At 37.4% G+C, this 72,089-nt stretch overlaps 1 protein-coding gene across 1 annotated transcript; it reads right to left on the bottom strand.

The window, feature by feature from the left end:
* Positions 1-14,522: 14,522 nt before the first annotated feature.
* Positions 14,523-63,466, bottom strand: LOC140139718 (far upstream element-binding protein 1-like). Its single transcript, XM_072161421.1, is given in 23 exon segments — positions 14,523-17,532; positions 23,129-23,188; positions 27,673-27,896; positions 28,980-29,069; positions 30,237-30,459; positions 33,286-33,433; positions 34,537-34,622; positions 35,159-35,310; positions 37,734-37,814; positions 37,885-38,002; positions 39,164-39,264; positions 41,324-41,426; positions 42,268-42,357; positions 42,992-43,135; positions 43,946-44,090; positions 45,624-45,681; positions 46,498-46,569; positions 47,725-47,779; positions 49,312-49,378; positions 53,799-53,838; positions 55,042-55,189; positions 59,888-60,022; positions 63,377-63,466. Coding segments are annotated over 21 exon segments (2,250 nt in total). The 5' UTR covers positions 59,978-60,022; positions 63,377-63,466; the 3' UTR covers positions 14,523-17,532; positions 23,129-23,173.
* Positions 63,467-72,089: the final 8,623 nt, after the last annotated feature.

Here is a 72,089-nt window from a genome sequence, read left to right as displayed (position 1 = left end):
ATCTATAACCAGTATAGGAATCAATTAAAGAAAACAAAATTCAGTCAGTTTCTGCTTTGCTATTCACCTAAAAAAAACTTGATTAAACTTTAAATAACATGCATTGTATTGACACATTAGGAAACTACACAATTATTTTGATTTCTTTAATAATATTTTTGATATTTTTAATAATGTTTTCTTTTATGTTTACCTCATATAGGTCTGTAATAACTGTATCAAAATGATTGGTATACCTAACCATTTCTACTGTGATTTTATACGAGACTGACACATCAAAAGGCAGTATCCGAATATCCCAATTTATAGAATAAAAAGTAACAAGGCGGTTCTCGAACCACGAGTCTCGCCTGCTTTTGTGACCGCCTGCTTTTGCGATAACTGTTGGTAGAGAGGTAAATGAATTTGGCGGTTATCGGCTGGGCACGATTATCTGGCCGATGGTAACTGTACCCACCAAGTTTCATGCCCATGCAACAGTTTTTACTAATATGACCTCAGATGACCCATGGTGGCCCTGAAATGACCTTCTAAACTTTTGGCTCTAAATGTTGACTGTACCCCTCGTGCTAAGTTTCATGCCCATACGACAGTTTTTACTAATTTGACCTCAGATGACCCCTGGTGGCCTCGAAATGACCTTCCAAAAATTTGGCTTTAAATGTTGACTGTACCCATCAAGTTTCATGCCCATACGAGTTTTTACTAATTTGTCCTCAGATGACCCCTGGTGACTCCGAAATTACCTTCCAAATATTTGGCTCTAAATGTTGACTGTACCCACCAAGTTCCATGTCCATCCAACAGTTTTTACTAATTTGACCTCAGATGACCCCGAAATGACCTTCCAAAAATTTGGCTTGAAATGTTGACTGTACCCACCAAGTTTCATGTCCATACGACAGTTTTTACTAATTTGACCTCAGATGACCCCTGGTGACCCCAAAATGACCTTCCAAAATTTGGCTTTAAATGTTGACTGTACCCACCAAGTTTCATGTCCATACGACAGTTTTTACTAATTTGACCTCAGATGACCCCTGGTGACCCCAAAATGACCTTCCAAAAATTTGGCTTTAAATGATGACTGTACCCACCAAGTTTCATGCCCATACGAGTTTTTAATAACTTGACCTCAGATGACCCCTGAGTGACCTCGGATGACCCTGTAATGACCTTCCAAAAATTTGGCAAAACCAAAGAACTATTTCATCAAAGTAATAAATCAAAACAGAAAGATGCTTCCTTTACGAGTTATCACTCATTGAAAGTGCTACTTTGCTATACTTTACATGGAAAGCGACTATCTTAAAGTCGTCATATTTCCTTAATTACATGACCGATCAACCTGTTATTGGGATATGTGATGCACAGTTGAATATTAATTGTTAAAAGATTTGGTGACCTCGGTTGACCTTTGACCTTGTATGTGACCTTTGACCTCACGAAATTGGAAAAAGTATGTTGCGCTGAAAAATCAAATTTGGCAATACCAAAGAACTATTTCATCAAATAAATCAAAACAGAAAGATGCTTCCTTTACGAGTTATCACTCATTGAAAGTGCTACTTTGCTATACTTTACAAAGAAAGCGACTATCTTAAAGTCGTCATATTTCCTTAATTACATGACCGATCAAGCTGTTATTGGGATATGTGATGCACAGTTGAAAATTAATTATTAAAAGATTTGGTGACCTTAGTTGACCTTTGACCTTGTATGTGACCTTTGACCTCATGAAAATCTAATCAGGTCGAGTACCTCTGGCCACGCAACTCCCCACCAAGTTACGTCACTGTACCCCATACGGATCTCCAGATAATCTGTTCACAAGGTATTTTGCTTATTACGCATATATTATGCAAATTAGGTACTTAATTACCATATTTTACGCTCAAAATCTAATCAGGTCGAGAACCTCTGGCCCCGCTACTCCTCACCAAGTTACGTCACTGTACCCCATACGGATCTCCAGATAAGCTGTTCACAAGGGTTTTTTGCTTGATACGCATCAAATACGCATACATTATGCAAATTAGGTACTTAATTAGCATATTTTGCGCTGAAAATCTAATCAGGTCGAGAACATCTGGCCACGCTACTCCCCACCAAGTTACGTCACTGTACCCCATACGGATCTCCAGATAAGCTGTTCACAAGGTTTTTTTTGCTTGATACGCATCAAATACGCATAAATTATGTAAATTAGGTACTTAATTAGCATATTTTGCGCTGAAAATCTAATCAGGTCGAGAACATCTGGCCACGCTACTCCCCACCAAGTTACGTCACTGTACCCCATACGGATCTCCAGATAATCTGTTCACAAGGTATTTTGCTTATTACGCATAAATTATGCAAATTAGGTACTTAATTACCATATTTTGCGCTCAAAATCTAATCAGGTCGACACCCTCTGGTCATGCTACCCCTATAAAGTTTCATCATCATAGCACTTACGGTTCTCAAGATAACGCGTTCACAAGCTTTTTCCGAACACACACACGCACCCCCACCCCCCCACACACACGGACACACACACACCATAGTGATTACTAAGTCTCTCCCTGAACATTCAGGCGAGACAAAAAACAAAACATCTGGTCATTTCGAGAGGATTCAATCATGCGTTTGGAAGATACAGGCTTTTCAATGAATATCAAAACTGATGTGTACCAATTATTTTGATACAGCCTATCTAGATCATTTTGTTCAATTTGTAGGAAAACAGGATCTATCTTATCATTATATGGCACCTTTCTGATTTACACCATGTTGTCATGTTAGTAGAATGAAAAGACATTTCACATACATTTTTGTCTATACAAAAAAGGATTTATTCTTATTATTGGTAGTTTTCTGATTTAACTAAAGAATTCTTCAGATCGTTACAATCTATAATCAGAATTAATCTTTTTATGCATCTAAAAGTCACTGGTCTTTGGTAAAAAGTGTTTTGTCAACTTTCAAGTTACATTATAAATGTACAATGTTTTCTGCCAGAAATGTTATAAAATCATTTTATGACCTAGAGACTACATTAATTTTGTGTTTTGAAGAAAATCAAAAGCTTTTCTGTGTTTGTTCATTTGGTGTGATCTTTAATGTATAAATTGGAAATGATATTTAATGTATCAAGGCGGGCAAATAAAGATGGAATAAAAGTCTCCTATATTGGCAGTCAATTATTCTACAGGCTGGGATACAGAAATGAAACCTATATAAAATCAATAATTCCAATTGCATACCTTGTGATTTGCTGTGATGTGCATGATCTTTATGCCTGCCATCCACGAGTCTTCATTTTCTTCATTGCCTTAAAGGTAAAATGATAAAGATAATTGATATTATACAGAAATTAAAAGTTTCAAAGTTTAGGGGCCTGAGCTTTCGATCCTAGCAGGATCTTTATCAAAGGCAAAGTGACAAGACAACACACAAACATGCATATATATAGTGACATGGACATAAAGGAAAAGGAAATTAGCAAGACAATAGAAGACATAAGTGGTTCCTGGGAACTATCAATTGGGGCAGGAAGTGGGATGTCATGAATGGAGATGAGAGGGATAAGGAAATGAATGAAGACAATGGGCTGAATAGAAAAATGAAAATGTGTGGTAAAAATAAAAATAAAAACTACAAAAACATAATACATGATGATGGAAGTAAAAGGGAAATAAAAACTAAAATAATAAAGTGGATGGAAAATATAAATAACAAAATAGGAAGACAAAAATGGGGGGGGTGGTTGGAATATTATGATAATGAAAACCAAGTTAATCGTTTCCCTCTTGGATGTTGAGACCATGTGGCTGGATGGTACGTAGGCGCTTCATCCAGAATTTCTCCCTGCTGGCACGGACGGTGTCAGGACGGTTACCTAAAGACTCAATCCCCTGAAATTAAAAGTATTAATTGCACCCCTAACTCAGACATGGGATTCCCACCAATTTAAGCCTGTTCACTCTAAGAAATATTAAAAAGTTCTAAAAGGTTCTAAAGTTGTCCTCTCAGAAGAACCCTTAGAGGTTCTCTAAAGAACCAAAAATGGTTCCAAAACCATCTAAAATTGCCCCAAAATGTGATACAGAACCATTTTTGGTTCCTTGAAAACCTTTAAGGGTTCTCCAAAATTAAAGATTTATGTATTTGCTTGCCATGGAAGAAAAATCGAAATAATAGCAGTGGGAATTCTCAAGAAGATAATTGTGTTCATTTGAAATGATTTAAATAAACAATCTTGGTTTAACTTTTCCTATTTACTATTGTCCTAAGATTTCAATGAAATTCTCCCCCCCCCCCATTCCCATGGTTTTTTTTCAATGAAATTCTGACCTGGGAATTCACAAGTAAGCACACACTAAGGCGGTTTAGTTAATTTTTGGAATAAGATTCCTTAATTTGTCATAATACTTTCAAAAACATGCTCTGTCACCCAAAGACATGCTTTGTTCCAATTTGCTCTGTAATACAATTCAATTTTAACAGTAACTTTCATTTATGACTTTTTGTTTTTAAATATTAAAGTAATTTAAAACTAGACTGTTCTCACACATGACCTTTTGATTTAACTCAAATTCCCCTCTCACTCAAAAAGTTGCTGTTGATAAATTGCAATGTTAATTCTTATACATACATGTATAATCATATAATAATAAAAGGGATTCATGCATGCTGCAGTTCATAACTTTATTGTTATTAAAATATTTATTATTATTATTATTATTATTATTATTATTTCTATTTCTATTTCTATTATATTGAATCGACAGCAAACCATGTTTCAAAGTAGAAAATACCATTTAAATTTCATTTCAAAATTTTTAATTAATACAGAATATCACAAACGGTACATGTATAATAACCAGTACTGTAAGAACTTCATGAATAGTTTTGTTTTTTTGTTAAAAAGCTTTAGAAAAACATAGGCCTACACATCAAACCTCACTGTAATTTACAGTTTACAGGAACAAATTAAATTATAACAACAAAAGAAGACCTTACCTCTATAGAGTGGTTAGCCAATGCCTCATCTGAATGTTGACCACCTTTCACAATTCTCTGCACTACTCCGGCCATCCCATCTTTCCCTCTTCCACATCATCTTCACCTCACAACGTCGTTACCCCAGTCAATAAAATTCCTTTCTCATTTGGTGCTAGTCTGCTACAATATTTCCCCTCCTCTATTCCACTTATTGTATATCCATTTTTCATGTTACTTCATTTCCTAACACTTGCAAATATATTGATAAATATTTCCTCCTCCTCTAGTTAGTATCTCCATTTTTCATGTTACGTCTTGTCCTAACACTTCCAAGTATGTAAACAAGTTGAAAGTCACAGATCTTTAAATTATATACTTAGTACATGCACACCCCACCAGTTTATACACACACATACTATTTCCCCACATAAGCTATAAAGGTCGGTCAAGATCAACTAAGGCCAAATCTGGGGCATGCTATGGTAATTAGGGTGGATCAGAATCTTCTCTGGGTAGATACATCAAAGTGACAGGTGCACACCATCATCATCCCTATATCTTCGTCTTAAAAATTGCCGTGGTAGTACGATAAATCCTCACGTTTTTCAACAACTACGCATGGTGATTTTGAGCTATTTTGTTCGAGATAGGCCGTGCGACTCAGGCTATGCATACAATTTGAGATTTTGAGAGCCGGCCACACTGTTTCTATTCTATGTTTTACGATTTTCGCATGATCAGTATATGGCTGGCCGTAACCGCCACAACGTGGAGCTGCTACGCGTAGCTTACTTTTCGCTTCGCGGAGCTAAATTGACCAATCATGTTAGATCTTTTCATTACGCGGAGCCAGTTGATGCATCATCGTTCCAGAGAGAGAAAACTCTTGCCAAAATTAATGTTTACTATGTGGATTTTAAATGAATCGAATGTAAATAAACCACAAACAGTTGTACAGGATCAATACCATTGTTTGATTAGTGTATAGTCAATGTTATCTTGCATGCATGTGCCATGTGTGTGGCGTGTTTGTTTGTTTGTCTACTGTGTCAGGCCAGGATCACTGACACCCACGGTAGGCCTACTGATACTGTCATACTATCACGGTGATCATATTGTTGAATGTTGTTGCCTTTAAAATAATCATGATGCAGTCATGTCTACAGTAGAATTCACCACGACCTTTGAAGGACTTAAACCACATTAAAAGCTATTAAACCAAGATAACACTCAATGAAAACAGCTCAACTATGTTACATCAGATCTTCTCTGGTTAAATACACACTGCACTTGTGTCTGTTTTACCTGTGCAATGAACAATGAGCTGGTATTATAGTTTCAGTTGGGTGAATGATTATAAAGCGAACGCAAGGTAACAATACTGTCTGGGCTTTTGTTTACGAAATGAGACAATAGTCTGCTTATTGTTAACCAGCGTTCTTGAAAATGAGAAGCATAATGGTTTGCAGACTTAACACAGTTTAGAAATAATTTGTTCATATTTTTTGGTGTTATCTGTCGTTTACATATCCTTCCTAAAACACAAAAGTACCAATATTTCCAAACACCTAAATTAGCTAAAAATTTAGGAAATGTTACAAAACTATATTTTCTAGAATTTCAGAGAATACTTTAAATATTGACTGGTTATTTTTTACACAGTGACGTCATATAGGCAATGGCATAAAACCTTCTAACATACACTAGGTCACGCGTCAATGGTGAGCGCACTGAGTATTGTGTATAGGAAAACGGGCAGTACCGTAACTACAGTATGTATGGCCTACTACTAGTATATAAAGTAAATCCGAACTGGTTTGCTGAAGGTCGAATTCCGTAGGCAACGCCGCGCAAGATGTACAAATCAGCTCCCGGCGATACACTGCAGATCGCAGAATTGTGTGCATGGTTTACCACCACTCTGCCTAGCTATATAGTTGTGTACAATACTGTATGAGTTTCTTGTGAGTGCATGTCCATCTTAATAATAAGTCGGTTCGTACTTTTCATAAATTACTTTTTGAATCATAACTATCGTGACCGAGGATATCTTGCAACTACGTGAAGCTCGTCTGGCAAATTCTTAATGACTAAATTCGCTTCACGTAATGAGTAAGTCGTACTTGATTGGTCAGTTTTACCTCCGAGTAATGAAAAACTCTAACATGATTGGTCAATTTGGCTCCACGGAACAAAAAAGTCAGCTACGCGTAGCAGCTCCACGTTGTGGCGGTTGCGGCCTACCATATCAGTATCCCATATGATATTTCTATTGTAAGAAAATTTTATTTGTTGTCACGTAAATCACAGGTTTCGTTTAAATGTACTAACTGGATATTAAATGTACTAATTGGTGAGGACCGGTATTTTGCTGTGGATATGTTTAACTGCAATTTTGATGTAAAACATTTGAAATCCGCTGTAAAAATTTTGATAATATTCAACTCTTTGAGAAAATTATTTTATAAAGGAATGCTGGTAAAACCAGGTGCAATACAATGTACATTATTGACACACTATCACGCTCTTTATCTTCGTCAATAATAGAATAATCGATTTCAATCGAATTGAATGCATGAGTTTGTAGTTGACTACTGAGCGACCTAAGCGATCGATTGCTAGCCAATCAGATAGAACTCCTTTTCTTGCGTTCAGTGAAATACCACTCGCCTGTCGCTCACTACCACTCGCCCGTCGCTCACCAACGGAGTATTAAATTTATATTTATCGTATAGAGTGTATGCAATAAACCCAAGCGGAACGAGAGTTGCTAAGTAACCGCTAACCGAACCATAAACACATGCATGATCAGAGAGCGAGTCTTCAATTTCCCCATAGCTTCCCACGTTGTACACACGTCAGTCGAATTTGGCGGTATTCGTTTGTTTGTCCTCCAAGTTATAGCATTGTTCACTTTGTGTTGAACATTGTAAGTGGGCCTCACTAATGACATAAAGGTTACTGTTATATCATGTCAAGAGGCCACTTTCATGAATAAGCTAAACAGCCTATGTGGAGGAATTGTATGCATGAGCAATCACACCAATGACGTAGTAATGAATACCCTCTATAGGACGTCGACCGTGTGAGGTGGGATTTGGAGAGCTGTCAAATCTATACTAATGACTGTAAGTCTAGCTACAGTAATCTTATCAAAAATCCTTACAAATATTTCCTCATGTATATTTCTGGAAACATTGGATTTTGTTACTACTAATGTTGTTAGAAGCATGCTTTGTTAAAACTTTCCAGAAAATAATTGATCATCATCATCATCATTATAGTATCAGTCGGTAGGCCGGCCTAACATCGGATTAATGCCAATGTCAATTAGAAGACTGTACTGGGTATAGCAGTTGTCTATGCATGGTTAAAGAAAAATATTACAAATATTACAAATATTAATGTGCCACTGAGTGTAGACCCTCCCTCGGGTCCGTGGAGAACGACTGGTAATGTAGATTACATAGCATTAAAAATCAACCCAATGGACTTTCGCGTTCACTTATAATACGAGTATATTTCTATATTGCTGCATGGTTGACTGTGGTGGGTGTAATTAGTGGCGTCGATTTGTGGATGAAGAGGAATGGGTTTTTGGCATTGAAGAAAATAAGGGGGGAGTTGGCATTTTTTTTTTCATAGGGCATTACGTAATTATTTATTGTTACATTATCCAGAGATGGAACCGAACCGAGACTGGGGCCAGTCTACACTGAGTGCACCATTGAGAAAACAAAGTCGGAAAGCATCTTGCAGGCTTATTCTGACCCAAAATAGTTAACTAAATACCTCCAGAAGATATAGCATGTGTAGCAGTTAGATGAAGATGCTTAATAAAAAATATTAATGTGCATGAAAAATCCGCAAGTCAGGAGAAATTATTTCAAAAATTCTTGTAGGCCTATAAATATTTTTTTAATGTGCATGCATCGTGCGAAAGTCGAAAGTAAAAGGAGGTCGGAAACCTTCTTGTAGGCTTATTCTTTTGCACCAATAGAGCTAAATAGTTAACTAAATACCTTCAGAAGACATAGCATTTAAGGTGGTTACTAAAAATATTAATGTGCATGAACAATCTGCAAGCCAGAAGAAAATTATTTCGGAAACCATCTTGTAGGCCTATTAACTATTTCTTTAATGTGCATGCATGGTGCGAAAGTCGGAAGTAAAAGGAGGTCGGAAACCTTCTTATATGCTTATTCTTTTGCACCAAAAGAGCTAAATAGTTAACTTAATACCTTCAGAAGACATAGCATTAGGTGGTTAATAAAAAATATTAATGTGCATGAAAAATCTGCAAGTCAGAAGAAAATTATTTTGGAAAGCATCTTGTAGGCCTATTAAATATTTCTTTAATGTGCATGCATGGTGGTGCGAAATTCGGAAGTAAAAGGAGGTCGGAAACCTTCTTATATGCTTATTCTTTTGCACCAAAGGAGCTAAATAGTTAACTAAATACCTTCAGAAGACATAGCATTAGGTGGTTAATAAAAAATAATAATGTGCATGAAAAATCTGCAAGTCAGAAGAAAATTATTTCGGAAAGCATCTTGTAGGTCTATTTAAAAATAATAATTTTTAATGCGCATGCATCATCGAAAGTCGAGAGAATAACGATGTAGGCAACCACTTTAACAGACCAAGAAAGTGGTCAAATGATACCAGTAATTCAGTCGGTAGTCTAATCTTGCAGCTGTTTATCTTTTTAAGACACAACATTTTATTATTTTGGTCAAAATTCTGGAATTCCGTATTTTTTTGGGGTTGACCGTACTACCGTATTTTTCACGTTTTACCGTACAAAATACGGTGAAACCGTACTAGTTGGCATGTCTGGAACTGATTACTAGCCTTGTCCAAGGCCCTTGTAAGATTTCCTCCCTCATGATCAGCACTTATTGAACCCTATCCCTACGTTCGGGCTTGCCAAGGCAGCGAGCATAATCTTGGTCAAAAATCCAGTTACTCCCACACGGAATAAAGCAATTGCTATCGGGGTAACTGGATACGGTAGCTCATACCGTAGCTGGCTGTCCAAGATTCGGCTTTCTGCCATGCCAAGTCTGTGCATGAGGACCACAGCAGACTGCGGCTACCAATGACTGCGCGTATTACATGTATGTTGAACGAACAAACTCGAGTTCGGTCATTCAACAATAGGCCTACTACGTAGACCTACTGTCATTGGTAGCCGCTGTCTGTGGCCTTCGCGGACTTGGCGAGTCGAAAGTACTGATAGGGTTCAACTTGAGTGCCGAAAACTTACAAGGTTAAGTGTAAGTTAACTGAACTATGGGTTCACTTACAATATCACATGGTTGCATACAGAACGCTCTCTGTTGGTTCATACAAGGTATAACAAGGCAAAATAACACCAGTAGGCCTATCTATCTATTGGACCACATTAAAACTTTTCAAAACCAAACTTGCAAAATAATTATTTATTTCATTTTGTAACACAAGATGACTATATAATCTTGGTTAAATTTTATGATTGCCAAATCCATAACATACTCACTAATTTTCGACTTTCGCCATCTCGGCTGATGGCTTCTTCAGAAATGACCATTGGGATCCACTTTTCCCGCGGTTTTGGCCGCTGCTTCCGGCGATTCCAGAGATGAGAAAATCGCCGGAAGCAGCGGCCAAAACCGCGGGAAAAGTGGATCCCAATGGTCATTTCTGAAGAAGCCATCAGCCGAGATGGCGAAAGTCTAAAATTAGTGAGTATGTTATGGATTTGGCAATCATAAAATTTAACCAAGTTTAATTTCTACAATCCTACAAATGCATCTATTTCATGACTATATAATCATTTATAACCACAATATCCGGCAATCACAACATTATGCCTTATATGTTAGAATAATAATTACCATGTGGTTTCATTTAAAACAAACTCATGTTGACCATAAAAACAGCCGGCTCTCCACACACGATATTCCCAAAATTCCCGCGCCGAAATTGCCTGTGACGTCATGGTTATTTGTGCTCAATTGTCAGACAATTTCGGAGCCCGGGCCGGGAAATTTGAATATCGCGTGGTGAGAGACGGCTGTTTCGAGAACAAAGAATTCACTCCTATTGTGTAAATGGTTCCAGGGGTTCTACAGGCAGGACGGATCAAGAGAGAAGATCCCAAAATGGTTCTTTTTGGCATGGCCTGTACACATGGTACAGAACCCTTTTCATGTCCAAAATGATTCTTTCTGGTCTTTGCATAACCCATTTAGTGTTCTCCGTAAAACTAATTATGGTTCTACATAGGACATTCTATTTTCGCAAATATCAGTTTCAATTTTAAGTATAATTGGAATTATTATTTGTAATGTCTATGTTTTCTCTTAAAGGAGTATTTCGTGATCCTAGCATCCTCTTTTTATGACATTTTTCAGTACATATCCACGAAAAAAAGCTTAATCCCAAAATTTCAGTTGATTCCGATTTTGCATTTGCGAGTTATGCATGATTTATGTGTATTACACATACCAGAACGAAATTCAAATTTCACGATATCTTTGCTAAACGAAATAACCTGCAAGAATTTTTTTGTATATAAACATTATGTAGCCAGAGGTTTCCAGTGATATAAAAATCTCAACTTTTTTTGAGAAAAGTGGGGGGATGATGCTGTGGATCACTAAATGCCCTTTTAGACGTGTAATGAACAAAATAATTATTATTGTTCCATATGCAACTATATCATATTCGTGTTGTAATAATGTACCCATTTATGCAAATATTGTTATCGGTGCTTTGTATGTGTTGGTACAGTAAATAATCAATTATCTGTACAGAATACTGAACAAATACAAAATGATCTCAGGCTAGGTCAAATGCATAATCAACAATGGTTTTGATACTTTTTATTTACGAAGTATGTGTGTTAGGATGCTGTTACAAGCCCTTACAAGGTGTCCCCGAAAGAACTATATCATCAGATATCACCGATGTGGTTGAGGAATATATTAATCAGCTATCACATACTTTTTGAATTTTGCGAAACTACCTCATTATTAGCCCATTCCACGGAGTCAAGTATCTGTCAATGACTTAGACGCCTCATGCGCTGTACTGATGATGCGCAGCGATTGGCACTCCGAATAGGCCCCTACAGATCATCTATTGATATTTTAATCCGTGGAAAGGTTTGAAAATGAGGACGTTTTGTAAAATTCTTATATTTCACGAATGGTGTGGTCAATTGTTAAAAAGTATGTGATAGCTGATTTATTCCTCAACCACACCAATTATTTAGTTGTGGCGTTTAAATACACAGACGAATGAGACGATTAAGTTTCCGACGATACAGTTATTTCAGAGATACCCGGTAGAAAAGGGGGAGAAGTGGGATATTCCGTCCGTATGTGTCCAGTGGCAAGGAATTAAACTCCAGGGGAAACCCGTGGCAAGGAAAGCCTACGTTGATAACCAAGTTGCATACATGTTGAAATCAGCACAATTCAGAGATACACCTTTTATGAAATAAATTTTCTCGATTAAATATAAAGCAATACTTTGTTTTCCTTCAGTAATACCAGTTAACTAGAGCGGTTACCGCACCAAAGCTGAACCATGGGGCTTCGGCAGTATTGGTATAGATGAGTTGACCTCAATGTTTATCAACAAAGGCAAGGCTGTTCAATAGTCTTGTGATGTGGCGGGAGTTTAAAAAAAAAAGAGCCCTGAACAAAATATGAAGCGCGTGCATACTGCCAGGCAAAAAACAATGGAAATTGTGATGATGCGTGCGCATACTGACAGGCATTGACGTCAGAAGTCAACTCATCTATACATCGTCACCTAAGTCTTATAAGGAATGTCACCCCTGGTGGGGACATTATTTTCATTATATATTCTGACACCACCGAAGGAGTCATATTTTTTGGCATTTCAAGATATGAAAAGGACCCACAATTATGAATATTGACCCAGTTCTTTTGAGGAGTGTCACCCCCGATTGGGAAATAATTATTATAATTGAAGACCTAATTAAAAAGACTAGTTTGCGTCTGACGTCAGAGCAAAGGTGCAACGCGATTGATTGCCGACCTGCGCAGTACAGCATTTTTTGTCTACTTGACAGGACGTCATACGCGAACTAGTCTTTAATTCGGTCTTCAATTATATTATTCTTTACTTTTTTGTCTTTCATTTGACACCACTCAGGGGGGGTCATACCTTCTTGGCATTTCGAGATATGAAAAGGACCCAAAATAGGAATAATGACCTGGGTCTTATCAGGAGTGTGACCCCTGGTGGGGAAATTATTGTTCTACTTCAGACCAAAAGGGGAGGGCAACTAATTTGATATCTATATGGTACTAGTGCATTAATAATCAAAACACTACAAAGTAACATGACAAATTGTGTAGCATTACAGTTTGGTGAACAGAATTTTATTTTAAATTTTTATTTCAACACACGCAAGTATCTAACATAAGGAATAAGCATCGCATCTCATACATATGGAGTGAAAATGTTCTTAAATCTACCGCCTTACCCACCATTGAGCAGATTTCTCCAGATGCCATGTTAGGTGATCCCGTGTTATCCATGGCTGGATCATCCTGGCCCAGGTCTGGTCTGTTTAAATATATGGGGCAGCCATCATTTTGTGAATAATGGAATTCAATGGTAGGATAATACATAATTTGCAGAATAAACATTGTTGCTATTTTAAAGTACCTTGTTCCGGAAAACATGTTGACTGCTCAGTGCCAGAAGTGGGTAAGTGCAATAGCTGCCCTGTGAACATCTACACATGGCAGCTATTGCACTTACCCATTTCTGGCACTGACCAGTCGACATGCTTGAAATTTTTTCAATGGGCTATTCCAGTTGAAATCCATACACCACCTAGTAGAAGACATGACCTTTATCTCCTATGCAAGGAGTGTGAATTTCAAATGGGGTTAACCTGAACAGGCGACTCCATTTGAAGTCTACACCCCCTGTGTGGGCGTTAAGATCATGTCTTCCATAGGGGGTGTATGGATTTCAACTGGAACAGCCTAATAATGCAGTCTGCAAGTACTGTTTCCTATTCATGAAATGTGATATCAGTACCTTTTGGTTCTCCCCATTTTGGTCATGAAGGTAAATTAAACAACTGACATCAACGCCTCCCCACTCCACCAAAGAGAAAAACAAAACTTTACAACTGTCGAGACAGGTTACTTACTCATTGCATCGGTAACATTGGGTGTGTTAATTACTTGGGACATCATGTTACTAATCAACTGGACTTGTGTTTATTTGAGCATCTACAGTATTAGGCCATGCTAATTTTGTCTTTTTTTTAAAATGTCACCCACTAATGATCCTAGCATTTAGCTCTAGGTCCAGGGCTCTGAAAACCGACAGTGCAAGGGTGAAACGTAGACACCCCTAGTTGCCAAAAGGGTGTTGATTCGACCTGAAGATGCCCTTAAGGAGTCCAGTTGATTAGTTGCATAATTTCCAATTCATTTTTTATTTATACCTAAATGAATGACAGCCTTCACAAAATTCATGCATTCAGAAAAAAATTGGCATTTCAGATTTTAGTCTTTTTCGTAACTTCTTACGCATAATACAAATTCAAGCAAGCAGTAGCACTGCTATGTCTTGATGAAAGTTGGCCACTCTTTTAAATTTAATCACATATTTCCCATTAATAGATTAAAATACATAATATTCTATAGAACTTTCACCAGCTGGTAGATACAATCATACAAAGATGAAACAAGTCAAACAACACAATTTTAGCCTTCAAATATCAAAATACCAGATTCTTTTACAAATCTATTTCGTTCCTTACATCCTTCATAATAACTTGCATAAAGGAGGTTTACATGGTGTTACAAATTGAATGGAGGATGCTTACCCCGTATAAAAGTCTTAATAACAAAATAAGGACAGCGGTCCCAAATAGGCAGTCCGAAGATACGAGTAGAAAACAGACACATAGTGCAGCTATGACCCAAGTTTGGCTGCAGTTTAACTGTTCATACTGAGACAAAAATTAACAAAAAATCTGACATAAGGTTGACCTCAACTTCCTCAAGTGACCTTTGACCTCAAAATTTAACCTTGGAACACCACCATTACATGGGTTCCTTAAGAGTTTTCTTATAATTGGCCCCTCCCAGCCGTTGATGGCGGTTTGGCTCGGCTAATTTCAATCAGGCCAGAATTAGCAAAGCCAGGCTACATGATCGTCCTCGCTTTCAGTTTTTCGCTTCGCTAATCACGGCCTAATTGGAGTTAGCTGAGCCAAAATGCCATCAACGACTGGAAGGGACCAATTATAATAAAACCAGGTTAAGACCTGTTTGGTCGCACTTGGATTTGAACTGTTCATCCGAGACCAACTTTAAACCAAAAGACATATATGGTTCATGGACACACACACACTGAATGACTGACACACGTACATCTCAAGCTGCCCTAAGGCCATTTTTGTACGACCTAAAAATGTGTTTACTTTACAGTATAATAGAGTGAATTATCATTTTCTGTAACTACTTCATGAATGTATGAATGCACACCAAAATAACAGATAACTACAGTAAAAGGGGAAATTTTCACCTGATTTATTTTTAATTTTTTGCATTTCGACAATTATGACTCGTTGCCCTTGTTCTTAAATTCATAATTAAAAGTGTTCTTTCATAAAACAAAAGGAATATATTTGTGCATTGTTATTTTCACAGTAGCAGTTTATAATTGAAATAAATATAGCGTGAAAATTTCAACTTTCAAAGTATCATAATTAGTGTTATACTCTTGTGGGGTTTGGCAACTAGTAACTGTACAATATTATAATAACAATATCACGTTTTTTTAAAACCGCTTTCTTATCAGAAACTCTTTCATTATAAATACATTTATATGCATTATTAATGGCCATTTTATACCTACAGCAAAAATACTGATTAAATTATACAAAAACATGGAATGAACAATACATGAGTTTTTATTTTACTTTCATGGTTTATGTCTACTTACAAAAAATGCGAGGCAGCTGCTTGGGTTGCTTATGCCCTCTATTGCCCATGTAGCGCCCTCTATAGTTTAACGCTCTCCTCATCACACCCTTCTTTTGAAAAACAAGGAAGGAAGGAATCTACATATGCAACAACTAATTTGGTTACAAGAGGCTGAATAATATATTAGCCAATCAGAGACATGGTAACAACTTTTGGTAAGCCAATCAGAGACATGGTAACAACTTTTGGTATTCATAAATTTCTTCAAATCATCGATCATTTTAAAATGAAATGTCATAGCACGATAAAAACAAAGCAAAGCATGGCATCAAAAATGTTATCGATTATAAATCGATATGGTAAACATTTGATCATTTCACGATTATCATCAATTATCAATCAATCATTGCAAAAATATCAACAGGTTCATTCAATGACAATAACATTATTAATTGGCAAAATTGTATGCATGCAAAACAAGACAAAAAGTATTTATATAGAAAACAAAAAAATGGTCCATTTCTCAATTATTTTTTGAACATGTAAACAATGCATATGAAGTTATCAACAGTTTGGAAAAAAAATACTGATCATAATAGTAATGCACATCAATAATATGGACATATTCATGATAGTAATAATTTCATCATCAAAGGGGTTCATTCATTCATGACATATCAATTGTGAAGACTTTTTGCGTATCACAACTACTATGTAGAAATTGTTTAATAGACAAGTTGTTATGAGGAAGAGCATATACAAAAAAAATAACCTTAAACTACAACATAATAATATCACCAAACCTCTGTTTATATAGTTACTGTAGTACAAAACAAAATGTTTACCCTTTTTTTAATACTTTAATAAAACTAACATAAGTAAATAGCAGTCTTCATACACGACAAGTGCATACACAGAATTATATCAAAGCTATCAATATGTACATGTACTTACCCACTTTCTTGGACAAAAAATGAAATTGCTAAACCTAAATCTTATGCTACTTACACAGTAAAACCACCTAATATGCACTAAAAAAGTTGAAATTCTTAAACATTACATCTCACCATCCATTCTTGTATCGTTAACCGATGAGCAAAGTCTGCACGACGTGTGCACAACATTCTATATACAGCAAAGTTGAATGGATCCAACAAGTACGCTATTAGGCCACATAAAATCAATTTGTTGGTTCTCATCTGAAGGATTTTCATGAATTGATGAGGGTATGACTTTTTCCCCCCGATGCATTGTTTGAAAATGATCGAGGTACTGATTATTTGAAAAACTCTAAATGATTGCTGTTGCTTAATTAAGTTTTTTATTATCATCATAATTTGCAGGAGCTTAAAACATCAAAATTTGTACTTGAAAAATGAAAACGGAAAAAACAAACGACAAAACTCCCAAGAAAAAGATGCGGGTGGGACGAGAACCAAACAACTGATTTTATACAGCCTTATTATACTATTGGATGAAAGGTATCAGCAACAATGTACAATGACGAAAATTGGAACAGCATATAAGTCGATTATCCATAAAAGTCATCAATTCTGTCTCACTGGCTCTGAAAACATGGATAAGGAGAACAAAGAGAAAAAATGGCAAATTCCATTACTTAAACAAGATTACCTTACCGACCAGTCTCCGCAGCGACCACCCTTCAACGCTTATCTACGTTCTGGTCTTTCTGACTTGTGTAAGAGACAGGGCAGAATAAAAACACACTGTAAGACACGATCTAATCTACACCATTTAAATACAAACACAACTACACGAAATACCAAATGCATGAAAGAAAAAAATTAGCATGGAAAACAATGATATGAATTATTAATAATCAACATAGCAAAAACAAGCAATCATCATCATCTGTACCACAACATTTCATTGAAAATGCTTTCCACAAGAAATACAAGGATATTGCCTATTTATATTAACAAAGCACATGTGACAAAGTAATAAGCTGGAATGAGTAATGAACTATTTTATAGTTAGCAACAACATCAACCACATTTTGGTGCATTGGAAGTAGTCAAAAGATTTCAGAATATAAAATATTAATTACGAAGGATATATAGGTTAGTAGACCTCAAGTGCATCATTTTTATAAACAATGAAACAATCCGTATTAAATAAAAAAATGTATCTACAGTGACTGCTAAAATGATACTACAAAATGTCATAAATGAGCATGCAATCAGCAAATAAATATGAATATTCATAAGGGAAAAACATCTCATAGGTAGCAGGGCTGGCAAATCAACAGTTTTCTTGAGGGAAAAACATAGGATATTCAACTCATACCTGCCTAACATGATTTGAGAATTTCTGTGTAATCACATTTAATGGTTAGTAGAATTTTATTTGTCAAACGCAAGCAAAACCTTGTTTTGACAGTGGACAATGAATTTTCTGCTATTATTGAGGCCCAACCTGCAATCGCATGTAAAATATGGAATGCAGAAATAGTCAAATTGTCTGTAGGGCAGCTATTGCACTAACCCCCTCCATATTGGGACAATCTCACAGCTAACAAACTGGCACTGAGTAATTTACTGGAAGTGCTGTTAGACTTTAGTTGCAGTCCACAGTGGACCATATAATGTGACAAGCTGAGATTCCCTTATAAATCCACTGCTAAGACTAAGTCTAGCTTAACATCACTAGTGGAGTACTTCCAGTCAGCTGTTGCGTAATCACACACAATATAAGAAAAATAAAATAAAAGCACAGTGATTTATAGCACGGTAAGGACAGGCATAAATCTCAAAGGCCTCAACACACTTAAGGGGGTACTACACCCCTCAATGAATTTGTGACTATTTTTGCATTTTTCTCAAAAACTAATAACACACTGGTAACAAAAGTTATGTATATTATAGGGGCAAGGAATCCAATTACTGAACTGGAATTTCAGTGACCCAAGACAAGCGGTTCGATACTTACAGGCATGAGACTGCACTTTCCTAAAAAAAAATGAAAAAAAAATGAAAATGCGCGTGAAATTGGGCAAAAAGTACCAAAAACAGGCTGAAATTAAATAAAGTTGCGGAAATTTTGACTATAAAAAAAACTGAATTCAGTTTTTAAACTGAAAATTCTCATGCCTGTACTTATGATAGAAAATGAGGTACCGCTAGGATGTACCTCATTTCCTATCATATTTACTGAACCGCTTGTCTTGAGTCACTGAAATTTCAGTGTAGTAATTGGATTCCTTGCCCCAATAATATACATAACTTTTGTTACCAGTGTGTTATTAATTTTTGAGAAAAAATTTTGAGGTTTTTACATATTTTTAATAAAGAGATATTTTGCTCCACAATGCCCTTTTCCCCAATGAAATCGGACATTCCTAAGAGAAGATATTGAGTTCATAAGTTATGGTATTATAAAATTGGAAATTGAGATATCGGCCTTTAAAAATATTATTGACAATGTTGAGAGTAGGAATTACCTTGAAATATGTCTCAAAAAATACAAGATGCCAGTTATATTCCGGTCTGAAACTATCAAACAACATTTCAAACATTAATAACATCACAAATTCGCAACAAACCCAAATTGTGAAAAGAATACCCGGGCAGATTTTTGGCTATTTCTCCATTTATGATCTTGCCCAAAAGTGTCTCCTTTTGACATGACACGTCACAATTATTTCACAAGAACAAATAAAGACTGGACCCGACTTGAACTCGCCACTGGAGTCTAAGGTGTTATCGTTTGTTGTATGTGCCGTATTATTGTCAACATGACCCTAAATCCGACATCAAAATAAACAGTCCCTTTTCGATGATTATCAAAAAGAAGACAAATGAAATTTCCATACTATTTTGTCCAAATAAGCTTACCGTACGATCATGTTTTCATCAGAAAGTCAAAAATTACTTCCAAAATTGACCCAAACCCGAAAGTAGAACAAACCAGGAAGTATGTTTATACCGGAAGTCGGCGATAGTAACTCATATTGGAGTGATTTCAAGCTTATGGACTTTTTTCAGCATTTTTAGATCTCATTACGAGTGTCGATTGTCATATTTTTTCCCAGACGAGGTGTCAAATTAGAAATCAAGTGTCGATAACTGGAGTCTTACCGATTTGAGCTAACTTGACTGCAGTATACTAAATGCAATTAACACCAGCTTGAAGAAAGTCTATTGCTCAAATGTCTGCCAAAACAATTAAGTTTTTGCTTGGTTTTGACAAATAAAAGTTTAGCTTACAAAATACCAAACCTGATAAACCTCTTAAAAAATGATTAACAATTTGACTCATCACAAATAAAGTGAAAATGTTAACAATCGGCATAATCAAGTCATATAATGCGATGGAGAATATGGCAACTATTTTGTTACAAGTTTCCAAGTAGTGTAACATGGTGCACCTGGTCAAGAAATTAACAACAAATGCTATATAGTTCATCTTATTCAGTACTACATTTAATGTACCATTCTAAATTCATATTAAAATATCACTTTTAATTCAAAACTGAACAATAATAGATCAAAAACGACAAGTTCTGGATAACAATTCATACAATCTAACAATAGCCACATCGGTTACCTATTTGTTCTAATGACATTACAAAATTAGCAGCTCCATACTGCTTCCCGGATAATAAGATTTTATCACACATAAATTCATGTAAAAATTTTGCAATGGTGCATGTATGTCACTAAGTACTTCTTGGTTTCACCCACACTGACAAAACTTTGCGAGTCAAAAAAAAAAGATCTAACAATTATGTTGATTTGGGTCCGAAATATCTATGTTGTGTTAGAATCATTGTTCAGTGCAATAGTTGCTATTGCGAAACATTTTTGCAAGATCTGGATGGGCTTCATTAATTGAGGTACCTTTTGCCACTATCGACCAATGTTAAACTAGATAGCAAATCAATACAGAAAATTGAAATGGAAGAAATGCATTGTGGGAAGTGTAAGATAATCATCTTTACGCAGGCATATTCTTGCCACCCTGGACATAGTCATCGAACCATGCTTCCAGGTAACCAAGTGTGCAGCACATCAGCAAAATTAAACAAAACATTTCACCTCCCCTACAAAGACCATAATTTCCAATGCGTAGTGAGATTTTTCATCTCGACCTAAACAGGTCGGCAGTTCACTTTCGAGGAGATATCATACCTCACTGGCTTGAGCATTTTGCTTGAACCTGTCTGGTCCCATCAGGACCCAAGTGTATCTCTGCATGGAACAGCCTAAATTTGATTGAACCCAATATATGTTTTACTTCACCTACACCATGTGTGTGACAGTATTATGAACCATTGCAAAAACCTTCCGTCAATGTGCAAAAAACCTTGGGTTTCATTAATTTTTTTTCAACAGGAAGTAAAATGTGCATGATTGATTCTGTTTTGTTATTAACTAATCATGTTAGTTGAGTGCTGCAAGCAACATGAGAAAGTATGCAAAATAAAGTATAATGAATAGGAAAAAGAACAAGAAAAGGAGAGAAAGCAGGAAAGTAGATAAAATTTCAGCGAGAAGTGATGGGATGGGTAGGTAGGGAGGAGATAGGAATTGAAGATAAAAGATAAGATGTTTGCATGTAGCTCATGAAGGGAAATATAAGTGTTGAGGGAGGATGGGAGAAGAGAGGAGAAGGGAGAGGAGATGGGGATAGGAGAGGAGAGAAGTGAGGGCAGAGAGAGAGGAGTGACAGAGGAGAGGAGAGTTATTTCATTTCCATGTATCATCATCATTGCCGTTGGCATAAAATTGTGCTTTAATTTCATGTCACCTCATTAGTTTGGCTCAAAATGCAAAATGCACCCCCCCAAAAAAAAAACCAGTGAAAACTAATATTTTGTTAAAAATAAATACAATTTTTTTTTAGAAATTCTTGTATTGCAATGTTTTTGGCAATGTCAAAATGGTTGTATCCCATTCCTCAGCATATTATTGGCTGAGTTAGGAATACAGAATGAAAAATGAATGGAATTTACTTTGCATGAAGACTTATTTTGCTAAATCTTGTCAAGAATGATGCTTTCATCAAAGTTGTTATCACATGATTTCAAATTGAACAATATAAACAGGCATGAGAATGGCTTTTTGAAAACTGCCTGAAAAAGTGTGTGAATTCCGCCTTCCCAGGCTGAAAAAATGTTAAAATATGTAAATTTGGACAACAAACTGACTGAATTCAAGCAAAAGCCTGAAAATTCTCATGCCTGTAATATAAATAGATAAATATAATTTATGTAAATTAGCAAAAAACCTACATTCTCTTTAATTTTTTTCCATTGTGATGTGCCCTGAGACATACAATTCTACCATTCAACTTTGTTTACATTTAAAGCTATTTCCTGAAAGATAGGAGTCCCCTCTCATGTCATCACAACAAAGTCAGTCAGACCTATTTATGAGTCTAGGGATGCCCATCTTTCATGAAATAATGTAAACAAAGCTGAATGATCAACAAATTACTCAGGGCACATCACACCATTCAAGGTGGCAATGGGCTTAGGCTATTCCATTGAAAATCCACACTCCCCCTGTGGAAGATTTTGGAAATATCTTCCACAGGGGGAGTATGAATTTCACACAGCTCCATTTGAAATTTACCCTACATGTACATCTGTAGAAGATTCAAGTTGAATCTTTCTCAGAGGGTGTATGACATTCAAATGGACCTACCTAATGTGGTAATTCCATTTGAAATTCATACTCCCCCGTGGAAGATATTTCCAAAAACGTCCACAGGGGTAGTGTGGATTTTAAATGGAATAACCCAATGATGACTCTCTGCATTTTGTAATGACTGCATCAATGAATACCAAAGACTTTTGAAATTGGCAGAATAAATATGAGCTACATATTGAGGTATCGATTTCCTGTGTCAGAAGGACTTGGGACTTTCCCCAAAGGACTCAATCTGAGAAATACACCTTTTCAAATTTGTTCAAACTTCAAAATTACCAGCTTGTGGGACTCCTCAAATTGAAATAATATTCTGCACAAACTCATATAATTATTTAGTAGCTACGATAATATAAAAACACCTTAGTACACAAATTAAAATGAAAATCACCATTATGCATGACTAGTATTTAAGCTACTGCATTCATTATCATCATTTCCCTAAAAAGTTTTAAAATCATTAAATGAAGAGCCAAGCCAGGATTTTTTCACCTTTAAAGAAAAGCGCCCTCGTGCTGTAATGTCACTGGTTCTCCTTCAGTAGCCAGGAGCCTAGAGAGCCAGGAGTGAACATAGCAGAGAATAATTGTTGCAAGTTACATGCCAATGGGAGAAAAAAAAGACAAAAAAACATAGTCAAATCATCATCACCTTTACATTCCAACAAAATTATTGCAGTTTTTATAACAAACATGCATAATTATTATTATTTGTGTAATGAATAATAGTGCTCTTGCTGTTAACATGACATCCATTGACCTGCCTGTGATCGAAGGTAAACGTGTCAACAGAATAATGCGAAACTTAAGCTTTTTTTTACACTACACAAAAGCTGGTGATATAGCACAGACAGTAACCCAGATTTGCCTTTTTTTAATTATCTTGAAACATTTTGTTTTAAACACATATATATACAAGTCTGAATGTTGATTGCTATCAGGGTTGGCCAATTCAAATCCTCAAAAAATAAATGTCCAATACTTCAGTACAACACTGGGGATTGCTGATTTTTCGTAATCCAACTATGGTATAAAAAGACAAACCACTTTAACTTTAAAAGCAATGGTGTACAAAAAAACTGTTTTTGCCAAAATTCCACTTTTACTGAAATCATTCTAGCCCAAAGGAGTTGCCTGTTTTCAAACACACCTCAAATTATGGCAAAATAAACCTACATATGAAGGAATTTTTCCAAACATGAAGATGAGGTAAAAACATTGGCAAAAATAGGTTATGGGTAATGGGACTGTATGCCAATGAATCACGGACTTGCCAAGCAAGGTCGGTCCATCAGGTTTTTTTTTCTTGAAGAGGCTACATGACCCTAGAAAATCACAGAAAGGTTGAAAAATTTTGGCAAATATATTTCAGAACATTTCAAACCAATTCAATTTGGACAAAAAAAAAATCCCAACTGACTGCCTGACACTAGCAGGCATTTTTTGTTTTGTTGGTCCTAAATTAAGCAGGAATTCACCAAACTATGCAGTGCAGTGCAGATTGGGGATAGCTAATGTGGTCAGGAGGCTGGGTAGGTAAAATGAGAGCAATACAGATGATATATGGCAGGCAAAATATTACATCACAGATACAAAATGTGCAAAAACACATACATTGTCTAAATAGAAGTGCACAATAGGTAAAGGCGTCAGCATGTGCAACGCTGATTTGTGTAAAGGGTTCTCATCATTTTGTTTTGAAAATGACCCATGCCAAGTGTTATAATATTTTCCCAACTTTGGTCAAATATTCTTGGCCATCATATGACTAACAAGATTCTTTTTTGTTATGCTTATCATCTTTTGAGTCTACAAACAGACCTAAAATTGGTCAAAGTCTGAAACTGCATGTGATGTTGGAACATCATTTTACCCTTGAATTGGTGCATCTTACCCTGTTATTCTTAGGACAAGTCTCCCAATCAATACTTTTGATGTTGCGGGCTACTAATTCCCTTGTGCAATGCAGTAAAAATCCCGACACCCCTTAAAGCCATATTGTAATATTTCCATAGATAAGTATTCCTTTTCCATAAAATGTTGGCTTTTACTGTCAGATATGTCCCCTTTTAATTTTGAGCCCAACAACTACGGTAAAGCAAAGAAAATTGAAATTTACTACCAGCGCTGATGTTGCCAATGCGTGTCACTCCGTCGGTTGTGCTATGGCACGGTCCTTTGATTTGTGTATGACAGTACTGCACACCATGTACGTGTACATGTTCCACTAATATTTCCATCGTAATAATTAAACGATGGTTCCTACGCTTTATTTCAAATCTTGGATTTTGCAGGGTATGTTAGTTTAATAAAGTACATTACAATCGTGTAAATTTTGAAAAATATTGAGGGTGTCCTCCTCATTCAGTAAATGTTACAATATGGCTTTAATTCACTTGTATCGTCACTCTCTATTTAAGCTGCAGATCCCAGCTTTTGGGAACATGACTCTCCGTATTTTGACCACAATTGTAGTGTCACATGTGTCCTGGGTGTGATTATTATTTCCGTAACAGCAATGTGTAATAGCACGCTTATTTATTACATAGCAGATTGCTAAAGAATGGTGCGCACACAGACTGGGCACAGCACCTATGGTAGTCGTGCTTGCATATGTGCCACAGATGCAAACTTGTAAATGTGAATTTACAGAGTGTAAATGGGAAAGACAATAAACAAAAATTCATTTCTCACGTTAAGGATTCATGTCCCGATAACAATGCACAAATCTACCTTAAATAAATCCTTTTCTTGAATTAATATGAGAGTTGAAATACTGGATACTGGGACATTCCAGTTAATATCCATACACCCCTGAGATGGAAGATGTGACCTTTTAAGAGATTAAAATCTCTCAAACAGAGGGTATAGATTTCAAATGGAATCGCCCATTCAGGCGACTCCATTTAAAATTCACACTCCCTGCATGGAAGGTTAACACCATGTCTTTCATAGGGGGAGTATGGGTTTCAACTGGACTAACCTATTTTGTTCACTCACACTGGAATCATTCGCATAACAGGAGAGAAATGTCAAAAAACAGTAACATGCACATCAAAATAAGCGACTTCAAAAGTAACATGTCATGAACGGCACCATAGGCAGTAATAGGCACACTATAATCAAAATATTTCATTCTTGATTATGAGCACACATAACTACTGTATACACCGTTTCAAGACCACTTTCGTGGGATAACATGATCGCAATCTATCCTTAACGTAGCCTAGCTATGGCCACATTCGAAGACTGCGATTGGTCAGTTCTCAAAAGATCACATTTACTCCGTAGTGTATGGTTGTTACCTTGTATGCTCGACGCAATTATTCTGTGCATACCAAGTGGGCTCAGATGACAGAGAATTAAGATTTTTGATTATATACATCAAAAGGCAAGTAAACAATGTTCATTGTTACATTCACTGAAGTATGGTGATAAACTAATTAACAACTTGGTGACAAGAAAATTAACAACTTTCTCCAGAAATTTACTGTTGAGCCCATGTTTTTGGATTGTTTATTCTCAAAATAAAATTTAGTAGATTTCTTCGAGAGAACAATTTGGTCGATACTGCATTTCTATTTGGATATTCCAGTTGAAATCCATTAAAGAGGTCATGATCTCTTTAAACTTTCACACAGGGGGCCTAGACTTCAAATGGAGTTGCTGCTTCAGATAAGTCAATTTGAAATTCACACTCCCTGTGTGGGAGACTAAGATTATGTCTTCTAGGGTGTATGGATTTAACTGGTATAACCTATTTGTGATAACAGTAATGAACTTCTATTTAATGCTCAGAAATGCTAATGAGTGCATATGCCTGTGCATAATTCAATATTTAATTTGGAGCTAGCGGCTAAACATTGCCATTTTATTCTGTAGTTTTATTGCTGATATCAACAGAAAATTCACTTATCTTTTTGTAAGGCCCAGATTAACTGACATTCTTCATGAAATAATCAAACTTATTTTCATTGTTGAAAGGGATTCAATCATGTTTCACAGTTGTTCATCTCACATCCAGCGCGTCTGCGTGGTTTACTTCCCTCGGGCAGCTAAATCAAGCAGACGACACGGCCGCATCATTGTAGTCATAGCAGTCAAGTTAGCTCAATCGATAAGGCGTTCGACTATGGTGCGAGAGGTTGCGGGTTCGAACCCTGGTGGTGCCTAGTACGCTCTCGTGGAAAATAATTGAGTTAGCTTGAAATTCCCTGGACAAGGAACTTACTGCTAATTTGTCTCGTTGTAACGGGGAGCTGATCCTGGTTGCGATGGTTATTTGTGGAATGTCTAGGGTGTGCGCTCTTGAAGCAGCAAAGTCCCTGATTTGTTGTTTAATGGTTTATGGAATGATGTGGGGCCGTGGCGGTCAGCGTTTACACCCTGTAAAGTGTGATGAGGCTTGTGGATCAACGTCTAGGCGTTGTGCCTGTGCGTAGCGCACTATAAATCACTTTTTTTTTAATTGTTAAATGGTGATGAACAATAGTGAAACATGATTGAATCCCTAAATTAACCATTTGTTGTGATCACCATATACCTAAAGAGGGGGGGGGGTAACTCAAGTTTGGTTTGAGTAGAGAGGTGCTGCTAATTGATATAAAATCCGATCGATTGAGCCCATATTTATTGGTCAAGCTCGAGTTTTAAAATATTGGACAAGACATACGTCCAATATTTTAAAACTCATAGCCATACTAAATAAATATTGGGTGTAAAAACCTTACCCATCAAATTTCTACTGTATTAAATTATAAGTCACAAATGATTCATGATCAAATCACACTCTGTGGACATATTAATATTCAAGTCACTTGCCTAAATAAAATGGATGCTAAATCAAGTTTATATGTAATTATATAAAACAAGATAAAGGTATCAATGATGCACATACTACCTCGAGCAATGTGTAGTATAAATGTGACAACTAATTTGACATTCTAACAAAAACACACAGGGGTATGAAATAAACACAAATAAGAATGGAAACATCACACCCGTAAATCACCGGCTATTCTCCGGCGCACGTCTTACGTGTTGTCCCGGTTGAGGTTGAGACTGATTTATGGCCTGGGACTGTTGGAAGTACATCTGCTGCTGACGGAAGTATTCTTTCCATTGCGCTGTGTAGTCCGGCTGTCCTGCACCGGCCGCACCACCACCACCGGCTGCAGCTGCTGCTGCCGCCGCCGCCGCTGCTGCTGATGGTTGCTGTGGCTGTTGCTGGGGCTGGGCTTGAGGTTGCTGACCTTGTTGGGCTGTAAGGGGATGAATGAGAAAATTGACAGGAACATTATGGACATGTGGAATTACAGATCGTTATGGATGACAAAAATGTTGACTGCTGTTTTAACACCATAGAATGCATAATCGTTGGAAAACACTTTTCCAACATGACCGTGCTGCTTGGTTTATGTCGGACCAAAGACCTGCTTTATCCTGGCACATTGAAAAGCATTAGTAAGTGATTATGCATCCCTCTGGGTATAAATGTGTGTAATATTTTAGTACTCTATGACTTGATCATAAAAGTGTAGCTAAAAAAAAAACTTTTTCAAAAACTATGTACCTACCAGTCAGCATGTAGACTGTCCCCCAGTCTCGATTCCGTCTCTGGGTAATGGAGCAATACAAAGGCCTACTACACAAAACCTAAAGTTATGTGACCTCCCCGTTCAGTTCTCTCCAAATTCAACTCCCAAATACTCAGAGCTATTCAAAACCATTATAATGCAATAGACCACTTGACATGTGACGTCATTGCCCGGCAGTATGCGCACGAATTATGGCAATTTCCATTGTTCTTTGCCCTGCAGTGTGCGTATGCTCAGGGCACGTGCACCACATTTCATATACAAGAAAGCCATTGAACAGTGTAGCGGTTTGTTCAAGCATATCGATAAACCAGTTGATAAACAATGATGTCAAGTGGTCTATAGACCAAGCAAAATTGAGTTATCCTCAACACTACATGAACCCCGGTACATTTATAGCACTGTGTGTTGACAATAACTCCTTCTGTGGCAGATTTTTTCCAGAAATCTTCCACAGGGAGAGTATAAATTTCAAATGGAATAATCACATTAACCAATCCTATCTGAAAATTCAAAGTGTTTATTCCACTTGAAACTGATACTCCCCTGTGGAAGATATTTATAACATCTTCCACAGGGGTAGTGTGTATTTTATGTATGGAATAGCCCTTTTTAAGGAAAATTAGACAAAGGGGTAACACCAGTGGCAAGCAGTAGATTAGATTTTGTTATCAACTTAACCCTGGTTTGAGCCATGTTAACCCTGATGTTAATCCTGGTTTATACTAAACAAAACAAAAACAATACCTAGTTGTTGAGTCATACGGTAATACTCCTGCCACTGGTTGGTGTAGTCAGGTTGACCCGAGCCTGCCTGGCTAGTTGGGGTTTGACCACCTGTTACGGGAAAAAAATTAAAAAATGGGTGATTAATTATCTTTGTTTAAAGGAGGATGGTCTGATCAACAACCTCATCTGCACTTTTTTCTCCATTTAAATTGAGATTTTGGTATCGGAGGAAACCCATATATTTTCTAATTGCCCATGTCAAATTTTAGGGCTGAGAGGGATGTTTGTTCAAATTTCGTAAGCCAATGTCAAAAGTGGGTTAACCCAGACCTGCCAACCTTTAAGATCACAAAACTGTATTCTGAACCCACCCCCCCAAAAAACACATTTTCCAAGGTTACGACCCACTGTAAGTGTGCGCAATGCTGAAAATCCACACTACAAATTGCACATTGTGCATGATTTTCTCCTTTCCAAGACGATCTGGTTCAAGCGATTCTGAATCCATCTTTGTCCCCGTTCAATAAAATTACATTCCTAGATGCCATATTCCTTCCTTTTCCACATAAGCTATGTTCAGAAGAATCATAATTCTCTGTAGACATCGGATGACTTAGATTGTAAAACGATTCAAATAGATCGCCAATATTCACAATCTAGCAATGGCTGCCATCAACATCATCCCCACGGCAACTTTCGGCGAACATAGACACAAGCATGTGTACAAATGACTGCTAGTGTTTGTGTATCATATTGCCTCATACACGCTTACAATACAATGCATGCAACAGCAATTTAGTCTCTTTCATACATTTATACAACAACGCAGGGGATGCAACCGTTTTTTTGTTTTTTGTCAATGGTCAAAACTATTTTTTGTTTGTAAAAAACATATGCCCATATTTTAAACGAATTCCCGTATGAAATACGGTTAAAACATTAGTTGACAAGTCTGTTAACCCTGCTATTTGTTCATTTCCCACAGATTCTGCCCATATCATGGGCATTCTCATATCAGGGATTGAAATAAATACCGGTATGAAAGCTCTTAGTTTGGGAGTCAAGGTCATACAACCATGAAGGAACGGCACATGGTGAAATCGGACTATCCTCGTTCTAAAGTTGAAGTGATTCTATCCATCATTTCTCATGATTTTACAATGGATAAGATGCTGCCTTCCCATCAACCACTGCAATTTCTGAACCACAATGCATGCTGGGATAGGTGCAATTTGGTGCACCCAAATGAAACTTGACTGACACCACTACCCTTACCTGCAGCTTGACTTTGGGTCACTACATGTACAGCAGGAGCATTACTGGCACTAGCTGTTGCTGCCGCACTGCCTGCTTGCGATGTCTGTGCTGACGGCTGACCACCAGCACCGGGCTGCTGTTGCTGAGCATACAGCTGCTGGTAATATTGGTTCCATGCCATTTCGTTTGACTGCTGTTGTTGTGGTTGCTGCGGATGTTGTTGCTGTGGCTCTTGCTGTGGCTGTAAATGAAACAAAATTTTGATCAAAATTTGGTCAATTAGGCCAAAAAATATTAATTGTTTGCTTGTTCTCACACTCTGTGAAAAACAGGGTCAATCTGCCATATTTTTTTCTATTTTATAACCAAAACATGTCGGTGAATTGGGATATTTCTCTACTGTACCACTTTGAAATGCCAACAAGAGATTGCTACATAGGTTTTACCCCATGAGCACTACAGCCCTTGGTTGGTTAATTGTATGATATAGCCTACTACAGGCAAATTAAGTAATTCTTGTCCAAGATCGAACACTATGAACGGTAGTGGCTCCACGGTAAACATGCGTGCACATAGCGCAGAAGAAAGCATACTCGTGCCATACATTGCGTACATGCTTAGTACGCTACATGGATGCAACCCGCATGTTCCTGTTTGGCCAAGAAATTCTTAATTTACCGTAATCTGAGGAACCAATCAAAATAGATCTTTGTTGTGCGACAGCCAAATGACAAGAACCTCATTAATCAAGTCAATCAACTTGAATGAAATTCTGAAAATTATAACTTGGCTTTCTTTTGTTTACTTTTGCATCACATTATCGCCCAGAATCCACTGATATTTGACATTCTGGGTTCTAGCTGGATGCTTGGGATATGCACTGCATGCTAGACGCATTGTTACACCAACTATGAGCCAATTTATTACAGAAATTAATACTGGATGTGAAAATGGGCAATTCCATTTAAAATCCACACACCCCTGTGTTAGATTTCAGTGCCATCTCAATTCCAGTTGCACCTTATGGTAAATCCAACTGGAAATGTCTGCTAACTTAATGAGAAATTCCAGATGAAATTGTTGAAAATTATCAAATTCAGTTGACTTTTGCACGATTTGGCCTTAAGGGATCTAAAATGAGCGTTTATTGCGTTTCGACAGTATTTTTTTGTGGGACATGAGAGCACCTCAGACCTGTCGAATTGCATTCTGAATACTGAAACATGTCTTTCTGATATCAAATAATTTTCATTTTTGAAAATCACAATCTGATACAAATTTTATGACAAATTATAAAAATTTGATATTTTCAAATTTTGATATATAACAGTCCTCGAAGTAAATTATATAAATCTAATGACATATTCTTAAAGTGTATGTAGCAGGGAGGAAAAGCCGACGGTCAATTGAACATTTTGACCTTTCATATTGAAGATATGGATTTTTTTCCCAAAAAGACCTAATTTTTTTTGTGTTTTGGGAAAAAAATGCATATCTTCAATCTGAAAGGTCAAAATTTTCAATTGATCGTCGGCTTTTTATCCCACCTACATACACTTTAAGTATAAATCATCGGATTTATAATGTTTACTTCAAGTACTGTTAAATATAAATTTTAATGATTTGCCATAAAATGTGTATTAAATTGCTAATTTCAAAAATCAAAATTATTTGATATCAGAATGACATTCTTCAGTATTCAGAATGCAATTCGATATGTCTGATGTGCTCTAATGTCCCACAATAAATACTGTCCAAACGCTCATACCCCAGCCCTTAAACTAGATCATTTTGTTTACAATTCCAAAACCGTCCACACCTTTTCCACTTTTTATAGATGAAAATGGCTGGAGCCGGAATAATTGAAAATATTGAACTTCATTCAGTTTCCATAATCTTCATACCAAAACCATACTTGGCATGTGTTACTTTAATTTGACCTCACTTCATTTCAAATAGCTTTATTTGAGCAAGATATGACAATATACATTCAAATATGCTAGTGCTGTAATCGATTGTCGTAAGTATCGATAGTCGGAAAATACATAGACTTCCGACATGTCGAAACACTCAATGTCAGTATCGATACACAAACGACATGGCACACATGCTTAGATTATCTCAAATCAGGTCTCAAATTACCGTCAAATACTCAAATTACCGTCTCCCAATTCCAAGGTGAGCTTTACATCTAGAATACATGCATCATGTCGCCTTCACGATCTCCAGCCCTCCAGTATTGGTAAACTCAAATCCGTGTTTCAAACTGCGTGAGTATCGATAATAGTATCGACATGTCGGATGTTTGCCTCCCGACATATCGATACCCAGAAAGCTTATCGATTACAGCACTAAAATATGCACCATTTCAAAAATGACAAATTGAGTCGTTCGATCAAACTGCTTTCCAGATGGTCCCATTTGAAACAGGATCGTTCCTGGCGTGATGGTTTTTAGATGTTGTGCTGTGTAGCCTGTGTTGATTATTGGCATGTTAGAAGAAAGTTATTGGAAATGTAACCTGAAACACACTCAACATCTCGGTGCACATGCATTATTTGTCTAATTTCTCTCTAAAAAAGATGATATAGATGATTTTCAAAAGAAATGAAAGGTACACTGTTTCATCTAGCAATTTGTTAGCAATGTCCGTGCTGCTACACGGTTTCGGTGCAAGTGTGCCGACTAAGCGACCATGTATGTGTGTATACATTTTGCAGGAATAAACTATACTATTCAGCAAATTACTTCAGCGGTGTCCGTCTGCTCTGTCAGATTATCGCAGTAAAAGAACTAGGTCACGCAATGCTACGCAGCTTGACCAGCTTAATGAGGTACCGATGTAATGATGACGTAATTTGCCAATCAGGACCACATTCGATATACAGGTACCATAAACTGCGCCAAATTGGCAGAACTGTGCTGAAAACAATAGTATGTGTGTTTTGATACTGCGTCCAGCAAAATATGAATATACGTCACAACCAAGCTCGAGGAGAAGTAAAGTACAAAATGTATAGCGTTTTTATGTCTATATGAAGAGAGGACAATTAAGTTTTTGACTTACCGGATTCCACTGATTTGGTGAATTCCATTGATTGAATGAATTATTTCCACCCCCTCCTTGTCCACCACCTCCTGCTCCCCAGCCTTGAGGAGCGCCCCCAAATTGCTGTTGGTGAGGCGGGCCTCCTTGATGCGGGCCACCAGGTCCTCTGCAATAAACACAACAGTAGATTTATGAACTAAAAATCATAGATGAATCTGGTTTGCCCTACCAATACTATAGTTTCATCATGAGCAAATAAGCCAGGTTTATTAATGTCTCCATGCACAAATGTAAACCAGGCTTATGTGTGCTACTTTTGGAATGTGCATGATTCAACACAATTATAAACCAGTGTCAGTCAATTGTGTTAATGTTGTGCCTTCACTGTTCCAGGCATGAGAATGATCATCCATGAAAGTGTTTGAAAAAAGCCTGAAAAGGTGTGTGAAATTGGGCTAAAAAGGCCAAAAATGGGCTGAAATTAAAAGAAAGGGCGGAAATTTGGACAACAAAAAAGCCTGAATTCTAAGCCAGGCTTAAACCTGAAAATTCTCATGCCTGCTGTTCAGTATCAGTTCATGCTTACCTTTTCAGCCCTGAATAAACAAAACATGTACACTCAATGCAGTGGTGCAGATTCGCTGCACACACTTTCTGCCGATAGTCGGCAACAGCTTTAAGCCCCGCCCAGTTTCTCAAATGGCGACAGCAAGCAAATTTGCTCAGCTATCAAGTAACATTGCGTGTGTTGTGTGAGAGCCAAATGACAAGAACTTCATAAATTAAGCCAGTAGACTTGAATGAAATTCTGAAAATTATAACTTGGCTTTCTTTTGTTTACTTTTGCATCACATTATCGCCCAGAATCCACTGATTTTTGACATTCTGGGTTCTAGCTGGATGCTTGGATTTTGTTTGGATATTTGAAAATCTTCCATCAGGTCTCTTATTACAAATTATGTAGGCTAATGTGAAATTCAGGTACCAGTCCTACAGTACATACAAACCAAGAGGCTCAGGTGAAACCAGGAAAGCTTAATGTACACAATGTTACACAAACTGTTTTTAACTCACAGAAAATTTCTGACATTTACTCAAATTGGCTTGTCAGTTCCCAGAAGGCAAAATTATTTCAATGGCCTGTTCATGGGAGAGGTTAAGTTGACGATTATGTGAAATAATGGCATATTTTTTGACATGTTATCCAAGGACTTTTATTCCCCGGAAAAACCTGGCTAGTTGTGTACATTTGTCTTGAATTCCACTTACCCGGGTCCACGTCCATTGAATCCACCAGGTCCTCCTGGTCCACCCGGTCCCGGACCACCAGGTCCCCGTTCACCGGGTCCACGATCCTGCAAGTAAATACAGTGTTGTCCATTATTTTATAGGAGCCAATGTATTTACATATGCAGTATAATTATTAATTATGAGACTATAGTACATTTGGCAGTGATGTCAGTGCATACTTGTGTGTTCTTACCAAAGCAATGATTTCTTAAATACCATTATAATTATACTTTTCTGCTCTTTTAGCAGTATCTATCGATTAATAAATTCATAAATGACAAATTTGGTGTTCTTTGACATTTTCTTGCAAAAAAATCTTATTTTACACATTTTGAACTTTGGGCCAAAATAATGTTGCTCACAAACCAAGAGCAAGGTGTCAATGATGCAGCAGCCAGGTGCATATTGCTGCACCCCAGAGTGGAAAAAGGCTATGAAACTTTTTATATTTGGTAAAGATTTGGCATAATTACATTTGAAATGACCATTAAATAAGCTATATTGTTTCCAAGTTAGCCTTTTTTCCCCATGTTCTACTTGACATTCTGATTAAATCCCCCACCGATTTTTCCGTAAAATAGAGAATTCCCGTTAACCCTACCGTAATTTTTTCAGTGATCAAGTCAATGGCTGCCCGTCTTGCTTCTGGCGTCCCTCTGATCAGGAAGACCTTCTCCCTGGCGGGTGATCGTTACTGGCTGATCTCGATGTGCGCTCCAGACTTGTCCTTGAGCTGTCGAATCGTCTCACCACCTAAATATCATGTTTGGCATGACACAGACATAGCACAGGGCAATAGAGTGCACATATCATGGAAAGATACAAAATAGACGACAACATGAAAATATTCCCGCATTGAATTGAAAGCAAATTATAAATAAACATATGAATATCTTGCATCAAATTCCAAAGATGGTGCAGAACCCGTCAATTAAAGTTCATATATATTGTCATTTACCAATGATTAGCAAGGTTATCCCTACTACTAAGCCGGGTGGTTTTCCCGAATCACAATGGCTCACCAGAGTTACACAAACTCTGGTGAATCACAAGGTTACCATAGGTACACAAACAGATGGCACAACATTAATAAATTATACACACAGGTGAGGTAGATATAGTTACCATGTTACCATGGTTACAGAAAGAAAACTTTGAAGATAACAAAACATCAAGTCATCGTCATCATCATCAATAAAACAATAGCTTGAATGGAATCAGTCACAATTTTCTTGTGTGAATAACTACCGTACTACCAAACCTGAAAGGACAGTCTCCTGAAACCTGTCACCACTCAAAACAAAAACAAAAAACAACAAATTCAAACATTGCACCAAACTCATCACATGTTTTGAATAATTCTTGGAATAAGTTCATCAGGACCGATATAATTTTATTGTCAAATTATGTTGTACTAGTCCAAAATTCTACTCAGTTCAGAGGTTTCATCTCTGTGCAGAGGATTTCACGAGTCATGCACCGATCTAGCCACATATTTGATCTGTTACATATAGAACGGTTGACTCTGGGAATGAGAGGAGGATAATTGCTAGAGCTAGTCTGTTTGGCTTATGATTGACGAAAATTGTTCTGTCAATAAAGTTTGCATTACGCAACTAGTGCAAGTGCCTTGCCCAACTGCATGCAAACATAAGCCGAACAAACTTCAGATCGGCATGAATGATGAAATCTTCCGCATGTAAGATGAAACGTCTTAACTGCCATTCATACACTCTTAGATAGTGAAAACCAATCAGAACAAGTGTGAAGTGTTAGTAAAATGAAAACCGTGCATTGACTGTGTATTGTTTATACCGAGTTGCTCAGTCCGCTCAGTGCTTTCGGATGTGTGCATTTTTTGATGTATTGATATTTCCTTGTATTTTCCAACACTTTATTAACTATTTTGTAATAAAAATAGCAAAAATCATGGAATTGTTTTCTCGAGTATGAAATGGGTTAATAAATGTGTATCACTTTTTGCTTGAGAAATTGTACAAAATAATGCAGGTGTCTGAGATGTTCATGGGTTTAATGCACTCCCCCCTTCGGGGCTTTACAATAGACGCATCAAAATCTTAGTACGTGTGCATTATTTTGCAATATCACTCCCAACAAGTAAGACGCATTTATTAACCTATAAGTAGAATTTTAAACTTGTACAACATAATTTGACATTGATTTTTTGAATGCAATAAAATTTGTTACAAGGTGAAAAAAACCAGAATCCATACATGTATGAGAAAAGACTACTAACATTAAATGGTATTATACAATCAAATTTATCACATTTTTTGCAACAAAAAAAAAGTCATATCAAGATGGAGCTGACCTACAAAAATATATTAGCAAATTATAATCATCAAGTTTGATTTTTCATGATATACCAGTATATAAGAAACCCACCTTAATAATTGCAATCAAATTAAAAATTCTAACACCATTTAAATACTTTTAAAGAGATGTAGGCTAATCCTGTGCTGGCCATTTCTTGAACTTTAGTTTACACATTTTATTCAATAGCAGCAACCTACCTTTCATTTCATTTTTTTTATCATTAATTTTTATATACATTGCATTGTACTCATTAGAAATGTCTTTCGTATAACAAAACATCTTTGTTTACCCTATATGCACAAGATTGCTAAAAGTACATGTATGGCATCATGTATGTATATCATCAATTAAAAATTTCTTAATAACAAAGGTCAGTTCAATACATGTATGATTCAAACAAATATATTGCACAAAAACAACATCAAAGTACCGTTGTATCAAAAATAAATATAAACCTCATGCAACAACATAATCATAATTTGCATCATAAATAAAAAAACCACACACCCAAGACAAATATAATTTTGTGTCATAATATATAACCTCATAGTATCAAATTTCAGCATAACATCAACTATACGGTGATAAACTCTGGTGACAAGTGTTTATGGTCAACTTTTAATGGCATGACTGTAACATTACATGTAATGATAAACATGACATACAAGGGAATAACTAGTCAAACATAAACTACTTCCTGAATCAAAACCATCATAAAAACCACCATAAGTGTTAATATAATACACTTCACACAAGAATGAAAAGCAAGATATCATGGGAGTATCAGCTTGGGGTAGGGGGTACAGATATTATGGAAGTTAGAGAGGGGATACACTTACCCCTGCCTATAATGATGCCACACTTTGTAGCTGGTACACAATGTTCAATCATATCATCATCATCACCACCACCCATACCTCCTAGGCCTCCAAGACCCCTGGAGGCCAAAACGGACCCCAGGGCCACCCGGTCCTCAGGCAGGTGGGCCACCCATACCGCCACCTCGACCCATGAATCCACCACCTCTGCCACCACGACCAAACCCAGGCGGGCCTCCACGACCTCTGCCTCTCCCTCTGAAGGATCCACCCCGATCTTGGTCTCTTTGCTGCAGAAAAAAATACAAATTAATGCGTATTTAAGATAACACATACTGTAACCAGTTATAGATTGAAGATTTGTTTGATGTCTGTGCTGCTACATCCACCCTGTCTCGTGCACCAGTGATGGTAGCGATACAATCTATGCTCTCAGCCCCTCCCTCCATCTCATACACTTCCATTAGCACTATCAATGGGTGAATTGATCATTTGTGCTGCTACATCCACCCTGTCTCGTGCACCAGTGATGGTAGCGATACAATCTATGCTCTCAGCCCCTCCCTCCCATCCCTCCATCACAAATCTTATAACATCCCATACACTTACATTAGCACTATCAATAAGTGAATTGATCATCTGTGCTGCTACATCCACCCTGTCTCAAATGCGCCAGTGATGGTAGCGATACAATCTATGCTCTCAGCCCCTCCCTCCATCTCATACACTTCCATTAGCACTATCAATGGGTGAATTGATCATCTGTGCTGCTACATCCACCCTGTCTCGTGCGCCAGTGATGGTAGTGATACAATCTATGCTCTCAGCCCCCTCCCTCCCACCCCTCCATCTCAAATCTTATAGCATCTCATACACTTCCATTAGCACTATCAATGGGTGAATTGATCATCTATGCTGCTCCATCCACCCTGTCTGGTGCACCAGTGATGGTAGCGATACAATCTATGCTCTCAGCCCCTCCCTCCCACCCCTCCATCTCAAATCTTATAACATCTCATACACTTCCATTAGCACTATCAATGGGTGAATTGATCATCTGTGCTGCTACATCCACCCTGTCTCGTGCACCAGTGATGGTAGCGATACAATCTATGCTCTCAGTCCCCTCCCTCCATCTCGTTACACCCATACACTTCCATTAGCACTATCAATGGGTGAATTGATCATCTGTGCTGCTTCATCCACCCTGTCTCGTGCACCAGTGATGGTAGCGATACAATCTATGCTCTCAGCCCCTTCCATCCATCTCCAATCTTGTTACACCCATACACTTACATTAGTAGTATCAATAAGTGAATTAATCATCTGTGCTGCCTCATCGACTCTTTATTTTTTGTCTGGTGCACCAGTGATGGTAGCGACACAATCTGTCAATCTATGCTCTCAGCCCCTTCCCTCCCACCCCCACCTCGTTACACCCATACACTTACATTAGCACTATCAATAAGTGAATTGATCATCTGTGCTGCCTCATCAACTCTGTCTGGTGCGCCAGTGAGGGTAGCAATACGATTCGGGCCCTCTCCGTCATCTGAAAGAGTTACAATTATTCCAAGTTATCTACAACAAATAACACTAGGCATGGGCGATTGTTAGAAAAAAAATCTACCCGAAAAATAACTGATGCAAAGTCATTAACCTCATTCATAACCGTCACTTTTATAGTTCAATTTTTGTTACATTTTCTTTTTTAAATTTGAAAACAGGACACAATTTTACCGGTTTCCTTCGTTTTCCCTGTCAAAAATCGAATAGCCTATGAAGGAAATACCGCTACCGACCAATCACACTACCCTGCAATCACGCGATGTCCAAATACTGAACAGAATTGTTCGAATGCATAACACGTCACGTGGCGTGGTCATTGTAAAGCGTATTTTTAGCTACGTCACGAGACAAGGTCATTATACCTTTTCAATGACCTGCATTTGCGTCTGCGTATTTAACTGTGATTGGATTAAACATATCTTAATACTAATTACGGCGTGTCCGTCCGTCCGTTGTCCGCGCGCTATCGCGTTCGCGCGTTCACTATCGCGTTGTATCAACGGGAGTGTGCGCGGAGTACAGTGCGCGCATCGGCAAAACATTACAGTGTGACTAACAGGTGCATGCATCTCGTCGGACCAATATCGGGCCTTATTTTCAACACATATTTCAATACCGAACACGTGCACACACCAAACACGTGCAAACACTATTTCCGGAATCCTCCAGAATGGTTAACATAAAAATTATCCGTTGTGGTAAGGCCTATAACCGTTTTTGCGTTCACGTTTCTCGCGATTGATTTCATTACTTTAGTAACGGCCTATCCACGTCCAGATACTAATTTCGGTTTCTCTAAATGTGGTAACAGGGCAGGGCTTGGAAGAAGGCGAATGATGGGTTTCAGATTATGGGTAGGCCTATACCGAACTACCGAAGTAGGCCTAAGCATCACACCTATAAACCAAACAGAGTTGATTAAGTTGTGTCAAGTTGGGTCTTGATCATTGAGAGACGCATTTCATAGTAGTTTAAAAGTCAGGGCAGGTATATGGGTAACGGGTTTGGGTAATTAACGGCGTGTCCGTCCGTCCTCTGTCCGCTGGCGCTATCGCGTTCAAGCGTCAGCGTTACGCGATGCACTATCGCGTGCTTTCGCGGTGCGCTATCGCGTTGTATCAACGGGAGTGTGCGTGGAGTACAGTGCGCGCATCGGCAAAACATTACAGTGTGACTAACAGGTGCATGCATCTCATCGGACCAATAATTATAGGCCTTATTTTCAACACATATTTCAATACCGAACACGTGCACACACCAAACACGTGCATATAGGCCTATTTCAGCAGAACATTACTATTTCCGGAATCCTCCAGAATGGTTAACATAAAATTATCCGTTGTGGTAAGGCCTATAACCGTTTTTGCGTTCACGTTTCTCGCGATTGATTTCATTACTTTAGTAACGGCCTATCCACGTCCAGATACTAATTTCGGTTTCTCTAAATGTGGTAACAGGGCAGGGCTTGGAAGAGGTGAATCATGGGTTTCCAGATTATGGGTAGGCCTATACCGAACTACCGAAGTAGGCCTAAGCATCACACCTATAAACCAAACAGAGTTGATTAAGTTGTGTCAAGTTGGGTCTTGATCATTGAGAGACGCATTTCATAGTAGTTTAAAAGTCAGGGCAGGTATATGGGTAACGGGTTTGGGTAATTAGAAATAGGCCTATCATGGGAAGCGCCCGAACCGAGAACCGCGAAATCTAGTTGCGTATATTAATGAGGTTATGAATTTCCATTAAATCAAAATGCAGATACTTCAATATGTCTTAATAATAAATAACCTGAGTACTCAACCAAGAAAAATCAATAATTTTTGATCAAAATATCACCCAAAGCCTATATGAGTGCCAAAAATGACACTCTGCATCAAATTTCTTGGGCCACTCAAATTCTGTGTCCTTTTCCTGATTTAGGCTGTTTTTCCATGTCTGGAAAAATAGATTTCCATTTTCCCTTGGAACCCTGTTACTAATGCATTATGACATCTGTTTAAGCCATCCCACTAGCCTTAAGTAGAGTAAATAAACTTCCTCACCTTCTTTGAATTGTACTCTTGCTCCTGTATCAGCCTGGATTTTCTTAATCATAGCTCCTTCTCTACCAATGATGATGCCAACAGCTCCACGAGGGACTTCAATCTATGAGTGGGATTAATAGAAGAAATGCATTCATGATTGATAATAATATACCGATTAATAATCAATATAGAAAATTCCTGTAATCCTTTTACATAAAGCGTACTTAACTATGCATGTCGCATAGCATGCTATGTTAAATGCACTTGTCTCTGATTGGCTGCTGATGCGATCTACTGTTGTCGAGTTGAATTATGCGACATGACTAACCTTTTCTCTTACCCTAACCCAATCCCTAACCTTATCCCTATTCCTAACCTAAAATGCCCTAAATCCTAACTTTGACCATTTTCGGACTAATGGGCAGTCTTTGACAATATGCAAAGCAAAATAAATGCCTTTGCCACCTCCTTTTATTGCATCATGCTAAGCATCATACGTATGGACCATGCCACCCATGTCTCTATGCCATGACAAATACTAAGCCTCTTGCAGAGCGTGTAAGAAGTCGTCAGATGATGAACCTGCTATATATATAAAATTATCTACTCTTTGTACACCACAACATGGGAAAAGAGCCCAGGCCAGCAACGTACATCATTTCTAACATGTGCACAGCGTCTGCTCTGCTTGGGTATAGTGAATACATCTTCCAACCAGACCAAATAACATCTCTAGCCCAGGACTGCAGAAGTTGGAACATAAAGTCGCCTGCTCCTCACTTGACTGATGATGATGAATGAATAGGCTGTTCCCACGGACACTAAATGAAATAATTGGACTACCCACCCACCTTTAAAAAGTATACTTCTCCACATAGTTCCACAAGTGGCAGGGTACTTTGAATCCCAGAACAACTTGTAATACAGATATAATCCAAGCTCAAATATTTGTTTTTACTTACTTCCATACCAGGCGGTCTTCTGCCAAATTCCCCAAAACTACCTCCTGTACCTGGAGGTCCACCACCCATACCTCCACCACCACCACCTCTCTGTTGGGAAAAGAAACACACATTTGAAATGTTTAGTATGACCTGAATCATGATACGCTTCTCCACTTCCACTACTTGTCGTAACCCCCTGAGCACTGCCTGCCAATCTAATATTGCCTCTGATTGGTCAATTACATGATATCTTCACTTTAATCACCAATCAGAATCAAGCTTTGCAAATAATTCACCTCAATTTTTTTGTTTGGTGAAATTATTCTAACAATGTTGCTGATTGGTCCAATTGATAATGAAAACTTCTTTTTAGCCAATCGGCAGGTAGTTCTCATGGGGTTAATTCATTGATAGCAAGTATGCAAGTATCAATGCTACATTATTGGTCGATCCCAAGATCAAACAAGTGCCTTAGTTGGATTACCATACCTTTTATTAGTGCAAGATGGAGGGGTATTTCAGTACTTGATAATTCTTCTTCTTATCCAATAATTTCATCACATACATGATCACCTGTTATCATTATGACATCATGAATATTCATATCATGAATTCTTACATCATATTTGCTATCCAGTAGTTCCATCACCAGTCTTCTATCTTGGCTGGATCACCTGTTACCATAAAGGACATCATGAATATTCAAATTGAATATTCATATTATGAATATTCAAATACTTACATCATTTTTGCTATCCAGTAGTTCCATCACCATTCGTTTCGCTTCTTCAATCTTGGCAGGATCACCTGTTATCCGCAGCGGCTTGTTGGAATCTGTTTGGTTGGAGTCATCTTGAATCATAACCATCCGTACACCGGCTCTTTCCTGAAGGGAAAAACCATATCAAACAAAATATACCATCACAACACAGATCTACATGGCTAGTAGAAATAATCTGTACAAAACTGGTGACCCAATTGACAGCCTTAGCCCCCAAAGTTTCTTGTAACTCCAGTGAAATGTGAGGTCTGGAATGTTGTTTTATTTATGCGGTACGATTTGGTTTTGAGGTTATTGTGAAAATTCCATCACCTTCAACTGTTATTGAACCTCTTTACCAAATTACCAAAGACCTCTGAAGACAAGGCCGATGCTCTACCAACTGATCTACACAGGCCGTCCCTGATATACAAGGCTCTCATGGTTCAGCAGTCAGGGCAAACAACACTCACCAGGGCACAAGATCAAAAACATGATGCTTAATCGTTAGCCCAGAACATTATCGTGAAACAGGCAAGACTCTTACACATCGTACACTGTAACATGACACACTAGTTTACAAGATCATCTTTTTCATTGTTATAATGGGTTGTGTACATTTTTGTTCATGTTAGCACCTGGGAATGCTTTTCATAGATATTGGTGCTATACTGATTGATTGATTTAATCGATCTCCTTATTCTCTCACTCACTCTCTCTCTCAGTAGGTGTGTCTCATTCCATCCGGCTCATCGGCTTGCTCATCGCACTCTCCATCCATACCTCTCTCTCGCTCTTTTCCACCCACCTGTAAGCTTTAATGATCTCTCTTACTGTACTGATGACAGAACCCCTTTGCTGCCAGGGATCATCACTCAGATCATATGCACAAATAGGGTAATATGATGTACTTATAAGGTAATATGCATCACTCACCTGTAAGCTTTTGATGGTCTCTCCTCCTTTACCGATGACAAGACCCACTTTGTTACCAGGGATCATTAGCTCGTTGGTTGTGTTGCCTACTCCTTCTGTGGTATGTGCATTATTAATGATTTGATCCATCAGCGATTTGGCCATCCTAGATATCAAATTCATAACAAACAGTAATATTAACATTAGGCATGTATTGTAATGGTGTGCAATATCGCACTAGACAACAATATCATGAGAAAATAGTAATTATCTCGATGTGATAATTTCCACTGCTTCATCAATGACCCCACGATACATTACAGACTCAACAACACCCATATGAAATTTGAAGAAAGTCGCCAATTTGGTAATATTTTTCCAAGTTTGTAGTCAGATTTCACCTTTCCAAATATAATGAAGTACACTAAGCCAAAAAAGAAACTTATAATTTTTCACAAGGTCATATCTTAAAATCCTCTCCATAAAAATGAACAAAAATTGCACACAGGATTACTTCAATACTCTACTCTAAACACTGGTCAGTAACCAAACAGTTGTCCAACTGACACAACAGCAAAATGCACTGACATGCAACACCTTCCTGGACCACAGTCACAGCGCAACATATTTCTTTGGCTGGGTTCCAATTATTCGCCTGTACATGAACAAAATTACACACAGGATTACTTCAATACTCTACTCTAAACACATGTCAGTAACCAAGCAGTTGTCAACTGACACAACAGTAAAATGCACTGACACGGAACAGCTTCCGGGATCACATTCACAGGCGAATAATTGGATCCCAGCCAAAGAAATCTATTGCGCTGTGAATGTGGTCCAGGAAGGTGTTGCATGTCAGTGCATTTTGCTGTTGTGTCAGTTGCACAACTGCATAGTTAGTGACATGTGTTTTAGAGTTGAGTATTGAGGCAATCCTGTGTGTAATTTTGGTTAATTTTAATAAACAGGATTTTAAGATATGACCTTGTGAAGTTTCTTTTTTGGCTTAGTGTACTTGCGATGTACCCAATTCCTTCCATGATTGGAAATGACGTAATTGAAACGTTTAAGATTATACAGCATAATTTTAAGCTTTTAACGTTTCAGATTACATAGCTTAAACACTACAATTTCTGGGAGTCAAAATTTATCATGATATGATCGGCGATATTGCGATAAATTATGCGCGATATTGCGTTATGGAAAACCCTGGCGATGCCCACCCTTAATGTATTACCCGGTGCATTTTGTTCTCATGTGACTCCTTGAACATGGGTGTGTACCGGTCTACCATTGTGATCTCAAACCTTCCTGGGAGGCCTGCCACCATTCAGGATCGGTGAACAATGTCGCCACCCATAACACAATTTTGCGATCACCAAGTTGTGTTACTCCAGCAAACGTGATGTAAACAAAACAAAGATTGGCAGTTGAAATGAAAAAAGCCTACATTTTTTATTCATTACTGGAAATTACAACCTTGAACCAAATAGAGCTTTCGCAACAGTGCAAGCCTGACTGTAAACGACAGTGTTTTGGGCATAATTTTGACACTATTTTACTAAAACTCAGGTTTTGCTTTCGACAACATTGTGCTAATTTTGTGACAAAATAACTTTTGGAAAAATATGCAAGCAAAATGGAAGCTATTTTTCACATCAAAATCTAGTGTGGATAAGGAGACAAAAATACTTACTGTACTGCTGCTGGAGTTCCTGTAAGTGTACATAATCTGTTTGGCATACCTTGACTGTCTGTAATAAGGAAAAAATATTTGTAAAAAGAGAACAATCGCACCATCAGCTATGGGAAGAAGGGGTATGCGGGTCCTTGCCGACGGTGCGCAGAGACAAACAAAAATAATTCTGTGTCTCATCTTTAGTGTCTTGCAATTGATGTGTTTCACTATGAAGCTTGTCATATTAAGCTAAGTATGCGATGTTGCTTGCATGACAACGAATGCCTCAAGAGCATTCCGAGGAAAACCGAATACCCCTGATCTTTGCTCCATGCCTGTACCAAGATGGCAGTTGAGTCCAGGTTCTCCTTCTCTAATTCTGTGGGTTTGTCATGTTTTTCAATATATTAGATTTAGGCAGTACGAATTACAAACAGGCAAAATATATTGAGACTTTTACACCAAATATATGGAAATTCAAATATGGAAAAGAAAAAAAAAGTGACCCTATTTTTTCTCCAGATGTTTGGGTCGGTCAGAAAAGGGCAATACAAACCTTTTTTTGGCCTAATGTAATGCTAATCAGCAAATCTAGTTTTCGTAAAGAGTGAAAAAAAGCTTTTGTCCCATAATAGTTTTACAGTTTGAGTACATTTCAAATTTGAAGTGGGCTTTCTGTTAACATTTCTATCGCCTCCGAAAACAAAGCTTTGGGGAGTTTAATTTGTGAACAAGAAACATTTACTGAACAAATTGTTTCTTTATCAAAATGTTGTGAAGATATATTGCGGGACTTTAAAAAAAAACTTACGAAATCGGAAGTATGTATTTCAATCTTGTATGTTTATCAATTGGTTATTGATCATTTCACCAATCTATCAATCATGCTTACCTGATGCCACCTGTATATTACACCCCGATTCATTCTGTAATCTTGTGATTGATTCCCCTCCTCTCCCTATGACTGCAACAAAACAAAGAAATAAGACTGTTAACTTCTGCCACAAGGACATGATTTAAGTCCACACTTTGTGCAAATTTTTCTGTTCAAACAAAAGTGACACATCACACAAGAGAACAAAGCTTCCAACAAAGGTAACTATAGGGTCCCTCCTAATACTTTTTAAAATCAAAAAATACTTTACGAAATGTAAAAATATATGTATATAGCCCTGTTTATTTTACACATGTGGACCAGTTTAAAGCATCACACATCATTGCCTTACAATGGTTAATTGTTTAAGAAAAGAGGCTGTTTTAAAAGTTGCACCTGAGTCTATAGCAGTCAGGTTTTCTTTCAACAAACACATGAATAGACCTGGCCTACCGTATTGTTAAGAGTTTGAGACTCCTATGGACTCAGATGCAACTTTTAACACTCTTTAAAAATGTGTAAAAGAAATAACGCTACCCATACCTTTTTACACATTTACATTTTGTCAAATATTTTTCGATTTATTAAAAAAAGTATTTGAGGGAGGGGAACTTTTAAGTTGTGGACCCTATAGCTGTAAACACAAAAGTGTTGCACCAAAAAAACCCACTTGTGTATGTGTAAAAATATTGGGACTATACGCTGGCAAAGTTATGTAATAATCAGATTAACTACCATAGCAATAGGTGAAAACAATTTTTGAATATACCATGCTGCACAGGTACGTTCATGTGGTACCTCTGCATTGAACCATATCATGTAGATCACTCGCACCTGTAAAATTAGTACCTTTGAATAGACCGGTATTGTATTAAATCTATGATTGATGATTGTAGACATACACAGATGATCAGTGCAACCTGGTTGTAGTGCAACACGATATATTCAAAATTGTTTTCACCTATTGCTATGGTAGTTAATCGATTTATTACATCACTTTGCCAGCATATACTACAGGTTTAGAAAATAGACCATCTTGATTTGAAATTAAAACAACTGGAAAAGTTATCTAAAAAAAAATGCGACCCTGATTTTTCAGGATTTAGGGTCGGTCGCTGAGGGCAACAGTGCAAAAAAAAAATTGGCCGAATTCAAGTGAATTTCTTGGCAACTTATTGTATGGCTACATAGTTTATCTAGAGGGTGTTGGGCATAGATCATCCTCAGGGTCAATGCAATACTTACTGAGACCAACTAGCTTGTCTGGTACTGGTTTTTCTTCTGTGATTATTCGGGATTCCTGTCAAAATAATAAGAAAACAACATTCATAATTTAAACAACATTTGTCAAAAAAAATAATCACATTCACAAAAAATAAAAAAAAATTATAGAAACAATTTGTCAAAAACTTGCAAAACGGTAAATGAACACAATTTTGTTCTTGGAAATCAAAGGAATATTTAGTGCTAAACATTTTGAAAGAGTAATGAAGACTCCCTTAAACCCAAATGTTATGTGTTTAAGCCGCTGAGGCAGTAAAACGTACTCAAACACATAAATGTATAACACACTGCCTGGGACACATTACATGTACATGTATAATACATGTAATGGGTGTCGAGGAAATTTTGAACAGATCGAGCTATTGCCACTTTGCATAATTTTCTCTAAACAATGGTCTATCCCAACGTGTGTGTTTTGCATGCATACGCCTATCAAGCAGGCGATTTATATAACATGTACATAAAAAGTCGTTGGCGCCTTGTTAGAACAGCGAGAAAAACAAAAATGCACTTTTTGAGCATGCATTTGCACAGAGAATCTCGTTTTGGTAGCAGGACGGAGGATCCATGCAAAGGGTCAATTAGCTTTAGTTGCATGTACCTTGCGTATCGCATGTTGGGAGTGGTACTGAGATTGATTGATTTGTTCTCGCTCCCTCTTTCAGCATGAAGTAATCAAAGGTGCAGTGGAAGCGACCCTATTTGTGGCGCTTGAAATGCATAGAAATGTCAATCTTGCACAGACATCTCAGTCGCAAAAGCAGATTCTCCTAAATTGTATGGCCTGCTCTGTAAATATTTATTCTATGCTGATTGCCGGATATGCCTACAAGGAAAAAATTACTTTGGCATGCACATTTCCTTTTTCAGGCCTCATCTTCTAAGGCATGCAAGTACAATTGAACCCCTTCAATAATCACAGAATGAGTATGATTGATCGCAATCCTGAAAATAAGCCGGGCATTGTAAATTTACAACCTAAAATTTCTGTTACTATAACAAACTGAAATGCTACAGTAAATTTTTTATTTCTTCCCTGGTCCGGGTACGCCTTTGTGATCTGCGATCATTAAAGTGGCGAGGTCTCCTCCCCTTCTACGCACCGATGACCAATGGGTCAGCCATCTTGTTGTCAAGACTGTTGATCAGCCTATTAGTGTGATTGTTAATCACTTCTGTGTTTTTCGCTTACGCTCGGCGAACAGACCACGGAAGTAACAAAAAATTAACTTTAGTGCGACGGGACGGAACTTTATATGCATGATGTTTCAGTTTCCAGTTTTCAAATAATTAGAATAAACATCCAATGTGAATTTAGTAAAATTTTTAATTTGACACAAAATTAATTTGGTTGACAAATCCCAATATGGTGCACCCCAGTGATTCTGGACTTGTTCCCAAATGACAGGCAAAACAACGACAACAAAAACACTAGCATGGTGGAATTAATTGTACAATGTTGTTCAACATAAAGATTGCTAATTAAAGAAACATTTGAATGAAGAAAACAACAGGAATGGAGTACGAGTCACTGACTATATAACATACATTGCTGGGTCGAATTTCCCCATCGCACTTCTTTCCGTCATTCTGCCATAGGGATGCCCTCATGTCGCTACAGGAGTCAAAATAAGAGCATGGTGTTCAGGGCCTAGATTTCGTCTTGGTAATGTGTGCTGAGGCTTGTGGATCAACGTCTAGCTATAAATCACTGCACATTTTTTTTGGTTTGCGAGAATCAAAATCCACCATAGTCACTGCACTTACTGTATGATACAATGAGAGTTGATTCTCGCAAACGAATCTTACGAGAATCGATTCTGTGATTCTTGTCGAAATCTAGGCCCTGGTGTTTCAAACTTTTCGAATAGAAGGGTGTTAGTTGCATGTTTATAATCAATAATCAAGTATGGGTAATAATTTGTCTCTGTCTTCTTAATAAATGCGTACAAAATGTTGGTTGCCATCGATCAAATATTGGAAGGGGGAAGAGTTTGATTCATAAAATGTCAACTATGCTACAAGATTCCTATTACAGCCATCTGCACAGGTACGCCGTCGCCAAGGTACCCGACTGGTACACACAGAGTACCTACGCTGCTACTGCACAGAACCTACCAGGAGTGATACTGTACAGTACCTTAGCGATGGTGTACCTGTGCAGGTGACCGCGATAGGAATCGGGTAGTGTACATGTATAGCCTATCTTTTTCAAATTTCAGGTTGGGTCTGCTTGACCATTTTTGGGCCAATGTGCTTTTCACCTACACTTTGTTTCCCTTCGAGTTTAATAGTGACATCAGCACTTTTATGCATACTGGTAATGACATGCCACCCCTTGTATGACTGTGTACAAGCTATGCAGGTTGGTGCATGCTATTCTATCCTGTGACCAGCAAAATCGCACACCTGCCGTCTTGTCACTACCAAACTCGATGTAAGATGAAACGAAAGTATAGTGCAGTCAGAGACGACAATGCCCAGAGGCAGTTCAGTTGTTTTGCGAGCGCACACATGAATAAATTGCAATTTTGCGAACACTTTTTGTGCTTTGGAGCAGCAGCAAACAACTGATGTCAAAGTGGACAAACACAGCCACAATTCAGTCATCTACTGGGAGAATAACAAGATATGCTCAAGCATTTGACATGGTTTTCAATGTAATTGAATACAAAATTAAAAAGGCAATCGGAATATTAATTGATTTCTTGACTGTTGAAGGATGATCTACGCTTTATGTCATTTAATTTATGTAAATGTACGGACATGTATCACCAATTATGTGAACAGTTTCTTACATACACAGAGCAAAACATGAAATAAAACAGCAAACTGAAACAATGCAAGCCAGATTATTGTTGGCACAGGTGAATCTGACAGTTTTCTTTAAAATAAAAATGCCTTAAAAAAGTAATGGGGCGCCCAATGGGAGCTTTGATGTGATGTGCTGAAATGCAACCGTGGATAGAATCTTTTTGTTTTTTAAACTACTAGTATAGGAAGAAAGATTAGGAAAATGTAAAGCAAATCTATTGCAGTGGGAGAGGTGTAAAATCGTACTGCATGGGATGCAAGAGGATTGGTCATGGCAGAATGCTGGATATTGGATGGTACAGAGCTCCAGGCCCGACAGAGCAGGGGTGTCTATTTTTACAGAAAATTTAAATTATTCTCTTGCGCTACCACCCTGTGGCCACATCCTTTTCCAGATTCTTTCCCATCCTGAATCCCACAGAAATGTACCCAACAGGGAAAATGTTAATTCATAATTTACAAATACTTTGATCTATGCCTTAATGATGACTTTCTTTTATTCTGTCTTCCCTACAAACCTCCAATTATTCCATAGTATGGTAACTCTAGACACTGAACCATTGCATCAAGGGAAAGACTATTTTGTAGTCTTGAGCTCTCGCAAAAGACTTATGAAAAATAACTTTGAGCAAACTTCCTTTGCTGATGCCTGATCATTGCATGAAAAGAAACAGGCCATGCTACCTAAGAACTCTACAGACAGTCATGCAAAGCAACCTTACAAGTTTACTGTAAAAGTAGGTATTTTCGTGATACATTTACTTAGCACTTTTCATGTTCCCAGCAGCTAATATGAAAGTAACATCAATTTAGATATGTCAATATTGAAAAAGCTTCAAACTGCAGATTTACAAACATGTTATATTCAAACAAGATTTCAATATTTTAAGGACCTGATTCAATCAGCCAACCATGACACCTCTTCTGAATTAACACAGGTCTACATGCAAACCAAGGCAAAAGAGCTTCAGTAATATACAAGTTATGTCAGGATTTTTATTTAAAAAATTTTAAGTAGAAATGTTTGCGCTACTTAAAGGAGGTCTCCCGCAAACACAACATTATGCCTTTGTTGAAAAAATAATTATCAAGCACTAATCACATGGTTTTATTTAAAACAAATGCGTATTGATCATAAAAAACGAATAAAACCAGTCGTCTCTCAACACGCGGTGTTCAAAATTCCTGCGCCGAAATTGTCTAGTGAAATGACATCATGGTTATTTGTGCTCACTGTCGCCAGCCTCCATTGTACTAGACAATTTGAATATCGGGTGTGGAGACACAGCCGTTTTTATGGTCACTATGAGTTTGTTTAGAATAAAACCCATGTGATTCATGCTGGATAATAATTTTCCTAACATATAAGGCATAATGTTGTAATTGTCGGAGACTTCCTTTAACATTCTATTCCTGCTTTTCACATTCCAACAAGCAGCTGGGAATTATAACAACATGCCAATATATTCCATTCATACGCATCTTAAGGGAAGGGTATGAACGTTTGGACAGTATTTATTGTGGGACATTAGAGCACATCAGACCTATCGAATTGCATTCTGAATACGAAGAATGTCCTTCTGATATCAAATAATTTTGATTTTTTGAAATTTGCAACGTAATACACATTTTATGGCAAATCATTAAAATTGATATTTTGATATTTAACAGTACTCAAGTAAACTTTATAAATCTGATGATTTATACTTAAAGTGTATGTAGGTGGGATGAAAACCCGACGATCAATTGAAAATGTTGACCTTTTCAGTATTGAAGATATGGATTTTTTTCCCAAAACACCAAAAAAATTACGCCTTTTGGGAAAAAAATCCATATCTTCAATATGAAAGGTCAAAATTTCAATTGATCATCGGCTTTTCCTACCAGCTACATACACTTTAAGAATATATCATTAGATTTGTAAAATTTACTTCGAGGACTGTTATATATCAAAAATTTGAAAAATATCAAATGTTAATAATTTGTCATAAAATTTGTATTATATCGTGATTTTCAAAAAATGAAAATTATTTGATATTGATCAGAAAGACATGCTTCGTATTCAGAACGCAATTCGATACGTCTGAGGTGCTCTCATGTCCCACAAATAATACTGTCGAAACGCTCAAAACGCTCATTCCAGATCCCTTAAGTCTGCACAAAAAGTAACTCAGCTGTTATAAATACGCCTATACATGTAGCTTCAGAACTAATAATTGTTTTCATAATATTTCAACATAGAAGGGTAATTTATAAAAAATGCGTATTTTGTAACCTCATTTGTCAAATATGTTTCAATATTAACAACACAGTAGTGCTTTTAAAGAAAAATACCCGCATTTAAAAGTTGCACTGAGTTTACAGCGATCAATGGCTATTACGCAGCATTGTGGCACGTAAAACCCTCCATTATCTTCGCGCTGACTTCAAATCAATACAAATAGCTGCAACTTTTAAATTCTGGCATTTTTCTTTCAAAACACTGCTGTGTTGTTAAGGCGCATGAAAGTCGATTCCGAGTTTATCGTCCCCCGCCCGCGTCACTTTTTGGACACCAAAAACACCGCGTCAAATTTTCAAAAATGCCAAAATAATTCATTATTTTCAAAGTATCAGTGTTTTAACCAGTTTTAGCAATTGGAAACATATATTTTTGTTTGTAAAACATATAAATTTATAACTTGGAAGCAAAACCAGGCTCTTTTCTAACTTTTCTAGTCTCTACCCATATGAAAACATGTTAATAAATAACATGTATGAGTGTGGCTTTAAATCAACATGCACTTTAGGTCAATAATGAAATCTGATGAAATAATGAAAAATGAAAAATGAAAAAGTCGCCTCACCAACCTGGGAAAAAAAAGGGACGATAAACTCGGAATTGACTTTCATGTGCCTAATATTGAACGAAATTGGACGAATGGGCTATCAAACTCCGCGTAAATAAATTATCCTTCATTCTATGTTGAAATATTGTGAAAACAATTATTAGTTCTGAAGCTATAGGCGTATTTGTAACAGCTGAGTTACTTTCTGTGCAGACTTTAGTTAAATGTAACCACACATCCAATTCCCACTTGTGCATACACAATGCAGGAAGGCCTGTTCTGCAATAGCCACCACATGTCATGCAGAATGCAGAAAGTGTCCAATGTCTGATAGGGCAGCTAAATTGCAGATAAGACCTTCTTACACGAACCCCTTCACAGATGTGTACTTACCCTCCCGCTCTTTGCATAGCTGCTAACTGTGCCACAATTGCTGGGGGAAAATGAAGAAAATGTAGAAAATGTAGAATGGAATTCAAAATGTAGTACTTAGAAAGCTGTTTAATTCAATATTTAAGTACCGGACCGGTACACTGGCATCAGAAAGATAGTCATGTGACACAAGCTGGACTATGGAGCCCAAAGGTGGTACATTTGAAAATGAGATAACTTCAAGTAAAAAAACAAAAAAAATACATGTACAAGAAAATAGACATCACATAACTTAAGAACCAAGTATGCTAGAACTTTGGTGTTTTCAGTATCTGATAGCCTTAAGTTTGTGTCATTATATTAACTCACATTTTCAAAAATAGACAAGATTGTGTCTACTTTAATACTAAGTAGACCTGTTATCGACACATGATTTCTAATTCAACACTGTGTCGGGGAAAAATTACGACAATCGACATGTGTCGAAACTCGTAATGAGAAAAAAATCCTGAAAAGTCGATAGATAAGCTTAAAATCACACCAAAATGAATTACGATCACCGACTTCCAGTGTAAACACACTTCCTGGTTCGTTCTACTTCCGGGTTCGGGTCAACTTCGGGGGGTAATTTTTGTATACTGTCGCATGGTAAGCTTATTTGGACAAAATAGCATGGAAATTTCATTTTTTTCTTTTTTGATGAGTGTTGTAAAGTGTCGAAAAAGGAAAATTTCTTTTGAAATGTCGGATTTATGGCCAAATCAACGATAATACGACACATACAACAATCGATAACAGGTCTAATACTAAGTTTTGTTGTAATTTTTAGTTTGCTTGATCATATTGATTCTCACAAACTCATCTGACCAGAATCAGATCAGAATTGCAGAAAGGATGTGAATTCATCAGGAGCATTAAATTTGATTCTTGTGAACCAAGTTGAAGAGAAGCCTACCAACAACTCCACTGCCCAAACCTTATTGTAAGAAAATCTTTCCATTTGATGATGTAAATGCCATGTGATCATTGATCAATTTGATCATAGATTTTAAAAGGTTGATTCAACCTGGAAACCAACTAATATATCGGAGTTCAAATTTTAGTGTAACTGTAAGAAGAAAACTCAAAAACAATTGATCACACATATGTATGCCATCATATCTTAATGCCCTCTTCCCCGGGCATTTTGTCAAGCTTAAAATAACAAAGTTACCTTGAGCCCTGTAGACCTAGAGTTGTGAGACTGGGCCCTATTTCTACTTACGATCATTGTGCATGACTTGTTTTCTCTCCGGTTCCATATCTGAGCTTGTATCGTCCAACGGTCTTTTAATACCCCCACTCGCATCTCCTGCAACGCCGGGTATGGCAGCCGATGCTGCACCGGCAGATCCTCCGATCTTTGCGGCAATCTGAATAAGCAAACAAAATTGAAAGCATAATTTATTTACTTACACTATACATACATAAATACTTATAATTTCAGGCACGGATGGGGAGGGGGCGGAGAGAATATTTTGTTTGCGTTAGCTTGCACGAGTCACAAAATGGTGACTCATCTCGCATTTTCTGCATGACATTAAGGGGTACTACACCCCTCGATAAATTTGTGTCTAGGAAATTTTGCATTTTTCTCAAAAACTAATAACACACTGGTAACAAAAGTTATGTATATTATAGGAGGGGCAAGGAATCCAATTCCTACACTGGAATTTCAGTGACCCAAGACAAGTGGTTCGTTATTTATGATAAGAAATAAGGTACCGCTAGGATGTACCTCATTTTCGATACTGAACCGCTTATCTTGAGTCACTGAAATTTCAGTGTAGTAATTGGATTCCTTGCCCCAATAATATACATAACTTTTGTTACCAGTGTGTTATTATTTTTTGAGAAAAATGCAAAAATAGTCACATATTTACCACAGGGGTGTAGTACCCCCTTAAGTAATTGTCCTCAAACTAGCGCCAGTGTGTCTCAGGCCTGGTAACAACCCTGGAAAGTGTTCTTGCGAACAGCTGCAGGTTACAATTAAACAATGAACATAGCTTGTTTATCATGCGTGAGGAGGATTGTGGTACGTGTTTTCGACATGTTCCGGCGTGAATAGTGTCCTTTTTCTCCATGAAAGATACCAGCGATGACCGTTTTTTTGCAGACAATTTGATTTACAGCAGGTATGTCGGTTCGTCATATTTATTTATTCACGGTATACAAATAGCCGGCAGGCAGCATATATGTAGGCTGAAAAGCGCCGGCTTTACAAAATACAAAAACACATCAAAAATATAAATATATAGGGTAGGAACGATAGCTGTACAATATGTACAAAATACCAAGTTTGACATAGGCCTAACATTTATGGGCGCAAATGACCTCCCGTATTATGAACAAGTCTGGGGTTGTGGCCGGTCTAGTACGGTACTAAGAGGACAACGTGCAGAGTCATCATAAATTTAATTGTTTGAAATAATGTGTAAAATTGGCGACAATTCATTAAACAGAAGACTGAGAAGTAGTTATAATTCCATGTTCTTTCTATTCTCTATCCACACAGTAACTATCGTGTTGTTGTGGTAGATGCACCCTCAGTTATTTTTCCTTGGTTCTTCAACCATTGTCTTTGAGTTCGAGTACTTTAATTTTTGCTTTAGTTCATTGATCACCACATCAGTATAACTATTTAATAATTAATATGTTTGTCCTACACCAGATGTGATGTTTTGCACCACTGGGCACGATACCTGAAATGGTCTGCCCAGAAATCCAATACTAGAAGTAGATTTCTGGATCAAAGTTGAAGAACCTTGGTGTGCTTTAGACGTTCGCCTTTTGTATCTCTTTCCTTGTTGGAAAGGTATAACGTTGTGGAGATAGGAACATGTACCGACCATCCGGGACCTACTCTGCCATGTTTGATATAAAATTGGATCGGTTGAGCCCATATTTATTGGTCAAGCTATGAGTTTTAAAATATTGGACGAGACGTAGTCGAGTCCAATATTTTACAACTCATAGTAGGGGGGTCACATCATTATTTTATCTACAATATAAATGTTTGGCATTAAGTTTTTCAGAAGCATCTTGCAAAAAGATGAAGATAGCAATTTAAATGGTTCAAATTGGATAAAGCGTTTTCGAGTTACGCAAATTTAAAAAAAAAAAAAAATTGCTGTTTTCAGCATGATTTGGATAAAAACGCATGTTTTCGACAATATGGCATGTTTGAAGACTAAAAAAATCAAAATTATATGCTTCCTATGTCTGATTTTCACTTTAAGTTGCTGTATAACTGAGTCTTTCAACATAGATATATGTCAAGAGGTACATCATTTGCTTCAGTTTTTGAAAAAGATTACTCCAAATATGGACTAAAACACCAAAATCAAGGATCGTCGCACTCTCATTTTAACCCCTTGCAGAATAAAATTGCAGGTTTACGACAATCTCAGATTAAAAATATGAATTGTGAATGGCTGCATTTACACTAAGCCAACTCTAACCCTTGGGTTGAAACACAAAAACAACAACAAAAGCTTCATGTGCATCAAAATATTGTGAGAAATTGCCTCCAAAGTGGGAAAAATCTAGAAAATCAAGGAAATTGCCGCTCAATGTAAAAAAGTGCTACAGAATGAAACAGCAAGTTACGGACACCCTCGGAATAAAAATATCAACTTTGTACATCCATATTCAAGGTAAAACAACTCTAGGACTTCAAGTTGGACCACTGCAGTAGATAAAAACAACAAGTTGGTCATAATATGTTGATAACTACACTCCAGAAATGGAAAAATATGAAAACTTCACAAGTAAGGTCAACAATTTCTATATGGGAAAATACACAGGAAAATGGCCAAAAAACAAATGTTTCAATATATTGCCATTTTTGAACCCAACATCCTAGAAATTTCTTGTTTACGTCTAAAGAAAGATATTTTTGTGGAGATTCAGGAAAAAGGAGTCTCAATTTGATTGCACATGTGGCACACAGTAGGGTAACTCATCATCTACAGTCATCATATCAAAATTTCACCCTTGGACGGCGTTTCCTATGGGAAAATACACACGTTTCGGGCAAAAAAACATCAAATTTTCAAATTTATCGTAGAAAAAAACAAGTTGTGCCAAAATAAAGATACATTTCTCATGGTTCAGAAAAAGTAACTTAAAATTCACTACATCGTTGGCACGGGTCGAAAAACTCACTTTCTAAAGGCAATTTCTTAATTTCTTCTGCGGATCCAGACACTGGTCTTTGCTGATAAATAATCGGGTGCTTTCACAGAGCCGCTGTGTAAAATTCAAAAGGTCAATAGACCTAAAAAATATTTATTTTGTAACTACACATATACTAAATAAATATTTCAAAATGTTTAGGTCTGTATGAAGAAAACAATTTGATATTTTTTTATGCTCAAAACATGCCATTGTTCATTTATGGGTCGTATGCAGACAAATAATGAGCAAATGTGTGACCCCCTACTCATAGCGAGACCAATAAATATTGGGCGTAAAGCATCCAATTTTATCATTATTATGTTTTGGATCCAATATTATCACAACTTGGATCCATCAAAACATAATAATGGCTGATAACGGTACATGAACACGGTCTTTTGTGCCTAGATGTAAATTATCATCTGACAGGTATTGTGTTGAGAAATGACCCCACGACTTTCACATGCTTAGAATTGTACCATTGACATTTATCAAATTTTGACGTTCGGACAACGATCGGATCTTTCTATATATGCAGATCATATTCGTTAGCCTGATATCTGGACGGCATGAAATAGACGACATTTGTGTGATATTGGCAATGTCAAAGGTTACGATAAACTGGACTATTATACTTAACGGGGGAGTCCGAAAATGAACTTTGGCAGGGGCTGAAATGCATTTTTACTAGCGCAATCTCTGTTTGTAACTAAAGCATTTGGAGTTCCAAGACAATCCAGCGTGTATTTTTTATTCCAACGGGCAGCCGGCCGGTCGGTCATGCGTGAATTATTCTTGTTTTATACAGGTGTTTTACATTCATGTTAATTTACTATTCCTAATCCACTACTCCGTCATTTATTCACCTTAAAGTAAAATGGACATGACGAGCCCGGGATGAGGCGAGGACCTCGGGAGGTCAAATATATGTCAGATGCCTACCCATAATACTAAGCGTATGATAGGCTATGTATCGTATCCCACAAGCTACCACATAAAATCCCATGTAATCATGGTAATAGACTGCAAAGCATTCTTGGTAGGGAAGATTGTTGCAAATGGAAAAATTCAAAGGCAAGCGCCCTCGCCGCATCAGGTCAAGGGGTCAAATGATGTCAATGATGTAAACAACTGTACAACCGAGCAATACCCTCCAAGTAACTAAAATGCAAGCGTTTTCACAGCAAATCAACAGGGATCGTCGAATTGAAGGTAACACAATTTGGTACACATGCATGCATGTACAAAACAGTACAATATGATGGTCAATAGGTTCATTACTATAGGTAGGGAAAGTGTGCAAAAATGTGAAAAATATGATGTTTTTTCAAATGGAATTTTACAGCTCTTGCGGTAATGGTATGACACACGTACATTATTATACATGCCAAGTGACCCAGGAACACAATGAAAAGGTAAATTTTCATCATTTATTTGTTCTGTTGCGTTCAACCATCTCCAAAAATTTTTTCAATGGAAGTTCCTCTGGCCCTAGTGGAAGTAAAAACGGATACTATGGCCAGAGTTCTAGGGCTAGTGTGCTTGCCGAAAACCATAGTGATATTGTGCAAGGTTGCTAAATTCGGCAACCTTGCATGCTTGGCGTCGAATTTCTGAGTCATGACTGAGCGTTTTGAAAAGGGATTATTAAGTTATAGTATTACAATTTTATTTATTATTAATCCATATTCTTGTTCAGCATAGTTGACTCCATATTTTGAGCGGATACTTACATTACAAAGTTAAAATATGCCTAAGAAAATATGAAGTCTAAACTACGGACTGTAAATAATCAAGCATGTCAATGTCATGCAAGCATGCATGGCCATGATGACGATACGGAATTTACGAACGACACATTTTCAAAATTAAATTTCATGTATTTTTACCTGCTTAGCTCTTTGTAAAGCGTCGGCAAATGCTGCTTTTCCGTCCAAAGATGAAGCAGCTGTAGGTGGAACAGAACTGTAATCGTTCATTTCCACGAGGTTCGAGAATTTGTGAAGTCGTTCACGATCTCGCAAGGGTGCACTACACCAAATCCTTCCGCATTTGGTGTAACCCTTCATAGTTCCGGTAAAAAATAGCACCTATGCGAAATATATCGGCGTCCCGAGGGAACCAAATTTGAGTGACTCTTGGTTGTTTTGATAAAAAAGATAGAATAGGAGCTCAACATTACATATCTGTTCAGAAAATTTTCTGAATCGAATGTGCATGGGTAATAGGCCCTCGGAACAATATCATGGCCGGAACTGGTAAGGAGGCGAGCGTGTCGGCTGAAATTCGGGATGGCGCTGTTCAGGAGTTCGTATCTCTCAAGTTTGTCTTAACTTGTCCCGAAAAATTAAATTTAAATAAAAGTTTAATCTTTATTTAAGACATTGGTTTGATCAAAATATTAAAAATGTTGTTACATGGGGTAGAAAAACAAACTTACTTTCTTGTATTTTCCCGTGTATTTCAATGGGACGATTATTTAGTGGTGTGTGCCCTTCGAAGACTCATTTTAAATGCTATGGACATGAATAATACCTGATTTTAAGTGCCAAAAAGTTGAGATTTTTGACTGTAACTGATGTCTTTGCAAAGAAAAAAAGTCTGTTTTTCTATTTCCGTCTACAAATACGCGATTTCATTCTTAAACGCACGAGAAATTAGCGTCAAAACGCAAGTTCCCGTCGAATTGACAATTTAAGACCGTGCTTGAAATTGAGCTATTTTGGTCCCAATATCATAGAAGTGGTCACTTTTGGTTATCTCGGTGCTAAAAAAATGAAACATCTTTGGAATTATTTTGATGCAAAATGTAATTATAAGATCAAAACTCAATTATAACCGTTTTGAAAATAATCACTGAACCTTTAATTGGGTCTCAATAGACATTTAAAGTCAAAGCATACAATATTATGGCCTAATGATGTCAAAATAACGGCATTTTTATCTCATGACCAAATGTTCAATTCCCAAGAGAGAAATTTATCAATTAATTCTAATGATGGGGTTTCTTAATTTTAGATCTTGCAAAAATAATACACGCAACTTGGAAATTTAACATTTTAGAGTGTCAAATTACCGTTCTATCTACCCATAACACCCCCCCCCCCCCCAAACTTAAGGCATATGCCTATTGACACGTCCTTAATCTAAAAAGTGGGGGGTGAAATGATCACATGTCGCTTTTCGGTCATGTTAAATTTGTGATTGTACATATATTTTTGTAAACAAAGTCACTTTCCTGATGTTAATGGGATTATAAATACAGTTTAACATGGTCAAAATGTTGCTCTGGCCCTTGAATGCTGAAAATTGCGAAAAGTATCATATTTTCACTCAGTCCGAGCTTGTTTGGAGCCCTGTTTTATAACTTTGGAGTGACTAGCGATAAAAAGCAATTACACTTTTTTAGGATGTTGACCACTGATTCCAAAAATAAAGAATATCAAAAATATGTTTTCTTATAAGGGTGCACTACACCAAATCCTTCCGCATTTGGTGTAACCCTTCATAGTTCCAGTAAAAAATAGCACCTATGCGAAATATATCGGCGTCCCGAGGGAACCAAATTTGAGTGACTCTTGGTTGTTTTGATAAAAAGATAGAATAGGAGCTCAACATTACATATCTGTTCAGAAAATTTTCTGAATCGAATGTGCATGGGTAATAGGCCCTCGGAACAATATCATGGCCGGAACTGGTAAGGAGGCGAGCGTGTCGGCTGAAATTCGGGATGGCGCTGTTCAGGAGTTCGTATCTCTCAAGTTTGTCTTAACTTGTCCCGAAAAATTAAATTTAAATAAAAGTTTAATCTTTATTTAAGACATTGGTTTGATCAAAATATTAAAAATGTTGTTACATGGGGTAGAAAAACAAACTTACTTTCTTGTATTTTCCCGTGTATTTCAATGGGACGATTATTTAGTGGTGTGTGCCCTTCGAAGACTCATTTTAAATGCTATGGACATGAATAATACCTGATTTTAAGTGCCAAAAAGTTGAGATTTTTGACTGTAACTGATGTCTTTGCAAAGAAAAAAAGTCTGTTTTTCTATTTCCGTCTACAAATACGCGATTTCATTCTTAAACGCACGAGAAATTAGCGTCAAAACGCAAGTTCCCGTCGAATTGACAATTTAAGACCGTGCTTGAAATTGAGCTATTTTGGTCCCAATATCATAGAAGTGGTCACTTTTGGTTATCTCGGTGCTAAAAAAATGAAACATCTTTGGAATTATTTTGATGCAAAATGTAATTATAAGATCAAAACTCAATTATAACCGTTTTGAAAATAATCACTGAACCTTTAATTGGGTCTCAATAGACATTTAAAGTCAAAGCATACAATATTATGGCCTAATGATGTCAAAATAACGGCATTTTTATCTCATGACCAAATGTTCAATTCCCAAGAGAGAAATTTATCAATTAATTCTAATGATGGGGTTTCTTAATTTTAGATCTTGCAAAAATAATACACGCAACTTGGAAATTTAACATTTTAGAGTGTCAAATTACCGTTCTATCTACCCATGACACACCCCCCCAAACTTAAGGCATATGCCTATTGACACGTCCTTAATCTAAAAGGGGGGGGGGGGGGTGAAATGATCACATGTCGCTTTTCGGTCATGTTAAATTTGTGATTGTACATATATTTTTGTAAACAAAGTCACTTTCCTGATGTTAATGGGATTATAAATACAGTTTAACATGGTCAAAATGTTGCTCTGGCCCTTGAATGCTGAAAATTGCGAAAAGTATCATATTTTCACTCAGTCCGAGCTTGTTTGGAGCCCTGTTTTATAACTTTGGAGTGACTAGCGATAAAAAGCAATTACACTTTTTTTAGGATGTTGACCACTGATTCCAAAAATAAAGAATATCAAAAATATGTTTTCTTATAAGGGTGCACTACACCAAATCCTTCCGCATTTGGTGTAACCCTTCATAGTTCCAGTAAAAAATAGCACCTATGCGAAATATATCGGCGTCCCGAGGGAACCAAATTTGAGTGACTCTTGGTTGTTTTGATAAAAAGATAGAATAGGAGCTCAACATTACATATCTGTTCAGAAAATTTTCTGAATCGAATGTGCATGGGTAATAGGCCCTCGGAACAATATCATGGCCGGAACTGGTAAGGAGGCGAGCGTGTCGGCTGAAATTCGGGATGGCGCTGTTCAGGAGTTCGTATCTCTCAAGTTTGTCTTAACTTGTCCCGAAAAATTAAATTTAAATAAAAGTTTAATCTTTATTTAAGACATTGGTTTGATCAAAATATTAAAAATGTTGTTACATGGGGTAGAAAAACAAACTTACTTTCTTGTATTTTCCCGTGTATTTCAATGGGACGATTATTTAGTGGTGTGTGCCCGCAACCACCACGCCGCGAAAACAATCCGTACATGAAGACTGCTTGAATCACAATGAACGCAGTTAATGAGGTGATGACGTCAATTTCAGCTCCAACGACTGGTTGTCTCAGGCACAGACTGCATGTGGTTATCGCGAACACAAAGGGACGAAGGGGGTTAAGAAACGATAGAAACCGGCTGTGAGAAAGACCATACCGACCGATTGCAGTTTTTGCAGAGGGCGACAAAGATACAATCATTTCCTCATCAGAGGACCTGATCAGGCTCCTCATCAATAATTTTATTTATTTTTCACTTCATGTAGCTTCATGTTCAATAAAGAGCTGCAAAATTTAAGATCATCAAAGCACTTAGCATAGCCTGTAGCCTTTTTTTAAACATAGTGTTATTGCAGGCATTTGGTATCAGAAACTATTGATTGATTGATTGATTGATTGATTGATTGATTGATTGATTGATTGATTGATTGATTGATTGATTGATTGAGTTGAGTGAGTGAGCGAACAATTTTAAAGGCCAAGAACATGTAAAATAAATATCGTCCGGACTTTCTCAAAATTTGGTCAGGAGGCCCTTTTAGGGCCCCCTATTAGGCCTACAATTTGTTGAAAAGCTTTGAAAATGTATCATTCGGGGGGCACTCCAACTTTGGAGGTGACGCGTAGGCCTACCGTAAAATGGCATGGTAACTTTGGGCACTTTTCAGAGTTTTTAAACCACTGCTTCCAAACAAAAGCAATTATATTTCTAAATAACTCTTTTTATGACATTAGGGTTCCTTCTACACCTTGAAGTTGAAAAAGATTTTAAATAATTTTGTAAGGGTGCCCTATAGGGGTTAAAAATAGCATGACCAAAGTTACCCCGCATTTGGGGCAACTTTGGTCAGAGTAGGCCTATTACATTCCATGAAGAAAAAAAAATTGGTCAAGTTGTTGTTTTTTGTGACATTTGACCCCTTGCAAAATTAATCAAGCATACATCCTTGCTCACAAATATCGATTTTTATTTTTTCTGAAAAAAATGTACAAAATGCTAATTTTTGGTCAAAAATCCCAATTTTTTCGTAAATTTCGAGGAATTTGGACATGAGCGACTATGATTTCTTCCAAATATATTTCTTAACAAATTGACACCAAATATGACTAAAAACGATATTATTACTGTACGAAAATATGACCATTTAAAAAAATATATTTGACCGACCAAAGTTACCCCGCTGACCGAAGTTACCCCATTTTAGGGCATGTAGGGCTGTTAAGACAGTGGCGGATCCAGGATTTTTGAAAAGGGGGGGCACGAACTTAGAATCATCTTCGCGATAGGAACGTACGTCGCGCTTGCGCGACGCAGGGGGTGTCTGAGGGGGATGTGGCCCCCTCAGAAGTGAGAAACTTTTGCAAAATGAAGACCTAATTGAAGCTATTTGGTGGACCATTTTGCCATTATTATTGTGTAAAATTTTTATTTGAACAAGCCGAAAATTTGCGAAATGACGGTCCAATTGAAGTCATTTGTCGACAAGCTTTCACTATTATCGTGTAAATTATTGCTTTGTCCAAAAACAGAAGCGAAAAGGTTATTTTTCTTTATGCATACGCAGGGAGTGTCCGAGGGGGATGTGCCACCCTCAGAAGTGAGAGACTTTTTGCAAAATAAACACATAAGTGAAGCCATTTGGTGGACTATTTTGGCACTATTTTTGTGTACAATTTTAATTTGAAAAAGCCGACAATTTGCGAAGTTGAAATCATTTGCCGAGAAGTTTAAATTATTGCTTTAAACATAAAGGGTCGGGTGTCCAAAACAAGCGAAAAAGGTTCACTTCTTTATGCATACGTAGGGGTGTCTGAGCTGAGGGATGTGCCCTCCTGAGGAGTACTTGGTGGACCATTTTGGCACTATTATTGTGTAAAGTTTTAATTTGTAAAAGCCGAAAAATTGTGAAATGAGAGCCAATTGAAGTTATTCGTCGACAATTTTTCATCCAAGTTAATGTGTAAATTATTGCTTTAAACATAAAAGGTCCGGTGTCCAAAGCAGAAGTGAAAATGGCAACTTCTTTATGCATACGCAGAGGGGGAATGTTCACTTCAGAGAAGTTGGAAAATTTTGAAAAATGAAGGTCCAATTGAAACTATTTGGTGGAAAATTTTTAATACTACTATTATTTGAAGTCATTCGTCAACAAATTTTCAATATTGTGTCAATTATTGCTTGAAAAATAGAGGGCCTGGTGTCCAAAGCAGAACGGTGAAAATGGCAACTTGAAAATGAAGGCACGCTTGAAGCCACTCATAGTCCATTATTCACTATTACTGTAGGCCTAATTATTGCTTAAACATGTTAAAACATAAAGTGTACAGATGTCCAAAAATGAAGTGAAAACGGTCCCCTGTTTAGCTCCCCTCAGAAATTTTTCAAAATGAAGGTCTTAAATCATTCAAGTTGTGCATCATTGCTTAAAACAAAAAAGGTCCCGAACTCAATTTGCAAACTTTTAAATATTACACTGGATCCGCACCTGGTCTAAAAAAGAAGCCTACTGACTTCTTTATCCATACGCGGAGGGAGTCTATTTTGTCCCGTAATAAACTTTTTAGGCTGCGTCTTAAATGCAGCGCCTCAAGCGGTGACCTGTTTTTAATTTAAAATCGTAGCGGCTCTGTCATTGGTTATTATCAAACAAAGCTATCACCTCAATTCTATACAAACCACGATTAGGGGCACACTTAGAAACTTGCTTGACAAAACTTCGAAATTCTTTTGATATGGTAATCTACAGAAGATCTTATCTGATAACACATAGGCCTACATGATTCTACTATACTATGTTAAATTTTATAAGACGGATTCAATTATTATTTCTTCTTCACGAAAGAAAAAGAAAATTATCTGAATTAAAATTCTGACGGGGTTCGAACCCACAACCTCCGGTTTCACAGTCGAGCGCTTACACAACTGCGCTAGCAGTTCTGTCAGAAATGATTTTGTTCATTAGCTCTTATTGATTACGAAATTAAGCGCGTATACACTTGAAATGCTATTACCGCACTTGTCTCTTTATAGCCTACTGAATCTCCAATCAATAATGAACCTTGCCTCTGACTATGCGGTTCCTATGCTTATCAGTAAAAAAAATTCGGAAGTGGCAAATGCATTATACTCACGGGGGGAAGGGCACTTAACACAAATGACCATACAGGTATGCTCCCCCGGAAAGACCCCCCTTGTGGATTTCGCAGCTCCGAAAGACCCCCTATATTTGACCAAAATAGAACTCCGAAAGACCCTTGATTTTGATAAATAAATATTTAGCTCTAAAAGACCCCCAAATTGTTCATTCCTCATATTTCTGGGATTTTCAAGCAACAAGCCAAGAAAGACCCTTGATTTTGACGTCCCCATATTTTACTTACTTGTTCGCAGCTCCAAAAGACCCCCTTTTACTGGTACGCCCGCATCTCCCAAAGAACCACCACCTAAACATTCCGGGGAACATACCCACCAAATATTGTTGATGTGCCTAGGCTACTGATGCTGACATTTTAATTAACATTGAATTATAACAATATTCGCACTTACTTGCACGGTTCCGCCATTATGCACTATGTGCGGGAGAGCCTCGAACTGGCAGCATACATGAATGGGAATTGAACTAGTCATAACGTTCTGTGTAAGGTTACATAATTCTTCCTTTCATGTATGCTGCCAGTTCGAGGCTCTCCCGCACATAGTGCATAATGGCGGAACCGTGCAAGTAAGCGAATAGGCCTACTATTGACTTGGTGATAGTAATACTAGTAAATTCAGTACTTATAATATATCAACAAAAATAATAGTCAATCTTTCTAATATTAATAATACAGATGATATTAATATATAAAGAGTTTTGTTGCAAAAGCCCTTTATACATCTACTTTTTGACTTTTTGAGAAAAACAGCTTTTTCAAAAATTGTTCAATTATTACAAGTTCGATTTGATTCATTTTGGTTTTGAATAAAGTGTTGATAAATAGAAACTAAAAGAATAGGTTTGGTACAATTTTCAAGCCTTCCTATTTATTTTATTATTTCGTTTATGTGCCTTTTGTGGATGTAAGGGCTTTTGCAACAAAATTAATTTACCCCTTTACTAAAAACCTGATTAACTAACACATTCGAACCCATATTTTGCACTACTTTATGTAACTTGACTAATGTTTTCAAGAGAAAAATTGACATATCTCATTTACTTTTATTAAATTCGGCAAAATGACATTTTTTTAGTATTTCCGAAGCTACAACTTTTGTTAATCAAAACGATTTTTTTCAAACATAGTGACCCAAAGACAGTTTCTTTTTGGTTTTAATACTAGGTAAAGATTATCATGGCTAGGCCTATACATCAAAATATTTTGACATGCCAAAATATTCCCTTTATAGGCCTACCATTTGAAATTAGGCCTATCCTGACATGTTTCTACATCACATTCGCAATATCGAAACGGTGCAAATACCTATACCTGTGCCAATATTGGCTCCCCCTTGTCCCGCCAAAAAGCTTCCCCTATAATTCAACACCCTGGGATAAGTATTGAATCACATCACCCCCTCCCCGGCACCTCATCTTGGTGCGGCACTCTTTTGGCCCGGGTCTTTTGGTGACAGATCGAATGGAACAATAGGGTGTCTTCGGGTGACAGAGCATGTGCTCGTAAAAATATAGGGTCTGTGGGTGACAGCGACGCTGAAAAGGGGGGTCTTAACAGTCCTACATACTAGTACGCGTCACCTCCAAAGTGGGAGTGTCCCCCGAATCAGTCTGACTAAACTTCTTTGATTGATGCAACGACCGGCCGGCCGTGACCCAAGTTATGTAATCACTTCGATGTCGAATAAACAAAATACTACACTGTATTGTATATGTATAAACCTATATAAGGGAGGCACCATTAGATATCAAGGTGGGGGGGCTTGGTAGTATTTTGGAAAAGAAGTTGTCACGCCATCTGATAAAAAAATTTGCTTCACCTCAGACCCCCCCCCCCCCAAAAACAAACAAACAAACAACAACAACATTGCACCACCTCGGACCTGAAAAAAAATTTGGTGGCAAGGGTGCTCCAGTTTTCATCAAGTATATTAATTTTATTTTAGCTTCAAACTGGCAAGTATTTTGTTCGCATTTGTTTGTGAAAGGTTATTCTGTGAGTGAATACACTTGATTCACTCCACTTCAAAGATTTTCCCCAGAGTCCATGCCACGTGATGATGGGAGCCATATGTGGGGTCAGTGGATGGATCAGAGTATGGTTTTGGTGAGATATCCTCACATGAACCTATATTTTGAAGAAAATAATCACAAGACATGGATCTCCTTTGAAAGCATTCATGAAAAAAACATGCTAAAACTCACCATTTGAACCAGAAGCGTGTACCGGTACTAACCAGCGGGGGCAGAGTGCTCCCTGAAAAGAGTGCCCGCATAACAAAAAATGAAAGAAATCAGGAAGGCATAGGAAAAGAAAGGGGCAAGGAGCCTGTTTCCCACCAAAATTACCCCGATCATGCACCAAAATGAATGTAAAATACCAAATTTGCGCGGGCATTGTCTCAATAAAGACATTTTGGCCCGGTTTTTGGAGGCTCGAAAACTTAACAGTTTATATGTAGGCCCTACAGTCTCGCTAAAAACCCCAGTGTATGTACATATCGCATTAATAATACCGGTTCAAATTGATGATTATTTTTGTATTTTCCCCCAAAACCTTTATTTTTCCCCTCTGATCACTCATTTTAACATAAGAAGAACGTTTTTCGTGCTACGCGAAATTTAGGTGCTACAAAATGTAAACTGTTTGCTTCATCGAGACGCTAAAATTGCTTCACCGAGGTAGGCCTACTAAAATTGTCACGACTCAGCCCCCCCACCTTGATATCAAATGGTGCGTCCCTATATTGTACCATACCTGCCATGTATGCATGCATGCAGGGACCGTCTTTAAAATAAATTATATCAAGTTGGCAAGTTACTATTTTTGGTGAATATTTTGTATTGAACCATGATCTTTCTGACATAAACATTCAGAGAACACCTCAAGGAAATATGAAATGTCCCATATATATCTTTACTTTAAAGTCGAAGCTGCAAGATAGCCTGAATAAAATTTAAATTTGCCGGCCAAAATGTGATATTTTTGAACTTTTTCTTGACCACTTTCATGGAAACAAAAACTTACAAGAAACCTCGGTAAAACTGACGATTTACAAGGAATTTCAAGTCTCAAAAGAAAATCTATCCGTGTTATTTTGCACACAAAATAGTTCTTGTCTCAAAAATCCAAAAGAAGAATGTGTTTTATCTGTACTTTTTATAATAAAGCTTCGGGACTTTAGGTCTCGAATTTCGTACCACGACAAAAGAAGTACAGTAGGCCTACATACATCTGACACAAAGCATACATCCTTTTGGCCTGATATGGAAACGTAATTAGAAGGTAGCTATTGTATTCTAACAATAAGATCGGGGTCAAATAGCTTACAAAAGGCTCCTCCGATTTATAGTGATCTACAATCAATCGGCAAGCTGCGAGTTATTGATTTTAATCAATCACGTATTGCACTCCCCAACGGTAACAGAAGGGTTTAGCCCAGGTTGAAATCTCATCTCCTCCCAGTCGTCATAAGCGAATTATAAGTATGAATTGAAACCCTCTAGAAGTGACCAAAGTATACCGCACATGGCGCTATTTATAAACCTGAAAGATTTCTAGCACAGGTCGAATGCGAAAAAGACGGATGTGTAGGATGCGACCCCTCAGTATTTGGAAAAAAAAATCAACAATAAAGGCCGAATTGAAGCCAATTCATGGACCATGAAAGGGGCACGGTCCGGGTGTGCCCCTGCATGGATCCGTCACTGGCATGGGAGGCCGTTGATGTAAAAATGAAAAGCAAAACAGGGGTGTTATATTTATTTTTTCATACAAAATTGTAAAAAAAAAAAAAAAAATTAGGACCCTCGAAAAGGGGGGGCACAGGCCCGGTGTGCCCATGCCTGGATCCGCGCCTGTGTTAAGACCCCCTTTTTCAGCATCGCTATCACCCAAGACCCCATATTTTTTTACGAACACATGCTCTGTCACCCGAAGACCCCCTATTTTTCCATTTGATCTGTCACCCAAAGACCCTTACAAGTTCAATTTGAACATCAACTTTCATTTAGCACTGATTTTGTTACTTATTTTGAAAAAACTAAGAAATTTGAAGCCATTTAGATCTAGAAATTCGATTTTCGAGGTTTCTGTGGCACTTTTTCGGTTCTCACCCAAAGATTCCATTAAAAAAGGTCATGTTCTCACCCAATGACCCCATATTTTTTACATTTTGCTCTCACCGAATGCCAAAAATCATGCTCTCACCCAATGACCCCATATTTTTACATTTTGCTCTCACCGAATGCCCCTTTAGTGCGAAAGTGCCAGCCCTACACCTATATCCATTTCAAATTGAAGTACACCCCGGGTATCATTAATTTCTGTGTAAAATCATGGCAATTGCAAACATAACGGGGGAACATATTTGTGTTGTCTCAAAGCCCTACCTCTAGTCCCTTGCTTGAAGAAAGTGTTTTTCGTCAGTGATGATTTATTTGAGAAACAAAGTAGGCCTAGGCCTAAGGGAAGAAAAATAACAACATAATTTTATTTGAAAATCTCCCAAAAGTCGGTGAGGGAGGGGACGATATACATGGCAGGCCTATTTATTTTATTGTTTGTTAAAAGAAACTTATATTATAAGACAAGATCTTGGGTCCTTGCACAATGGCGCATGGGATGAAGTTACTTATATAAATTATAGAAAACAAGTTTCCCTGACCTCTAAAACGAAGCGATTTCCCGTTTTTAGGTTCATTTTTGGTTGTATAGTCTTTTTCGCACCCATGCAGGATCGTTTCAGAAAAAAGACAGAAAATATATTTCCCAGTGCAATAATATACAAAAATCTGCCCGAAGTTACCGGGAATTGAACCGGGAATCACACCACTAGACTATCTATCTATTTAGGAAATTTAAAGTCTATATCGGAGCCACGTGCGGAAAAAGTCCAATCATTGACCGTTTTAGAAACACTTGGTAACTCATACAATGCCTACGTTAAGGTTGGTCTGAACCCTGGAATTATAACTTTCGGGCATCATAACTGCTAAATTGTTGGTCTAAAGTATATAAAAGTATACATATTTAGAATGGCAAAGACTTGATAAGTTCATCTGTGAGGTCAAATTTTGGTCAAAAAATTCTGAATTTTCAAAAAAAATCATAAAAAAGCCCGATTTTCGCCCAAATTTCAAATATTTTTGGTGAAGTTGGTCAAAATTCAAAAAAATTCGAATACAGTTTCGGTTTTTAAGTGATAGGCCTATAAATCAAATTTCATGATATTAGGCCTAACCCTAGAACGCAGGCCTAACCCTTACCGCCTCTATTGCCATTTTGTTATTTGCTTTATACTTACTTGCTTATGCCGACTTGTCTATCGGACTCCGCTGATGGCTCTCCACACGACTATGTTCTGCATGCATTTCCTAATGTCTTGTCTCTCTAGCCCCGTATCCTGGATTATTGCTATGTAGTCCTTCCGTGGTTGTCCTCTTGATCTTTTACCCGAGTGCGTATAGGCTGCCACAGCAAAACTCTCGAAGCTGCCTCTGTTTCACTTCTGGCACAGTTTT

The sequence above is a fragment of the Amphiura filiformis genome, chromosome 18, assembly GCF_039555335.1.
Source record: "Amphiura filiformis chromosome 18, Afil_fr2py, whole genome shotgun sequence".
In the NCBI taxonomy this organism is placed as follows: domain Eukaryota; kingdom Metazoa; phylum Echinodermata; class Ophiuroidea; order Amphilepidida; family Amphiuridae; genus Amphiura; species Amphiura filiformis.
Note: the sequence above shows the minus strand (reverse complement) of the source record. Positions and strands in the feature narration are given on the sequence as shown.